General features: G+C 37.2%; 6 protein-coding genes across 24 annotated transcripts in view; 2 read left to right on the top strand and 4 right to left on the bottom strand.

Annotated features, from left to right (window-relative positions):
* The window catches only part of LOC110884379 (54S ribosomal protein L51, mitochondrial), a 3,361-nt gene extending 2,925 nt beyond the window's left edge, over positions 1–436 (top strand). Inside the window, exons 3-4 of the mRNA XM_022132090.2 lie at positions 1–22; positions 114–436. The exon at positions 1–22 is cut by the window's left edge and continues 85 nt beyond it. Coding sequence (XP_021987782.1) covers positions 1–22; positions 114–286 — 195 coding nt within the window. The 3' untranslated portion in view covers positions 287–436. The remainder of the gene's footprint in view (positions 23–113) is intronic.
* Positions 437–7,368: 6,932 nt separating this feature from the next.
* LOC110884378 lies at positions 7,369–9,389 on the top strand. Its single transcript, XM_022132089.2, has 2 exons — positions 7,369–7,634; positions 8,720–9,389. The coding sequence occupies exons 1-2, from the start codon at positions 7,585–7,587 to the stop codon at positions 9,291–9,293; spliced, it is 624 nt and encodes a 207-aa protein (XP_021987781.1). The 5' UTR covers positions 7,369–7,584; the 3' UTR covers positions 9,294–9,389.
* A 587-nt stretch (positions 9,390–9,976) lies between these two features.
* On the bottom strand, positions 9,977–12,194 carry LOC110884377 (shewanella-like protein phosphatase 2). The gene is made up of 2 exons (XM_022132088.2): positions 11,655–12,194; positions 9,977–10,753 (listed from the first exon to the last, which is right to left on the bottom strand). The coding sequence occupies exons 1-2, from the start codon at positions 12,121–12,123 to the stop codon at positions 10,092–10,094; spliced, it is 1,131 nt and encodes a 376-aa protein (XP_021987780.1). The 5' UTR covers positions 12,124–12,194; the 3' UTR covers positions 9,977–10,091.
* An 8,907-nt stretch (positions 12,195–21,101) lies between these two features.
* On the bottom strand, positions 21,102–24,508 carry LOC110880930 (protein FAR1-RELATED SEQUENCE 5-like). Its single transcript, XM_022129354.1, has 5 exons — positions 24,487–24,508; positions 23,027–23,834; positions 22,675–22,933; positions 21,897–22,460; positions 21,102–21,725 (listed from the first exon to the last, which is right to left on the bottom strand). Exons 1-5 carry the CDS (start codon positions 24,506–24,508, stop codon positions 21,102–21,104), a joined length of 2,277 nt encoding a protein of 758 aa, XP_021985046.1.
* Positions 24,509–26,761: 2,253 nt separating this feature from the next.
* LOC110884376 (shewanella-like protein phosphatase 2) lies at positions 26,762–28,758 on the bottom strand. The gene is made up of 2 exons (XM_022132087.2): positions 28,238–28,758; positions 26,762–27,555 (listed from the first exon to the last, which is right to left on the bottom strand). The coding sequence occupies exons 1-2, from the start codon at positions 28,704–28,706 to the stop codon at positions 26,912–26,914; spliced, it is 1,113 nt and encodes a 370-aa protein (XP_021987779.1). The 5' UTR covers positions 28,707–28,758; the 3' UTR covers positions 26,762–26,911.
* A 19,402-nt stretch (positions 28,759–48,160) lies between these two features.
* LOC110884375 lies at positions 48,161–51,595 on the bottom strand. Of its 19 annotated transcripts, XM_022132084.2 has the most exons (6): positions 51,055–51,592; positions 50,811–50,940; positions 50,234–50,306; positions 49,073–49,119; positions 48,896–48,998; positions 48,161–48,395 (listed from the first exon to the last, which is right to left on the bottom strand). In XM_022132084.2, the coding sequence occupies exons 2-6, from the start codon at positions 50,887–50,889 to the stop codon at positions 48,380–48,382; spliced, it is 318 nt and encodes a 105-aa protein (XP_021987776.1). In that variant the 5' UTR covers positions 50,890–50,940; positions 51,055–51,592; the 3' UTR covers positions 48,161–48,379. The 19 variants fall into 19 exon arrangements, 2 of the variants coding, with proteins under 2 accessions (XP_021987776.1, XP_021987778.1); XR_004878566.1 differs by lacking the exon at positions 50,811–50,940 and having other exon boundaries at positions 49,073–49,756; positions 51,055–51,594; XR_004878568.1 differs by lacking the exon at positions 50,811–50,940 and having other exon boundaries at positions 49,073–49,756; positions 50,234–50,285; positions 51,055–51,594.
* Between the last annotated feature and the right edge of the window lie 20,494 nt (positions 51,596–72,089).

Raw genomic sequence — 72,089 nt, 5'->3', positions numbered from 1 at the left:
CCTTATTTGAAAGGATTATATAGTAAGCTAACATTCTCGTTTAGCGCCTTTTCTTTTGTTTTTCATCCTCTCGCTAATTACTTAAAACGTCTTGCTATAATTAACTTATGCAGAGAATAAAAACGAACGGGTCGTATCTGTGATGAACATGACTACAGAAGACGTACTGCTTTGTGCAACGAGGCTTAGAAATTCGTTGGGAAGAAAGGTGGTGAAGCTGAAGACTAGACATGTTACCAAACACCCCAGTGTTCAAGGAACATGGACCACAGACATGAAGATCTGAAGCCCAATAATGACTGACGAACCTTTTTCCATGTGTTTGGAACCGATATGCAAGTACTATTCCCTTTTTGCTCGAGGATAATAAAGATTTGCAATAGATTATCTTTATAAATGCTTCACTCATTGTCTTGAGATTCCTTTTGATGTGAAATTGCCCCGCTTGAGATGCATTTTTATGCATTAATCTTGACAAAGCCCGCAGGTCAGGTCGGGTTGGGTGACTGGTCAAAACAGGTTATGAACAACGTTCTGGTCAAAATAGGTAGTTTTTAAAAAGTTATTAATTATTAATTTGGTAAGGTGAAAATGGATTCTAACCATAATGGACCCAGGTTGCAATGCGTCAGTTTAGGAAAAAAAATATCAGAATTGGTTAACGCGCTTGTTTTTATGCAGCGGTGGAGGTAAACAGTAAACAGTGATTGTGGGTGGCGTTAACCCATTTGGACCTGTTTTAAGTTGACAAGTTTTATAAATATGGTCGGGTTTGACACTTGTATTTTGAGTAGATTGAAATTGGCCTGTTATCTAATTTGAGATTGTCACCCCTGTTATGCGAGATTCGGGTTTGTTTACCTAACTCACCTTCGCCGGTTTTGGGCCGAATCGGCCCTGATATGGATCACTTGGGTTACTGGGTCACATGGTTGTATATGATTAATTGCATGTCCATATCCAGAACCACATATTTGAAATGATATCAACAACCTCTTTTTGGTTTTTTGTCACACTTTTAATCTACAAACTTCAATTCTTGTGAATTAGGACCAGTGTGGTCCTGTTTAACTGTACGGAAATGTTTCATCAACTATGGTTATTGGTGGGCTTCAAGATTTGTAGTAGGTGGTTATAATATATGAGGGATGGCCTTCATTTGGGTGTCAAAGAACTTTTTAGCGACTTAAATAGGTATATCAACAAGACTTGATTTAAATTATTTTATGTAAAGAAGGTAACTCTAATCATTATGTTCCCCTCAATACAAATATCTAAATATTACTCTATTGTATATAAATATTTTTGTTAAATTTAGGGATGATATATAAAAAAGGGAAAAGATCAAATAGGAAGTTAATTTTCGCTAGAAAGGATAGGAAGCCATAAGATTATGACATATGGCAAATTTTAAAATAAAGAGAAAGGGTATTTTAGTCAATCCAACTCCTTCTTCTTCCTTTTTCAAAACCCAGTAACTTCAAAACCCACCATTTTCAAAACCCACCATTTTCAAAACCCACCATCTTCAACTATTTCTTCACTTTCTATCTCAATAATCACTACATTATAGTGCGATTTTCATCACCAATCAATGATTCAAAACCCGATCAACGTGTTCTTCAGCTTTTTTTGAAGAAAACCCAGTTTAATTTCATAAAAAAATCTCGTTTTTTCCGGTGATTTTGGAGATAATCACTCGATTCGTTCGTTTCGAGCGTTGATAAGTGTTTTTTATCATTCAAATTTCGTCAATTGATGAAGAAATCGGCTTCGATCAATGTAAGAAATTCTTTAATTTCATTTTCACGATCTGGGTTTTTGATTTAGTCATTGCGTTTTACGATCTTTGCGGAGGTCCGGGGGCGGCAGCCCCTGGCGGGGTCCAAGGGGCAGAGCCCCTGGCTAGGGTTGAGCTGTACTAAAAACGCATCAGAAAAATTAAATTTCCAGAAATTGGCTCATTTCGAAGACAGTAATTCGTAGACAATTCAGACAGTTCACAGTGACAGACAGTTTTATGTGTCCATTGCGTTTTAGAAATAAGAGAGTTTTATGTGGTTTCTGACTATTGTGTTTTAGAAAAAACACACATTTTTAAGTGTTTTTAGTCATTGCGTTTTAGGTAAAACACATTTTTTAGGTGTTTTCAGTCCATTGCGTTTTAGAATGAGTCATTTTTAAGTGTTTTCTGGCCATTGCGTTTTACATATAAGACATTTCTTTGTGTTTTTTGTGCATTGCGTTTTAGGTAAAACACTTTTTTATGTGTTTTCAGTCCATTGCGTTTTAAAAAACAGACATTTTAAGTGTTTTCTGGCCATTGCGCTTTACAAATAAGACATTTCTTTGTGTTTTTGGTGCATTGCGTTTTAGGTAAAACACATTTTTATGTGTTTTCTGGCCATTGCGTTTTACAAATAAGACATTTCTGTCTGTTTTCTGGCCATTGCGTTTTACAAATAAGTCATTTCTTTGTGTTTTTGGTGCATTGCGTTTTAGAAAAATGTCATTTTTTAGGTTTCTTTTTCATTGCGTTTTACGTAACTGGTGGTTTTTCGATTGCGTTTTTATGCAACTGGGTTTTAAATTTTTTTTTTAAATATAGCAATAGTATACTCGTTTTAAAGATAAAAAAACGCTCGTTTTTTGGTGCAATTTTTATAAAAAAATAATGTCGTATGAAAGAGTTATTAACGTTTAAAAAATGGAGGGGAATTAGAGGAGAGAAAAACTATTGGCTTGGATTGACTAGAATGCCCTTGAACAAACTCACGCGCCTCTTTTCTTCCTTTCAATTTCCCTGATTTAATCTTAGCCCTTGATTAACTTAATGGATGGTCAAGATCACTTCCTAGCCTTCCTAGCCAAATAAACTTCCTATTGTATCTCCATCCATATAAAAAAATCCTTATGTTTTCAAAATTAAAAATACCATCTTTTAGCTATGTAATTTATGAGTTCATATAAGTAAAAAATGATTTTGTTAAAATGATAAAATGTTCATAACTTCAGTCACGTAAAGGAAACTTAATATTACCATAATATAAATTAGCAACACAAAGTTGTTTTATGTTATTGTACACTATGTATTAGGGGTCTTTTAAAAAATAATTGATTTTTTCATTTTCAACACAAAGTTTTTTATCTTTTTAATTAGCAACACAAAGTTGTTTTATGTTATTGTACACTATGTATTAGGAGTCTTTTAAAAAATAACTCGTGTTTAATCGGCGGGGTGGGGGGCAGTAGGTATAGGGTTTTATATTGGGGGTGATTTACTGTTCATTTCATTTGGTTTTTAATATATGTTATGTATTAGGAGTCTTTTAAAAAATAACTCGTGTTTAATCGGCGGGGTGGGGGGCAGTAGGTATAGGGTTTTATATTGGGGGTGATTTACTGTTCATTTCATTTGGTTTTTAATATATGTATAATTGATTTTTTCATTTTCAACACAAAGTTTTTTTATCTTTTTAATTTAACCATTTTATTTTTTTTACTTTTTTTTAATGACGTATGATTAGGATGGCGCTAATCGGGTTAGTAGTTAGTATCACCAAGTTGGTATTAAAATCCCTCATTGCCTTGATTTGAACCCAAGACCTCCAAAAGAATCAAACATTCCCACATTCCCCTTGACTACTAGCCCAAGAGATTATTGGTTAATTTTTTTACTTTTCACCCAAAGTTTTTCATCTTTTAAAATTTAATCCCAACACTTTTTTATTTTCAACTTTGGTGTCTCATAGTTTTCATTTTTCGCAAGTTTTTTGTTTTACGTTTCGTTTTAAATTTTGCGAATCAACACGCTACAACGTGCGTGTGTGGTTTAACGTTTTTCCGTCGGTTTTTCCCGTTTAACAGGCCATCACAACCCCTCTATTTTTCTCCGTTTAACAAGTTCATCGCAATGCACAGGTCCTAGATCGACTTAGTTATTATTTTTTACGTTTTAAGTTTCGTTTAATTTCTTCGCATTAACAAGCTGCAAAATTCAGTATTCTAAAATCTTATTCAATACTTCAAAAGAACACATTCAAAATAAGTTCAACCTAATACATTACAAGCCAAAATCACGTTCAACAACGCAAAATAAGTTTTATATTTCAAGTAAATACAATATTTGTTCATTAGCACGACAATCAACCTTTAAATATGTCACATATATCAAACTACAAGCCTAAATACATGTAAATAATAATCACTTTTTTGTAATATATTATATGTATATAAAAATAAAATATATTATAAGTAAAATAATTCGAGGTAAGCAGAGCCGAGTTACCAAGTGAGCCAAACCGAGCCAATTTGGCTCGTCACGAGCCGAGCCGAGCCGAGCTAGGCTCACTTTCTAACCGAGCTGAGCCGGCTCGGCTCACTTTCAAACCGAGTCATATCGAGCGAGCTTTTTCCGAGCTAAATCCGAGCGAGCTTCGAGCGAGCTTTTTCCGAGCTAAATCCGAGCGAGCTTCGAGCGAGCCCCAAGCCTCGAGCTTTTTGGACAGCCCTATAGCTAAGTTATAAAAAGTTAAGTGATATTATAAAGCAAGAATAACGTAGAAGAATTTACGTGTGAGTTCTAGTAAAATTTAATATGATTTTATCTATAGTTATCACTAGGTTAGAACCCCGTGTATTACACGAGTTGAATAAATGTAATTTTATATACTAAATTAAAACAATTATTTTAAAAAAAAAACTCGTTTATTACACGGGTTGAACAAATGTAATTTTATATATTAAATAACAAAAAAAATTATAACTCTAAGAACCCCATGTATTGTACTGGATAAATGTAATTTTATATACCAAATAATAAAAACCCGTGCATTGTACGGATTGAATAAATCTAATTATATATACTACATAATAAAAAAAGTTATATTTTTAAAAATACTGTGTATTACACGTGTTAAATAAATGTAATTTTGTAACCTTGTGTATTACACGGGTTGGATAAATGTAATTTTATAAACTAAATAATAAAAAAGTTATATCTTTATAAACCCCGTGTATTATACAGGTTCAATAAATCCAATTATATATACTAAATCATTATCATCATCATCATCAGTAAATCCCACCAATAGCAAAGCTAAGGTAGGGTCTGAGAATGGTAAGATGTAGACAGCCTTACCTCTACCCCGTATGAATAGAGAGACTGCTTTCAGTGAGAGCCCCGGCTCGATGGTAGTTTTGCATCATGCCTTGGATATAAGGCACATAACACTCAACAATCGGGACAAAGACCGATTAGTGCATGGTCCCTTTTGTCTTTCTACTATCAACGCCACCACATGATGATGATACATGATTAACCGTCCTCCGCTTTTAACGTTATTTTCATGAACTTAGTAAAATAATGTTAAAATTAGTGCAATTTCACTTTTGCCTTCCGAGCGTCCACACATATACATTATATGTGCATACCGCAAGCGGGGCGAATCTATACTATATAATAAAAAAAAATATATCTTTGAAAACATCATGTATTACACGGGTTAAATAAATGTAATTTTGTATAGTAAATAATATGCTATTGGATTCGGTTTAAAAAAGCATAAATTTGGTTCGGTTTAATTCGAATCAAGTCATACACTTGGTTAACTTTAATTCGAATTGATTAGAACCCCAATTTGAAAAATCAAAAACAGAATTATATTATAAGCTTCTCTTTCTAATTAGTGTTTTTTAAAGTTTGATCTAAGGTCTAATAACTTATTTTGTATATTTTGTTTGTATTTTAAATTTTTTTTATGAGCGTATTATTGTTTTTTTAAGTTTAAAATTATTGTTTTGTGTTATTATTTAAAAAATCTTTAATTTATAATTTAATTTAAAGTAAGATAAGATTTAATATTAATTGATTATTTATTATTTAATTATTAATTGATATAAGATAAGTATAAAAATGCAAGAAATTAAAATCTAGATGCCTTCAATGAGTGACACGTGTCCCAAAGTTGATTTTTTTTATTATATAGTATAGATAGATATAAATTAATATTATCAATGGTCGTTTTATTTGCTACCGATTAAAAGTACAATTAGAAAAGGAAAGAAAATGATATAATCACGCAAGATTAAAGTACCAAATTTATATGTGAATTCGGTAAAGGTTTCTGTGATATATTTTTTTTTTGACATATACACTTAAAATTAATTACAAAAATAACAGAAAGCGAAGCATCATTCTTTCTAAGAAATAAACATTTAATATAAGTTTGAGTTTGAATCTTCAGATCTTTTTCCACCAATTAAGAAGTATAATTAGGAAAAAGAAATTACGTTATATATCTTTTTCCACCTAGTACGAAGTATAATTAGGAATAGGAAAGTACGTTATAGTTATGTAACAATTAAGTACACAGATATACGTGTGAATTCAGAACAAGTTCATGACTTTATCGTCAATACTCTGAATATTAATAAGAAACCGAACATATAACAACACGAGAAAACTACTGTGCTTCTAAGAAATAAACATCTTTTTCCATCGAGTAAAAAGTATAATTAGGAAAGAGAGCGCACGTTATAGTTATGTAAGACCACCCGTAGTGGTAAAGATTTTGGGTGTTTTTTGCCCCAACAACGCCCAAAAACCACCCCCTGGGCGTTTTTTTCAAAAAAATTGCTTTTGGCGTTTTTTCAGCGCCCTGCTTCAATTGTTTTGGCCAATCACCTGTTTCCACGCACCATTTGTCCAATAACATTTTTTATGGTTTTTTTATTTAATTCTATTACACCACAATGCCCATATCCCTACTACACCCATTTTAGAAAAAAAAAAAAAAAACGGCCCCATAATGCCCAATTGCTAACTGGGCTGTCACATGATGCAAAACGCCCAAGGGTAGGGGCATTACCACTACACATGGTCTAAGAATTAAGTGCATGGATTCACATGTGAATTTAGTAAAAGTTTATGACTGAATCATCAAATACTCTGAATTTTAATAAGAAACTGAACATAGAACAATACAAGGCGTTTTCAAGAAACAAACATCTAATATTTAAAGTTTGAGTGTGAATCGTGATTTAATTTGCTACCTAGTAAAAAGTATAACTAGAAAAAAGGAAAAAAAAAATGACATGATTAGATCCTTGTTAATGCATGTTGATCCACCATTATGTTATGTTTATTAAAGTGACAAGCAAGAACATCATTATACAAAAGTGGGAACTCAAGATTATTACATGGTGTGTGATCTAAAAGTGATTTTGTGAGCATTCATCACATATCAACATGTAGATCTAAAAATGTGATAGAATATGATCCATATTCAAAAAAGGAAAAAAAAAAAAAAAGAAGTTAGTTTATGAGGGGCATGTTGGTAATTTCACAAAAAAGCAAGAAACCCAACTTTGCCTTTGAATTTTGAACTCTCTCTCACACAGTAGGAATCATGCCTGCCACTGGCAAAGCAAAAGGGGTGAGGGGTATGAACTATCAATAAAGAAAAGAGTCTATTTGACAACCTATATTCATCATTTTAGGTACCAAAAAGCCTCATCATTTGTAATGTACATGAACTCCCTTCATATTTACTCTCATTCTTCACCACCATATCCATCACTTTCATGCACATCATTGCTCATCTGTTCATGCAGGATCCCAAGAACAACTCTAGGTATGTTTCATCATCATCACCATCATCTTGTTTCAATTCTTTAAACACATGTTATGTGTGATTCTTGGCGGAAACCGGAAAGATAAGATAATTCACCGGTTTCTGTCTTTAACCCCTTAGGATATGACATGCGTCCAACGCAAGCTGCGTTTTACCTAGTCTGTTGTAAGTGATCAAGCTTATCTTGTGGCATACAACATGTTTTAAGGTTGTTTTAAGGTTACTAGAATCATCACCTGATTCTAGCAAAATAATTCTTTTTTGAATTTTGAAGATTATTCAAAGTTTTTTCATGATTTGACAGTTTTTAAATTTTGGGCATACTTGAATCAAAGGGTGTGGTCAGCATCATGCTTTTGTCCAGCATCTGGTCCCATTTGGGCTTGTATTGCTTTTCTTTTCTGAAGAATTATGCTTTGTAGACAACTTTTGACACACTTGTTATTCCAAATTTAAAGTATAAGCAATCAAACAATTGTTATTACTATTATCATTTAGATGAGCGGGCCGGATGGGCTAGGTAACGGATCAACATGTGTATATTAGTTTCTGGGCCGTGTAAGTTGTTGACTTAATAACAATTGTTAATGCATCAGTCGTATTACAATAGTCGTATGACCATACAACTTTTACGCCTAACCGTTCTCTTTATAGGTATTTTTGTGACATTTTAGAGATTAAAAAGGATAAGAGAATTTAATAGCAATGTACCTTCACAAATATACTGATTTATGCTATGCAACTCTTGTTTTACACAATCTGATTAATTGACTTTTAACAAGTGTTGAGTGCAATGCAAGATTCTTGTAAATGTGTTCCACCCTAGTAATGCTACATGTAAAATGTGTTCCACTTTTGTAATCTCAACCTGTTTTTTCTCTCAAAAGGGTAAAATACATTTTACAAGTACAATGATTTAGAATGTACAATAACGTGCGCGGTACATGTGAAAGTACGTTTTTGTTACACGCAATTATCCTATAAAACAAATGAAATCGAGCCAATGACAAGTAAACAAGTTAAAATTTTCATATGTACTCATTTAAAACTATGTTCTCATTGTTATCCTCAAAACGTCGTAACAGGAAGCCTTGGTATCAAAGAGCAATGGAGATTGCGAGTCTATGGAAAACGACCAATCCAAAATCTACCGAGATTCCTACACCAAACCCGATCTTAAAGAAAAATCTTTCTACATCCACCAAGTATACCACCACAAGAAACAACACCCCAAATAGAGAAAAGCTTAGAAAGTCGACTTCTTTAAAGGTTGCCACTTCATTCACCCGCGTTTGCCTATGTGTCCCTATATCTTCTTACACCGAGGTTTTCCAAGCGGAGGTGCCCCCTAGAAGAAGCAACACATACCCGCGATCAAAACCATTTCCAACGTGTATTCAAGATCGCCCACCTCCAAGACTGAGCACAGGAGGAGGTAGGAGGATATTTAGAGGGAAGTCGTTAACGGATGATGTTTTGATGAGGAGATTTGTGATCGAAGAGGAAGCAATGATGCAAGAAAGAAGGCGAAACGAAATGGAAGTTATAAGGAAAAGAAATGCCAAGAGAAGGAGAAGGCTTGGTCCAAGTCCTTTAAGTAGAATGGTTTTGGCAGAAGAAGAGGATGAGTTTGAAGATTCAATAAGTGATCAGCAATAGGTTCATTATATTGTCATATTGCTTATGGTCCTTTGTTTCCTGTTTAGTAGTTGCTTTTGGTTTGTGAATTTGCAATATTCATTTGCTTGCAGCTTATATTGCTTTCAAGGAAGATTACATATATGCAGTGCACAAGAATTGTATTGTTTTTCATTGAAGGAATGAAAGATAAGAAATTCTTAGTGTGTTTTTATGTCTCAATACCTTGTTGTTGGTCCGAAAATAATCAGGTTTTGAGTTCTCATTTCCAACGCGTTTAATAACCATAAATAGGTCGTGACGTCGTGTTCAGGTTAAGTGGTTTAACCCGTTTGAATAAAAGGGTCATGTTCATGTTGAGTTGTTTAGCCCGTTTGATTAAATTGGTTGTGTTCAAGTAGAGTTGTTTAATCCGTTTGGTTATATTAACAGTGACGGAGCTTGAACGAAAACTCGGTGGGGGCCGGACTCTCAAAATCCAAATCGGTGGGGGACGGACTCTTAAAAATTCAATATTTTACACTACAAAATAAAAAATTTCGGAATTTTTCGGTAAAATTAAACAGGTTATATAGGTCGACCCATCAACCCGTTAATTAAACAGGTTAACCCGCCAACCCGTTTAAAACATGTTTACAACTTGATTATAACCCATCAACATGTTTGACTGGTTTAGATAAATGGGTTAAATAGGTTGTGTTCGGTTACACAAATTTAAGTGTGTTCGGTTACAAATAAATATTAATAGTTAACCATAATTAAAGCTACATGTGTTTCATATTGATTTAAAGTCCAACAATAACATCTGAAAAAAAAAAATCAAGCCTTAACTTGAATTTCCAGAGGTCCATGCCGCTCTTGAATCACCAAATCTTGTCGATCAGAATCATAAACCGTCTTTGATGTCAAGATCTTCAAATGGGAATTCCCACTAACCTCTAGAACCTCAGGCAGCCCGTTTATGCAGCCTTTCGACATCCCCACATCAATCCGTACGGCTTTACCATCACAAACCGTGTTTATGCCACTAGTTTGAATAGTATGCCCCATGATCATCCTTCTCGTGCCTGGAATCGTTGCAAGCGCATGTTCCAGCATACTGCAATCACACTCTTCAACAGATTTCCTTGAAAATCTCCTCAGCCAAACAACTGAGTTTCTTGCTCTAACTAAATCCGAAGATATGTTATCTTTTAACCCTGTGATCCAATCTCTAACATCGATGTTAATCTGTTCTAAACCATAATCAACATGTTCTGGTAAAAGCCCACCATGAGCAAACACAGATTCACCAACTACAAGAACAGTTAAGTTCTTAGATAAGAATCTTGTAGCTATGGGACCTTTTGGTCTCAATGCAGCAATTCTAGCTCTGAATCCACTCCAATATTCTTGTTTAATTCCAGGGAAATTCGAAGGAATTCCATCGTATATATCTTTAGGCTTCGTTAATCCATCACATAATCGTTTCATATTGTTACCTACGGGTGAGAAAAATGGTTAATCTGAGACCAAAAAAACAGACATAACCGTATAGAAATAACCGACTCAAACCAATAACCAACAGTTCGGTTTTCTTTTTTCTAAAACTGAAAGTTACGGTTTGGTTTCGGTTATTCCTCACTCCAAAACCAAACCGAACCAAATTAGTTTGAATTTGGGGTGTTCATTCATATACCCTGTTCGAACTCGAAAAATGTGCCCTTGTGCCTTAATGATAAACAATGCAATTATGAAAATGACAAAACCGTAGTATTCGGTAAACAATGCAATTACGAAAATTGAGAAAATTATAGTATTCAAATGAGTTACATTACATACCGTAATAACTAATATACTAATAGCTAACCAATGATTCGTGCAGCTTGCATTTTTCATAGCAAATTAATGGATCAACTCTTCACAATTTATATTATCTAAGACTTCGTTTTTAATTAGTAACAGGCTCAATTAACCTAGTGGACTAAATTCTGAAGTCTAACCATAAAAAATGATTTGTAAATGAGCATTACTTGAAATTGGTATCGGTTTACTATTTTAAAAAAAAAATTAACATATATATATCGGATTTCTTTTAAAACCATATGCCCTGCGAAATCACAGGCTCCGTGCAAAAGTCCTCCCCGCACAGCAGAATCTATGAATTCGAACCAAACCAACCCGATAATTCTTAAACTTTTTTTATAACAAATAAATATTTTTTTATTAAATATACACATTAGTTATTGTTTTCATAACTCAAGTGAATTAGAATCTACCCAAATTTGAACTTTCGCATTCGAATCGATTTTGAACTATTTGACGTTCGAATTCGAATACAGTTTAAAAATGCCAAACCCGAATAACCCCATGACACCCTTTATCAAAATGTCAGTATATTACCTGTAGTATACCAATAAGCCCAATTTCGGAATTCTTCCATCCCAGACGGATCCGTACTATAGAAATTCCAATCAACGTTCAATATTTCATGATTCCCATTCATGGTAATAACATTCCCACCATCTTTAACCGCTTGTCGTTTAAGTTTCTCCAGAAAGTAAAGGATTTTAAGTTCTTCACCACCGCGGTCGAGGACGTCTCCGACTTGAACCAGGGTGGCGCTGCCGCCAGACCACCGGTCGCCGGCGTCGATGAGGCCGGCCAGACGGAGGGCTTGCTGGGTTTTGGAGAGGTCGCCGTGGAGATCACCGACGGCGATCAGACGGTCAGGGGGAGGGTAGGTGGTTTGAGAAAAGGGTGGAGATGGTGGGTCCGGTAAGAAGATTCCGGCGACGGTGAAGTCAACGAAGGTGTCGATGAATGATGATACGAGGTCTGGTATGTTTTTGCAGAAGTCGTTGGAGTTCATTGTTTGTGTATGGGGATGGAGATTAATTGGAAAAATGGGTCTTATTTTGTTTTATTTATTAGCAAGTTATAACCCGTATATTACACGAGTTGAATAAATCTATACTATATAATAAAAGAAACCTGATTTGGGACACATGTCATTCAATGAGGGCACCAATAATTTATAGATAAATTTTAAATTTTAAATTAAAAAGATTTAAATATTATATTAGAATTTTATTTTGATTGAATCTAAAGTCTTAAATGTGTTTTAAATCTAATCTATAATTTATGGATTTAATTTTGATTTGAAATTATTAAACAAAAACCCATAAAATTAGTAACCATTTAATCAATTTCGTAAGTTTTACTTTCCCTTCTAGAATCAAATTAGATTTTTGTGATAATTAAAGTTTTGTTAAGAATATAAAAAATCATTATTTAATATTCAATATATTACATCAAATATTTAGAATTAAACTCCACTTCATTCTAAATACTAGGTATATTTTTTTACTCTTCATATGCTATGCATATTATCTATGTCACATAGAAAACATCATGTTTTTTTAGATAAGTTTACCATGTCAAATAAGTAATATGCATATTATCTATGTCACATAGAAAACATCATGTATTTTTAGATAAGTTAGATATATGTGTTTTAAAACAAGGTAAAACGTACATATTTTTTCCTATTGTAACTAAGATGTAGAGGTTTGTGAAATGTATCTTTACATTCGGAATGTCATAACCTTTTTTTTTAAATTGAGATTTACTTAGTTGTCGTATGGTGTCTCATGACTTTATTTTTATTTTTTCACTTATATATATGTTTTATTGGTTCAATTGTACATGTAAAGTATTACACTATACATAGTATTTTCTCAATTATAGTTAATTGGTTTTATTCATTCAATTTTTGTCTATTCATTACATTACTTTTATCTGTCTAGAAGTCCCTTTTCAGACATTTCAAATGGTATGGGACATATTACATTATCATTAGTTTTTATTGGTTTCCTTATTAACTGTGATAAAAGTAATTATTTCTTACAATTCATATTGGTTTATAGCTTTGAATACGAACATACCTTATATTAATGTTAATGATAGCGAAAGTGAGGAAACTATATTTGGATGGCAGAAAATATAATATTATGCCAATATTAACCCGTCAGAATAATCTATTATCAGATAAAATCAGACACGTTACCTTTGAACAAGAAAATGTCAGAATAAATATTAGTAGTGGTACAAAATTTTAAGTTCCTATGACAAATCCTAAAACAAATAACAGATTATATTATTATGAATGGCTATACAAACTTCAATATTTATTTCGTATTTGGTGTGCATATTACTCTATATTATATATACTTAGATCAAATTACGAACATTTTTTTTATTTCATATTATAATTATGATTCACCCCGTGTATTACACGGGGCAATAACCTAGTGAATTTTATATATCAAATAATAAAATATTATTTTTTTAAAATGTTTACCAAATAATAATAAAAGTTATATTCTTAAAACCCGCCGTATATTAATAAATATGATTTTATATAATAAAAAAAATATTTAAAAAAACTAATGGATTTTTTTATATTTAAAGTAGGATAAGATTGAATATTAAAGAGGAGATATAATAGGAAGTTTATTTCGCTAGGAAGGATAGGAAGTAATCATAACCGTCCAATTGCACAATATACGGTCAAGATCAAAATCAAATTAAAAACTGTCATTTAAACACGCTCTCCGGAGTTTCAGGGGTATTATCGTCAAATTTCAAAATAACCGCCGTTGATTATACACAGAAACGCTTCGAAACAAAGTGCATTACGTTTTACACTTCCATTGAACGATCAAACACATACAGAAATTTGAGAAAATCATACTCCATTGAAGTTCATGGCGTCGTCGAGAGATAATTTGAAGGTTTACATTCGAGTTACTCAAAACAAATCAGTCTCTGAAAACCCTAAATCATCAAAGAAGCGAAAAACATCAACAGCTGAAGAGAACATTGATGAACAAGAAAATATTAGCCGAAAATCAACAATCAAACAACAAAGAACTAGAAAACGCAAAGATATTTCAGACAATGGTATATTTATCTATTTTTTGCTCTTTAACTGAATTCATGTTACGTTTTATGAAGTACAATAGACCTAATATATCATATCCGTTCCGAAAAATAGTTAATGAGTAATATTATCCCCTATCTTTACATTTTTGTTACCACAGACTATATTGCGTTTTATGTTAAAACTATGATCTAAGATACTAATGCTTCTTACGGGATTTATATATTGTGAATTAATGCGTTTTACCTAAATAAATTTGCAGAAACAATGAGATTATTATTATGATAATTGTAATCGAATTTTACTACATTGCGTTTTATCTTTGAATTTGCTGAGATACATGTGTTGTTAACTATTGCGTTTTATATTAATATAAATAAAAAAACAAAATGAGATTATGTAATGTTAATTTGGTGTGTTAAATAATATGATGTAAAGTATTGCGTTTTATCTTAAACCTGTGAATTACTGCTTTTTATCTTTATAGTGTTAGCTAATGCGTTTTATCATTAATTTCTTAATTGACATTGTTGACTAATGCGTTTTACATTAATAAATCATAAAAAACAAAATGAGATTATTTAATGTTAATTTGGTGTGTTAAATAATATGATGTAAAGTATTGCGTTTTATCTTAAACCTGTGTGAATCACTGCTTTTTATCTTTATGGTGTTAGCTAGAGAGTTTTATCATAAATTTGTTAATTGACATTGTTGACTAATGCGTTTTACATTAATAAATCATAAAAAACAAATGAGATTATGTAATGTTAATTTGGTTTGTTAAATAATATGATGTAAAGTATTGCGTTTTATCTTAAACCTGTGAATCACTGCTTTTAACTTTATGGTGTTAGCTAATGCGTTTTATCATAAATTTGTTAATTGACATTGTTTCATTATTCTATTTAAAGTTAAAAAACAAGAGGAAAAACAACAACAGGAAAAACAAAAAAGGCGAAGAAAGAAAGTGGTGATAGAATCATCAGAAGAAACAGTTTCTGATTCAATGGATGAAAAATCTAGTCGAGCAATTGTTCTGCATACTTCCAATCAACAACAAGTAAATTCAGGTAACATAAAACGCATTTAACATATTTCATGAAAAAAATATATGTTTTTAACACAATTCATTGTATCAGATGATGATTTTGTTGATCCACAACCAAGAGTTAACCTGACAAAAAATCAAAAGAAGGAAAAGGCAGAATCAAAACCAAAGAGATCACAGAGGAAAGATAAAACAAAAGAACAACCAGAACAACAACCATATTATGATTACGACGGAAAAAAAATTAACATTAGATGTGCAGTCAATAATCTAAAAGATTATATTGAAGGTTTGTCAAAAGAGCAAAGGAATGTTGTTAGAGAAATAGGGTTTGAGAGCATACTAAAATTCAAGCTGCATTCAGTTCCACGGAAATTCGGTTATTGGCTGGTAAAAAACTTTGATGCTGAAAATGATGAGATAAATATTGGAGATGAAAAGATTAAGATCACAGCTGAATTCATCCAAAAGGTATTTCAAATACCAAATGGAAAAACAGAGATTGTGGAAAAACTGAGACCAAAAGACACTGATCTTATAATTAAATTCTGGCGCGGTCAATTCCCCAAAGATATTTTGCAAAGAATGTATGCGCACAACTTGATTACTTATTTAAAATCAAGAAATGAGCTTGGAAGATTGTTCAAACTGAATTTCTTGGTTATTTTTTTTACGATCATGGCGGAGGCAATGCAGAGTAGTAATGTTAATCAAAGATTCCTGCCATCAATGAAAAGTGACAAAAAAACCCAGAATTTTAATTGGTGTGAATATATGCTGACCGTTTTAAAGCGTACAAGAAGACAATGGCCTGGAAATGAGAAGCTCTTCAATGGACCTATTGCATTGTTAGCGGTATGAAATCTGATCTTTCATTATTGCTACATATTTGCTGAATGCTTGTTTAGGCTGCTTGTTTATATTATTTGTTTGTTTAAAACTAGACTTTATAAAACGCAATGTATATTTTAAAACGCAATTATCTTTCATTTTTGTTTATTTAAGTTATTTGTTTCTTTAAAACTCTTCTTTGCTTGAGTAAAACGCAATGTTTTTGTAAAACGCAATATATTTAAAGTTACAAAACAATAGTTTTTTTAATTTGTTTACAATGATTTATATTTTAAAACGCAACAAATTATGAATTTATTATTTATCTAAAACGCAATGAATCATACAGATACTATATGCATACAAAAAACAAGGATTTGATGATACTGAAAACACTGAAGAGTTCTCACTTGATAAAATTGATTCTACAACATTACAAGAATTTGAAGATGAATTGGAAATTGCTGCACAAAATGACGGCAGATGTCTTGTAAATGATAAAGTTAAAAAAGTCAGAAAGACTAAACAAAAAAAGAAAGATGAAAAGAATGAATTTTATGTTTATCCAAGTGAATCCGAGAATGAAAACGAAGAAATTTTTGAAGATGAATCTGAAGAAAAACATGAAGACGATGCTGAAGAACAACCAATCTCCTTACTTAAAGCTGCAACAGACTGGATTGATCAAGAGAATCAAGAGAATGTTCAAAACAGCCAAATTATAACAAATGAAACTGAGAAAACAAATACAGAAAGTGGAGGATCATGGGGGCAATTCTTCATTAAACCATCAGTAGGAAATAAAGATAAAATGTGGGTAGACAGTCAAAGCCGACTGCGTAATTTCATACCATCACAAAATCAAAGTGAAGGTCTTTCTGACATTCATTCAACAAAAAGTGGCGATGAAAATATGAAGAACATTAAAGATAAAAAATCACATGAAGAATATCTTGTGACTGCTTTGGATCAACATTTTAAAGGAATTGAAGAAGTTTTCGAAAGCATTCAATCACGCATAGATGAGATTGTGGAGGAAAATCCAACGAGTGAAGCTCTTCATAACAAAGTTAACGAATGGGTGTCATTGATTGAAAAATTCCACCATCAAGCAAAAAAGCACCAGAAAGTTAATATTGATTCAACTATGATTGAAACACCATCAAGATTTCTAAATTTGAGCCAAAATGAAGACACTGAAAATCAAATCATTTCAACACCATTGATTGTAAAACGCAATGATGATGATACAAAACACAATGAGGATAGCTCACCTCTAGTTCAATCATCCAATCCAGAAACAATCAGTGAGAATGAACCTGCATCTGTTCTGCAAACACACATTGAAAAACCTTCAATGGTAAAATCATCATTTAGCGAAGAAACTCCATCATTAATGTTGGAGATTATCAAAAAGACAGATGAAGAAGAAAAAAAATCAAATCTAAAGAAATTTAATGATGATGAGGTACCATCCTTTGATTTGAAAATTTCTCAGTTGTCTTCAAATGTTGATGAAAATGAAGTTGAAGTTGATGCTACTGGACACGGTGAACAAACCGAAATTCAAGCGGAATCTGAAAAAAAAACAATCGAACAAGATGTTCAAATTACTGGAATACAAACAATGTTTGATAGAATTGAAGAACAGGATACTGAAAAGGAAATCAGTGATCTACTTCAAAACACATCATTCCTACACCCACAAGAAGATCAGTATAAAACACCTGCAAAATCAGTTCATCAAGAACAACCAACAACTGATATAAGCAAAACAGAAGAAATAATCACAAAGATGGTACGACCAGATCGAGAGAAAAATGTTCCTGAAGTATTTTGTTCACCATATTATCTAAGACAAGTAGCAATGAAGGAATCAAGAACAGCACACGAAAACAACATATCGGGATATGCGTTCCATGCAAAAGGAGAAATGATGTAAAAATTCATTTATATACACTAAAACAAAAAAACAAAAATCAAAATATTATAATTTAATTATTATTATTATATTTTTTTTGCAGGGATATTCTCTTTGAAATTAAAGAACATGCATTTCTATATAGATATGCTGCTGAAACAATGAGGCCAGGATTGGAAATCACCGGAGAAGTAATCAATTGTTGGTCTTATATTTTGAATGAAGAAGAAAAAAGAAGATCAAAAGACAACAAATCTCCACGATTTTTCTGTACTATTCGAATGCTGGTATGATATTTAAAACGCAATTTTTCTTATTCGTATAATGAAGAATTTTGAAGTTTGATTGAATTATGTTTTATAAAACGCAATAGAATTTTTATTTCTTTAATAAAACGCAATGATTTCTTTGTTTGAATGATGTTTTATAAAACGCAGCTGTATGTTTTATTAACTTCATAAAACGCAGCTCTATGTTTATTTACCTTCATAAAACGCAATAATATGTTAATTTGTTCTATTTTATACAGGCTTTACCAAATTGTGACAAGGAAGAATCTGAAAATAAAGGAAAGATGATAAAAGCATTCACAATGAACATAGAAAAAATTCTTAAAGGTGCAAAGCTAAAAAGCATAAAGGATTTTAAAATTATCCTTGTCCCGATTCTCCATATACAGCATTTCTTTGTTATATCTTTCAATCTTGAAGAGAAACAAATATTCATCATTGACAACAGTGCGAAAGAAGAAACAAATGAATCTAAATATGGAAATGTCCCTGAAAATACAGTAAGTATTCTTAATTATCCTTTTAAAACACAAATATAAACCACCTAATCTTTTTGTTTTGTTTTTTGTTTTTTTTTTCTATAGAGGGATGCTTTGGCAGCTTACCTTAAATCTGTTGGACATGAAAAAGCAGATGATATAAAGGGAATAATCCCTGTTAGAATGCAGATGAAATGGAGGACACAACATAATGGCATTGATTGTGGTATATTCACAATGCGTCATATGGAATGTTATAAAGGAGAACCGGTCGAAAAATGGGATTGTGGGTTTAACGTGGAATATGAAGTACCTGCAAATATCAAGAAGGTTAAAAACAAAAAACCAGTCAACAAGCAGACCGCACAACTTGAAGATTTAAGAAGAAAGTTCATCGCAAAGATATTATTGCACGAAATCAACGAACAAAGAGATTATGTTATTGAAGACTCAAAGACGTTTCGAGACCTCAGTGCGAAACTTAAAAAACAATCTTATGAAACTAGTTTAGATAGGATTAAAGACAGGCTTGCTCTTGCTGGTTTACTTTGATTTTGAAATGATACTTATTATAAAACGCAATGTTTTTTCATTTATCTTGGTTTTTATATAAATCATTATTTTCTTGATCATGCTAGTTACTTTGAGTTAAAAATGCTACTTACTATAAAACGCAATGTTTTTTATTTTAAAATATCAGTTATTTTTTTGTTATCTTAAAACGCAATATGTATCATTTAAAAATATTAAATCATTATTTTGTAAACAATTTATACAATTATATAAAATTTATAAAACGCAACATTTTAATATATGCTATTGTCTTTTTAAATTATTACAATGTATTAAAATGCTAAAAACTATAAAACGCAATATTTTTTCTAATTATTCTTTTCCAAACATATAACGCAATATATTTATAACGCATTGATTTTTTTTTTTAAATTTATAAAATACAAAAAACAAATAAAATAAACTGATATCTTAATGACAAGAAATGATTAGACCAAAAGCCTTAAAAAGCCTTTTAGATTCCTGATATAAATACTGTATATATGATGGAAATATCAATTAAAAGAAAAAAATAAAAAATAATCATTATTATTATTAAGACAAATTGATTCAAATTCCTCTACCAGTAGATTATATAAGAACAGAAACCCTAACCTATTTTCATATTTCTCTCATCATACACCAAAAAACACCAAAATACCCAACACACACAAACCCTAAAATGGATAATCAACAACTATCAGTTTGGTGGGTTAAAAGAGGCAATTTCTTTCTTCAATTCCTTGATGGAAAAAAAATAAAATACCATTCCGTTGCTTCTGTCCTTCAAAACTGCAATGAAAATGTTTTGAAAAGGATGAACGAAATAGGTATACCACCTTCTTGTTACACAGATCAAACAGCCGCACTGTTCAGAATTCTACACAAAAGATATGGTAATCCGAATCAAACAGAAACTGAAGATGCCCAGGTTACATCTTGGGAGTTCATTGAAGAAACTTTCAAAGTTTCAGTGACTTGGGACGATGGTGAGGTGGAGATGTATGACCCAAAGGACATATCTACCAGTGAGGATATAAGTTTTTTGAAGCAGTTATCCGAAATACCAATCATCAACAACTCTGCTAGCAAATTTGCAGAGAAGCTTCAAAACGCAGTACTCTCACAGGTTGAACTTTGGGTTGAATCTGAAAGTGATGAAGAAATCCCTGATGGAAGCTTAGGGTTTTCATCCGATGAAGAAACAAACTTTGATCCATGAAGCTGATCATGCTAGTTATTTTTGTTATTTTTGTTGCTTGAAAAAATCATCTTTGTTTAGAACTATCATTATCTATATAACGCAATGTTTATTATATCTACTTGAATTTCTTGTTTAATTTTATGTTTAATATGTGTTACAATAAAACGCAATAATAAAAAAAAACATATTAAAGTATATTGTTCTATCTATAAAACGGAATAACAATATACTGTTATCATAAAACGCAACTTTCCAAAAAAAGCTGTCATGTGATTTTGAAATCCCTTTTGGAATCTTAGTGTTGTCATCATTTCGTGTTTAATTTGTTCTATGATCTATGTTACAATAAAACGCATTAATCAAAAAATACAATTTAAATTATATTGTTCATGTATAAAACGCAATTACAATATATTGTTGGTATGATAAAACGCAATTAACCAAAACATACTGATAAATATGATGGATATTATAAAACTCAGTAATAAAATGAGATGAAACATATACATCATAAAACGCAATGACAAATTTTTTTTTACTTATTGATATCTGATTTTGTCAGAATTTCTATACATAATTACATTGCATTGCTAGAACCTATAGCATTAGAAGAAACCTTATCTTTACATGTGCGACTGTTATGTCCTTTTTCACCACATACACGGCACGATTTCTGGATCTTTGATGATTTCTGAATTGCAATCTCACGATTTGACTTGATCCTTTTTTGTACACCGCATCCTTTGGTCCTTGTTTTGATCGGCACACGAATAATAGAATCTGATTTTTCTATGTTCCCTCCAATTTCAGCAAATCTTTCTTTGCGACTAGGAGGCGGCGCAGCAACCATAACCTCATCTGCTTTATCAATATAACTTTTAATATGATCCCTGTAACGACACAACTCATCTATATCGCCAACCAGCCTATTAACCACATACTCATTTGCAACAACGATTTCTCTATAAACTTTATCAATTTCACTATTCCTACCAATTTCATCAAACCGAATATTTGAATGATTTGATCCAACAGAAACAACATCTCTCATCCATCTTCTATGAACATATCTTCTAGGAAACTCATTTATATCATCATACCGTAAAACGTAAAATATATGCCGGCATAATATACCAAATTGTTCAAACCGTTTGCAAGAACAACTTATTGTTAATCCATCTTCTTGTTTGCTGTATTGCACCTGTAAATAAGATTAAAAAGCTATATAAAATTAGTGAAATTAAATATAAAACGCAATGAATCTTAATTATAATACAGATAAAACTATATTTTCATATAATGATAAAACGCAATGAATGATGGAATAATAAAACGCAATAGATATTTAAAAATATATAAATTTAAAAAATACCTTCAAAAAAGATGTGCATGGCTGTCTGAAATCCTTTATTTCAAAATATTGAACATCACCCACAATATCAAGAGACTTTGACATACACTTTGTAATGGCAGCATCAATTTCAATCTGAATATCCTTAAAAATTGTTTTGGTGTATATTTCTGATGCTTGTTTCTCCAATACAAAGTCACTCCAGGGCTTAGACTCAATATACCTTGTATCATGATCATTCCTCCTATGCTCATGCCTTTGAATATCCATTGCAGTCTCAAAATGAGTGAAAAATTCAACAAGTGTACATCTTGGATTGCAAATCTGACCAAAGAAGTAATTCTCGCTTTCACATCTCGAAGTAGTACGCATAAGACCAGCCAAATCCTCTCCATGGTAATAAGCAGGAATCCAGTCAAATCGAAGATCGTACATATCTTTTAACCACTCATGATTTTCCAATCCAAAAGTAGACATTATTGAATGCCACTCAGTTTCAAAATCTTCTGGACTAATAGTATCATTCCAAACAACATGAGTCATTCTTGTATTAAAATCAGTGTTTGCAGACAAAACAGGACCAACCTGAATAAAAAAGTAATAATATTATAAAACATAAAACGCAATAATTTAAAAACAATATATTGAAAATGATAAACATAATGAATTGATGGTAAAACGCAATTGTTTTGTAATTCTATTGATAAAAATATTTGGTGATCTTATTGTATAATACATAAAACGCAATAATAAAACAATTAAAATTTCAGTTTGTTATATCATAAAACGCAGTTAATACCTTTGTCTTCAATTTCTCCCATATGTGCCACATACATAACCTATGCCTACTTCTTGAAAGTACATCCTTAATAGCTCTCTTCATTGCAGCATCTTGATCAGTAACAACAACTTTAGGCTCACTTCCAAAAGCATTAACAAAACACCTTAAAAGCCATCTATAAGAATCTGCAGTCTCCGAACCAAGTAATGCACCACCAAATGTGACATTCCTATAATGATTATCAATACCAGTAAATGGAACAAAAACCAAATCATACCTGCATAAAAAACAAATTAAAAAAGCATTAGAAATTAGAACAGAATGTATAACGCAATAGAATATATAACGCAATAAATGAAAAAAAACTTACTTGTTTGATTTATAAGTAGCATCAAAACCAAATATGTCACCAAAAACTGTATAATTTTTTTTTGATTGCTCATCAGCCCAGAAAAGCCCTTTCAATCTTCTATCTTCACCAATAACATAATCACATGTGAAACCCGGACAGCATTCTTTCTTCCTAATAAGACGCCTAACTACCATTTCTGCATCATACTCTCCGATATAAAGATTCAAATCCCTTCTATAATTCTTACAATCAACTTTACTAGCACCAACTTCACCAAAACCACCATACATTGTTTTCATAATATTGAATGCTTTAACAGGTCCAATATTGATTGCAGACAATCCAGATATAAAACTTTCTTTCACATAATCGATACTTCTGGCAGCCGGCAAGAAATGAATATCTTCATCTTCAACAAAGATATGATTATGTTCTTGTTCAAAGAAGTAGAGTTTAAACATATTATTGTCCTCTAATATTAGTTTCACATGAGCATTGCATCCAACTCTTTTTGAACCTCTATTACGTCTAACAATCTTTTTACTATTCTCAACTGAACCAGAATCTATTGCTTTGGGAACATGAAATCCTTCTTTTGAACAAACAATATATCTTATTTTTACTAAACCGCCAACATTTTTCCAAGAGGTATTTTTTCTTGCAGAAAAACCTGCAGCAAGTGCATATCTCTGATAAAATGCAAATGCCTCATCAAATGACTTAAAAAGCATTCCAACAGCAGGTGTAAGAGATCCACTAACTTTTGGTTTGTAAAACTTTCTTCCACTGTTTATGCATACACGTTCCTCCCACTTGGAAATGTTATCTGAAACAATTAAAAAGAATATAAAACGCAATTCATCTTACATAATAATGTTTTTATTGATAAACCAAAAAATATATTAATAAAAATTTAAAATTCAAACATTTAAAGTTTATATATAGACTAATATGGATAAAAAGCATAAAAAGCAACAGCTTCAGTAAAACGCATCATATGATCTGAAACACTTAACAAATAATCATAAAACGCAATACATCCTATATAATAATGTGTTTAATATTAAATCATAAAAATAAGTTAAAAATAATATATGAAATACAAACCTTTAAGGTTTGTATATGAACTATTATCTAAAAAATCATAAAACGCAATACATTCAGTAAAACGCATAAAATGATGAATAAACAAAACATTGTACAACAATAACAGTTATAGACAGTTAAAGCTTTATATAACATAAAAATAAAAGTTTTATATTCATACAATTTAATTAATATCATAAAACGCAACTCTTCACTAAAACGCAATAAATGATGAAGAAAAAAAACAAACAAATTATGTTTAATTATACAACAATAACTATTAAACTTATGAAAAATCAAATATTACTTACAGAACCACGAATTATAAAACGTAAAACAAAGAAATTCAGAAAAAATAACAAAATTTTACTCCGAATTGAAGCTAAACATACCAGCAGAGTTTGAAGAAGACATTGAAGTTATCGAATTGACGAACGATACAAGATTAATGTTTGAAAAGAGATGAATTTGCAATCGACGGTGATTTAGGGTTACAGAACCTTCAATTATGTTATGAGAGTGATGAACTAAGAAAAGAAGTAACAGAATCTGTAATTGAATTAGAACGAAGATATGATAATGTAAAAAGACGAAAATGCCACCGCGTACAAAAATTTAAAAAAATATGATGAACGGCTAAGATTACTTCCTATACTTCCTAGCCAAAATAAACTTCCTATTTGATCTTTACCCTTAATCTTTATTTATTTAGTTAATATAAGATTGAAAAATTATATGATTGAATAGGTGGGAGGTTGTATTATGATAAATCGGTTAACCGTACTGAATGATAAAGATAATAGTGATTGTTGAATAAATAAATTAATTAATCGAATTTAACAGAAACATTTGTGATGTTAGTCGGATTTTTTTTAATTATTTGAAAGTTAATATCAACTTTGGAATTCGTATGAATTCTTATTAGATTTGATTAAATATTATTGATAATAAAAATTTGTATTAGATTAGATTTTAGATTTGATTAAATATTATTAATAATAAGAATTTGTATTAATTTAAATTAAATATCATTATTTTTAGCATTATTAATAATTTTAATCAATTAAATGAGAAAATGACAAGTGTCACAAAACAGGTTTCTTTTATTATATAGTATAGATAGATTATAATATAATTATAACTAGTAGTAAAAATCCACTTTCATTATATGATTGAAAGATAAGAAATTCTTACTATGCTTTATGTCTGTATACCTTGTTGGTCTGAAAATAATCAGGTTTTGGGTTCTCATTTTTAACACGTTTAATAACCGTACATACGTTGTGTCCAAGATAAGTTGTTTAACACGTTTAATTAAACGGCTCATATTCATGTTGAGTTGTTTAATCCGTTTGGTGAAACAGAACTAACCCGTTTAAAACATGTTTACAACTTAATCGCAACCCATCAACATGTTTTTACTCGTTTAGATTAATTGGGTTAAATGGGCCGTGTTGTGTTTGGTTACACGAATCTAAGTTGTTTGGTTTAAGGTTGATATATTTGGCACAAATTAATATAGGGTTCTCAATGAATTAACCCACCACCAACTTGAAACCTGTCAACCTGACACAAATTTCGTTTAAAAAACAAATCTTACGTACATTTTTTTTTATGTACGTTTCGGTATAAATTCGAGTTGGTGTATGTTTCGACGTAAACTTTTTGGGAAACAAGTCAGGTCAAATATAATATGTTTTTGTGACTTTTATGAATGTTTTGTAAATTTTATTTCGATCAAAGTGGAGTCAAATTGCGGTTTCGTTTTTTCCTTTTTTTTAAGTTCCAATTCATCTCTTTTAATTATACGTGTCAGCATTTCCGTTATAACTGTTACATTTTCTATGTATGACTCGGGCCACATATAATACGTTATAATTGTATGGTATAAATTTGATTTCTTTATGTTTTGATCCAATCGCAATGGTTATATAGGTTGCATTGAGTTCAATAAGCTACGTCGAAACACATGTTTTCATGTGATTAACGCATCACATAACGTTTGTACTAATCAATTCGATGTTTGCAATGTACCTTCTTGTTCCTAGTTATAATATAATTATAACTAGTAGTAAAAATCCACTGCACAAGAATTGTATTGTTTTTCATTATAGGATTGAAAGATAAGAAATTCTTACTTTGCTTTATGCCTACATACCTTGTTGGTCCGAAAATAATCAGGTTTTGGGTTCTCATTTCTAACACGTTTAATAACCACATATACGTTGTGTCCCAGATAAGTTGTTTAACCCGTTTAATTAAACGGGTCATATTCATGTTGAGTTGTTTAATCCGTTTGGTGAAACAGATCAATCTGTCAACCAGTTAATTAAACAAGTCAACCCACTAACCCGTTTAAAACATGTTTACTACTTAATCGCAACCCATCAACATGTTTTTACTCATTAGATTAATTGGGTTAAATGGGCCGTGTTGTGTTTTGTTACACGAATTTAAGTTGTTTGGTTTAAGGTTGATATATTTGGCACAAATTAATATATGCGTTGTGTTCGGGTTCTCAATGAATTAACCCACCAACTTGAAACCTATCAATCTGCCAACCCGACACGAATGACACCCTTAGTTTCTTGTCGCTGATGTACATTGATCAATGCATCTCCATGCACGAAACAGGTTTAAGACAAAAACTGCAAAAATTGGGCATAAAGAAGATCATAACTTTATTAAATATGCTTACTAAAATTACAATCATTATAATACATGCGTTCATCTTGATTACAAATCCAACAGTAAAACAATGAGTAATACCTGCAAAAAGAATTATTAAATTAAGCCGTTGCTAAAAGAATTATTAAACTAAGCCGTAACTTGCATTTCCACCGGTTCATGCTGCTCCTGAATCACATCATAAACTGGCTTTGATGTCAAGATCTTCAAATGGGAATTCCCACAAATCTCTAGAACCTCAGGCAGCCCGTTAATACAGCCTTTCGACATCCCCACATCAATCCGCACGGCTTTACCAACACAAACCGTGTTTATGCCGCTAGTTTGAATAGTATGCCCCATGATCATCCTTCTCACGCCAGGAATCGTCGCAAGCGCATGTTCCAACCTACTACAATCACGATCCGCAACAGATATCTTTGAAAATTTCCTCATCCAAACAATAGTGTTTAATGTGTTACGAAAATCCGAAGATAAGTTATCTTTTAACCCTGTAATCCAATCTCTAACATCGTTGTTAATTTGTTCCAAACCATAATCAACTTGTTCGGGTAAAATCCCACCATGAACAAACACGGATTCACCGACTACAAGGACTGTTAAGTTCTTAGATAAGAATCTAGCTGCGATTGGACCTTTAGGTGTCAATGCAGCAAGTCTAGCTCTTATTCCACTCCAGTATTCTTGTTTGACTCCCGGGAAATTCGAAGGAATTCCATCGTATATATCTTTAGGCTTCGTTAATCCATCACATAATCGTTTCATATTGCTACCTACGGGTGAGCAAAAAGCCGATTAACTGAAGTGAAGCTGAAATAACCAGCCCGAACCGATAACCGTCGGCTTGATTTCGTTTTCTCTCAAAACTAAAAAGTACGGTTCGGTTTTGGACCTTTGGTTATGCATATCTCCAAAACCGAACCGCATTAAATTTGTTTGAATTAAGGGTGTTTATTATTCGAAAAAGACTTGAAAAACCCGAAATTCGATTTGAACCAAATTTGAATTTGGGTTCTAGTCCTTTTCCTTAGGATACGATTTTCGAAACCAAATATTTTGAACCAATCCAAACCTGATTATCGAATTCATTTTTAAATAATTTATATTCATTAAAACTTTTAGTTTTTAGTTATTTTATTTATTTTTTAATTAAAACTTTTAATTTTTAGTTATTTTATTTATTTTTTAATTAATTATGGTGAATTCAAATCTGTTCAAATTCGAATTCAGCATCGTAAAATACATAACCCAAAACCTAATTCGATTGCTTGTTACTGGATTTATGGCCCAAACTCATTAATAAGTGAATACAAAAAAAAACTAGGCCGAAATACCTAACTTTTAGCTAATCTTTGAAGGCCCAAACATTTCAAATCCACATTTAAACCAACCCATACAAAAATAAAAACCGAATCATAAACCGGTTTTGGCCCATTAACACCGTATTGTTGTTACCTGTAGTATACCAATAAGCCCAATTTCGAAATTCTTCAAGCCCAGAAGGAGCCGTACTGTGCAAACACCGATCAACATTCATTATCTCATGATTCCCATTCATAGTAATAACATTCCCGCCATCCCTAACCGCTTGTCGTTTAAGTTTCTCCAGGAAGTAAAGGATTTTAAGTTCTTCACCACCTTTGTCCAACACATCGCCAACTTGAACCAGAGTGGAGGACCCGCCGGACCACCGGTCGCCGGCGTCAATGAGGCCGGCCAGACGAAGGGCTTGCTGGGCTTTGGAGAGGTCGCCGTGGAGATCGCCGACGGCGATCAGACGGTCAGGGGGAGGGTAGGTGGTTTGAGAAAAGGGTGGAGATGGTGGGTCCGGTAAGAAGATTCCGGCGACGGAGAAGTCAACGAAGGTGTCGATGAATGATGATACGAGGTTTGGTATGTTTTTGCAGAAGTCGTTGGAGTTCATTGTTTGTCTATGGGGATGGAGAATGATTGGAAAAATGGTCTTAAATGGGTCTCGTTTTGTTTTGTTAGTTATTATATAATCATAACAATAATATTATTTAAAGACTTCAATTTCTTTTTTTATTTTTTTCACAGCAACGAGGAAATAGCAACAAGAAAGACCAGCGTTCGTTTTTGACTTCAAGTAACTAGTATTATATAGTTTTTCATTAATTAATACAATTGCTATTAACTATTTTATAACATATTATTACATTATTAAAGACTTCAAATAACAATAACAATATTAGTAATTATATTGTTTTGTAGTATTGTAACTTAACTAGTTAAATAAGTTTAGTGAAGCAGTATTATAGTATGATTCAACTAGATTCGAGATAGGCAATCTTCAAATCAATTAAGGGTGAGCGGAGTGGGGCGGTAAACTCACTCGGTACCGCACCCACATCCACCGCCAACAAACTTTACCGATCAATGTTACCGAAATGGGGTGAATTTCGGTGAAGGTTTACCGATTAGGTGAGAGGGAGGGAAGGGGCCGGGGAGAGAGATGGGTGTGTGGTGGGGTCTATTTCTTCTCAACCAATCATACATTTTTGTTTAAATAGTTTACCTAAACCCCATTAGGTAAACCACCGTCAACGTTTTTGAGCAATAGGTAAACTAATTAGGTAAATTGACGTGACACCGTTTGATTGGTTGAATGAGGAGTTTACCTATTTCAAATAGGTAACCACTCCCTTCACCCTAAGAACGTAACGGTACATTTAATGTGAAGTACATAAACTTTGATGCAATTTTTTTTTTTGTATATTTCCAACGCGTCGGAACTAGGGCTGTAAATGAACCGAACATTCAGCGAACAGTTCGTGAACCGTTCGGCGGGAAGTTCGTTTATGTTTGTTCGTTTAATAAACGATCGAACATGAACAAGAAATTTCGTTCGATTAGTTAAATGAACGAACATGAACAGAGGTCTCGTTCGTTCGATTGTGTTCGTGAACGTTCGGTAAGGTGTTCGTGAACGTGTTCGTGAACATGCGTTGATTTGCGTTCGTTTATGTTCGTGTTTTAATTGAAGATCTTTGTACTTTCTTATATTTTATTTGTACTTTTTATATTATTAAACTTTTATTTACTTTATTACCCTAACAATTAAACCAGGAAACCCACTTTCACTTTGTTTATGCATTATTTCCCTTTCATTTCTCATTATTTACATTGGCGAATAAGATCGACATCTGTTCTACAATAAGTGATTCAAGTTTGAGTGCTACTCTCTGTGCCATCTATCTTTATCCTTCGTCACGTTCGTCAAATTTATTTGTGTTCGTGAACCGTTCACGAACACACTCATATCCTTAATGAACGAACACGAACATAAAATCCCGTTCGGTAAGTGTTCATGAACCGTTCGTGAACACATTTATTTCCTTAACGAACGAACACGAACAAAACCTTGTTCGTGTTCGTTCGGTTCGTTTACAGCCCTAGTCGGAACCAATGCAAGTTACTAGAAATGTAAATGTGGATAGACTAAATGCTTCTATGAGATGCAAGAAACAAGGGAAACGTGCAATTGAAAATAAAGCTTGCAATCTTCTAACGGATTTTTATGGCCAGGTTAAGGTGGTTGCGTCATATCACAATATCAGTATAACATATTCCCTATTAACACATGCAATATACTGTTGTAACAGTTTAACAGTAGCAACGTTGTAAATTAAGTGTAACAGATTTCGTATTGTATAGGAGTTTCAATTATATAGTTGCGTAACCAGGACTTTTTAACTGGGAGGTCGTAGTAGAAAATTTTCACATTTGATATATCATTATAGGCATTGGTGGGCAATGATAGGATGTTGGCGGTAATTATCGACTCACCATAAGGCCGCGATGGGAAAAGGGTGGCAAAGGAGTTCAAGTCACAAGTCGGTGAACTTAAGGGATGAAGAAACACTGAACTAATTATGGGGACTAATCAGTTTGGTTTATGTTTCTACCATAATGGTTAATCTTCTTATGAATATTTGAGCTCCGACTTGAGGTTCAATCCTGCAAAACAAAACACCGTTACTCGTTAAGAGGGGAATGTGGGGGTTTCCCTCTTAACCGGGCTCCGGCGTGAGAATAAGCAACTGCTTTGGAGGATAATCAAGTGTTAAGAGTGGGAGTAGAGGGAATAGAATGTTTAACCTGTGGAATGAGGTCTCTATTTATAGCCGGAGAGGTGTAAGAGGATATGGGCTGATGGGCCTTGGGCCGGAAATGAACAACACAACGGATGTGCTCTTTGTCTCACTAGTGTCGACCGTTTAGTGGCTTCTAGAAGTTCTTCGGTGCTGGCGCACCTTGATTGGAGCCACGTGTCGTTGTTGTCGGCCCTGCTGCTCTTCTGCCATCAGCAGACAAGTGGAGATCGTGGGACAGATGTCTCCGTCCCCTGATTGGTGCCACGTAGGCGTCTTTACGTACTTCTCGTCAGATGATCGTGGCGCACGATTGACCAGAGCCTGCTGGACGCTCATTGGTTCTTTTCACTGCCACTTGTACCTTGTGTACCACTGGAGGTAGCCTTGCGCTGCCTTCCTATGCGGTTCCTGTTGAGCATCTAACTAACCCCGCGCGGGTTAGTATGCCCATGTGCTCTTTTAGTATGCCAAGTGTTGATATCAGAACTTCTTGTGGGCGGGACCTCGTGCGACGTAGAGCAGAAAATGGTGTATCTCGCGCGAGACTCTTGATAGGAAGTTTATTAAGATAAGGAGTATGGTCCCACGCGCAACCTTGATGGAGGTTTGCGCGGCTTTTTGAGACCATACCCCTTCAAGTCCCCCAGTCCAGTGCTGCACCATGCGCGACGCAAGTGGTTGGAGCTCTGAACTTAGAAAAAATAAAAGTTGAAGGGAATGTATTTTGCTTTTGGTTTGTGTGGCGCGACGCGAAGTGTTGCTAAGGTGATGTTAACTTGCGCGCCCTTGATAGCTTTTGCATGAAGCTAATTATAATTTTATGGCGGGAAAAACTTCGAAATTTGAACTCTGGCAAGTTGGTGAGATAAGTCGCTGATTACGACGTCTGAGTTGACCCCTGGCACGGATGTCATCATGCCGACCGCGACGGTTGCACTTCGTGTCAGGAGAGTGAGGCCCACGCGCGCGTGGTAACCGTCAACCCTGCTTTTCCGTGTGACATGGCAGCCTCTCGTTGGTTAGCCTAGCGGCGAAAGCGGCACGTTTACCCATCGCATTAAATGCGATGGGTATATATATCCGAAGAGATGTGAGAGGTTCTCACTTCTCTTCTTTGTTTTCCAACTTTCTCTCGTTTCTCCTCTTTGAATCTTCAAATCTTGTAGCAGATCTTCAAGATTTTCTTCACATCTTCAAGTTTTTTCGAGAAACTTGTATCTTTCTTCACGATGACTGAAGAACATCAGGAGGGAGTTTCCACAGAAGAGGGTCCTGTTCCCGTTCTCCGGTGGGATCTTGGACTTTTCGAGCAGATTGTTAGGAACTTCCGGTTTCCACCGGAGTGGGATGCTCGATACCCGGCTCAGAACCAGACTGCCGCCGACGCACCGCCGGGTTACATTACATTATTTGAAGACTTTTTTCTTCAAGGTAACTTTAGGTTACCAGCAACGAACTTCATGGGGCACATATTGCACCACTACAACTTCCATCTTTCTCAGATGAGCCCTCCTGGAATGGTTAGGGTTCGTCACTTTGAGTTTCTATGCCGAGCCCATGGCATCGAGCCATCTGTTGAGAAGTTCCGGGCCTTCTACCAACTCCAACGGACGATGGGCTTCTTTTCGTTTGCCAGCCGTGGTGCTGCAAAGAAGATCTTGCTAAACCCACCAAAGAGTTTCCACGACTGGAAACCAAAATTTTTCTTCATTCGAGAAGAGGTGTTGCCGATTGCCATGCCCTTCCGAGATTGGAGTGAGCCGGTGCTGAAAGAGGATCTTCCGATCCCGAAACACGAACAATGGTATCAGCAGTTGACCCCTACCCCTAACCGGGTATTTGGGGAAAATGTTCTGGTAGCGGCGCGCATGAGTGACCAGTGGTCACCAGACAGCAAGGAGGTGCCGATTCTGAAGATTGGTGATCAAGGTCAGTGATTTTCCTACTTTCCTTTGTTTCATGTTTTATGCTTTATTTTACTTATGCATTTTGACGTGTAAAGGCGCAATTGTATCAAGCTGCGTTCGTCACTTTTGGTGGATCTATGGGCGTGCGCCCACTGCTTGAGGATGAGGAAAGCTGCTACGAGCAGATTAGAGGCAATTTCATGTATCCGGTTGCTGATGCCTTTGCCTCGCCGCCTACCACGACTGAAGGTGCGCAATTCCCTAAACCTCGTCCTTTGCGCTCTGTGACTTCTGCTGGGAAAGAGGTTGTCTATCTTTCCAGCGAGGAGTCTGTAGGGTCTTCAAACGGCGAGCTAAGTCCGTGGTCTGATATCTTTGCAGGTGTGTTGCGCGACCTGGGGGTGGACCCAGAGGAGAAGAAAAAGAAACCCTTGAAGAAGAAGAAGAACAAAGCCAACTTGGATGCCGAGGTGACCAGTAAGGGGGCTGGTAGTAGTCGCGCAACCGCTGCTGCTGGTAAAGGTACTCCTCGCCTTCGACAGAGTGACTTAAACGATTATGTGATAATTAGTGATTCACTTAAAGGCTTATCGCGCACAGCTGAGACGAAGGCTGGAGCGGGTGACTCAAGGAGCTCTGGAAGCGCGGGTTCTCGTAACCCTGATGCTGGCGCGACTTCTTCAACTGCCGCGCATGGAGAAGAGGAAGCTGAAGAAGAAGAGGAGGCTGTTGCCCAGTTGGTCAGCAGAAAAAGAGTTAGGAGCGAGACCACAGCTGGTGTGGCTTCCGCATCGGTGGTTGGTGCGATTCCCTTGGTTGGGAAAACGAGCAACCTGCGCTCTCTCTATAGATTTTCTCCTGGTAAACTCCTGACTTCCATATCCTTTTGCTATTTCCCATGTTTAATTACTTGGTTTCTGCAGAAATCAAGAAGAAGACCCCTGAGAAGGGGGTTACATTCACTGAGCCAGAGCCGAAGAGGCCGAAGATTACCATTAAATCTTCCCAGACTGCTAAGGATAAAAATGTTAGTGAGGGGGATGCGACGAAGGCTGCCGAGGCGCAGAGAAAAACTGAGGAGCGTCGGAAGAAAGCTGAGGAAGAGAAGCAGAGGAAGGCTGAAGAAGCGGAGAAGAAAAAGGCTGAGGAGAAAAGAGCTGAGGAGAGGAGAGCTGAGGAGGCGAAGAGGAAGAGAGCCTCTGATTTGGAGAAGGAGAAGGAGCTGAAGAAGGCTATGGAAAGGCCTGTAAACGATCCGGATTTTGAAATCACTAAGGGTCCTGAGAGGAGGACGGAGCCTGAGGTTACGAAACTTACCCACCCCGCGCATACTGAGGCTCATGATCGCACAAAGATAGTTACTACCAAGGGGTCGGGTCGGTATGTTTCCAGCGGTGCGAGCTCTGGTGGGGCTGGGGGCTACAACACAAATGTCATTGGGGCAAAGGATACCGTCGGTGATATCTACTATAAGAGTTATACCGAGGAAGAACGTGGTAGCGCTCCTCACCAAGCTCCCTAGGGTTTGAAGCAAAGGGACACTTTTCAGAAATTTGGGCCCTGCCGCGATTGGTTCTTAAACTCTTTTACTCCCGGCGAGGTTAACCGGCAGAGGGCGAAGACCCATGAAATGTTGTACCGAACTTATGTGATTGGGGAGGCCAATGCACGCGCCGCTAATTATCAGATAGTTCGTGAGTGGCGAACGATGGTTAGGGAGCGGGCAGATTGGGAGGGTTATCGCGAGCGGATGCTGAAGCGTATCACCGATTTTGAGAAGTCCAAAGCTGCCTTTGATGAGGAGAAGGCCAAATTTGATGCGGATAAGAAGGCAGAGGAATGGGGGCGTGAGGGCCTGAAAAATAAACTCCAAGCTGCTGAACAGCAACTGGCCAAGGAGAAGGCCGAGTTTAAGCGCATATGCGAGAAAGATAATGAGCGCGCGTTCGCAGCTCGGAACAAAATTGTTGACCTTGAAGCTAAGATTGTGGAGCTTACTGCGAGGGTTGAGGATGCACAGGCTGAAAAGGCTGCCAAGCAGCAGATTGAGGTTAGCTTACCACTTTCTTTCTTTCTTGCTATGCTGTTTACGAAATAGCCTAAGTCTTTTGTCCCTTTTCAGGTTGAGTTGGCTGATGTGAAGGCGCAATTGTCTAGCAAAGATAAGGATCTGCATGCCAAGGACGTCGAGATTGCTGAGCTTAAACGTCGCCTGAATGACCAGATTGATAGATGCGAGTCCTTGGAGATCGACCTCGGAGCGGAGAAAGTTAAGGCTGCCACTGCAGAAGAGGCACGCACTGTCAGTGCCGCCGCCCTTAATGTAGCGCAGACTAACTACTCTGAGGCACAAGGTATCGTTGATACACTTGTCTTTGAGGCCGAGTGGATGCGCAATCGTGGAGTAGTGCTGGTAAGTTTGCACTTATAAGCTTAATTTGCTAAGGGTTGCCTTTAATACGCAGTTTTCGTTATAGGTTGCCAACTCTATCCTCAATGCTGGTGAGCTAGACCGCGCTGTTGCTGCTCTGACCGACGCTGCGCGCGCAGTAGGTCATCGAGGAGGGTATCTGGAATGTGCCCAACACGTTGAGGAAATGTTTGGACAAGAGTTTGATGTGAGTCATTGCTCGGTGACTGACCAAGCTCCTATCGAGTTGACGCGTGCTGAGAGTGCTTATGATAATCTTACCTTGCCTGTAATGGACTTGCTTGTGGAGGCTCTAAAGAAAGATGACTGGTGTCAGCGCCTCAAGGCCATTCTCGATCCACCGGTGACTGTTGAGTTATCAGATGAAGAGGAACCAGCTGGTGATGATGGTGGAAATGATGACGATGATGATGATGATGGTGGGAATGATGATGATGGCGATGATGATGGTGATCAACATGCACTCGAATAGGCTTTGTCGATTAGGCTGTGCCTTGTAGTTTTTTGCTTTCTTTGAATGTACAATGTTGCGCAGCTGCGCTTGTTTTATATCGAATGAATTTTGCTTGTTCTTTCCCGTTACAATTATTGCACTGTTGTTAAAAACTTAGGTTAAATTAGCTCGAATAAATGGAAGTCTCTTCGAGTAAGTGGAACTGCCCGGTCTCGCGCTTTGTTCGCGGAGGACCTTGGAGGCGTTCTTGCTTGAGAGCTTGTAAGTTGCTGGAGTGTTTTCGTGCTAATCAGAAGTTTAACAGGCATTTGTAACGAAAGAAATAGAAAACATGTCGTATGCTTTCATTGACTTGGAAACGGGCACTTAGGCCAACATACATTAATTGTAAAGGGCGTATAGCCAACATAGGAAAGTAAAAAGGCACGTGGCCAATAGTAGTGGTTAAAGGCTCAATGCCGATTTGAGTTACATATAGCATTTGCGCAGTTGTTGCGCATTCCACGTTCGCGGTAAGATGTGGCCATCTAGGGTGCGTAACTTGTAAGCCCCTTTGCCTAGCACCTCGTGGATCAAGTATGGGCCTTCCCATTTGGGTGCTAGTTTCCCTGGGCGTTCCGCATTTGACGCTTCATTATCTCGGAAGACGTACTCTCCTGGCGTGAAGGCGCAGATGCGTACTCTTGTGTTGTAGTACCTCTCCAGTTGCGTTTTGTATTTGGCTTCTCTGATGCGTGCGATTTCGCGCCTTTCTTCCAACAAATCCAAGTCAAGACGTCTTTCTGCCTCATTGTCGATTGCGTTGACTGCTGTCAAGCGCGGGGAGGGTAGGCCAACTTCAGCCGGGATAACCGCTTCTGAGCCATAGACTAGGCTAAAAGGGGTCTCGCCGGTACTAGTTTTTGGCATGGTTCGGTGAGCCCACAAGATGCTCGGGAGCTCATCTACCCAGCCTCTTCGCCTTGTGCCCAGTCGGGCCTTTATCCCCTCGACAATACATTTGTTCACGCTTTCTACCTGTCCGTTGCCTTGAGGATGCGCAACGGATGTGAAAGTGTGCTCGATTTTCATATCTTTCATCCAATTCTGGAGGTCTTCAGATGCAAAGTTGGTACCGTTATCGGTTACAATCTTGAGTGGTAGGCCGAACCTGCAGATGATGTGTTCCCAAATGAACCTGCGCACCATCATAGCTGTAGTTGAAGCTAGAGCTTTGGCCTCCACCCACTTTGTGAAGTAATCCACGGCTACTATTATAAAATTTACGGCACCAGGAGCCTCTGGGAAGGGTCCCACCATGTCGATTCCCCACTGCTGGAAAGGCCATGCAGTGGATACAGGGATAAGGTCGTTCTTGGGGCGCAGGGTTTTTGGAGAATGTCGCCGACAGGAGTCGCACTTGCGGATCTCCTTCAGGGTATCGACATGCATCCCTGGCCAGTAATATCCCGCGTTCATGATCTTCGCGACAACCATGCGCGGTCCCGAATGGATGCCGCAGATCCCTTCGTGGATCTCCCTGATCAAGTAGTTCGCATCCTGGGGGTCTACGCAGCGCAGTAGTGGCCCTAAGAAGGATTTTCGGTACAGAATACCGCCATTCATTTCGTAGTGCAGGGCCTTGTTTTGAATCTTCCTCGCCTCCGCTTTGTTTTCAGGGAGTATCCCTTCTTGCAAATATTGGATTATAGGGGTCATCCAGGATGGTTGCCCCATCTCAATCACGTTCACTTGTCGCAGTAACACTGATGGGTTCTTGAGTACCTCTATTCTTACATCTTTTGCAAGGTGTTGAAAAGAAGTCGAAGCAAGTTTACTCAAGGCATCAGTTGGTTTGTTTTCGGAGCGATTGATGTGGATTACTTTGTGAGACTTGAATTGTTGAAGCAATTCTTTTGCCTGCTCTAAATACAGGGCCATGACTTCGCCCTTTGCATCGTATATACCATTAACCTGGCTGGCTATCAGGAGTGAATCAACATGTGCTCGTAGGTTTTTAGCTCCCATTTTGATGGCGAGGCGTAAGCCTGCCAGAAATGCTTCATACTCCGCCTCGTTGTTGGTGTTTTTAAAGTCCAACTTGATGGCGTAAGTAAATTCGTGATTCTCGTGGCTCACCAGGCGCAGTCCTGCTCCCGCCCCGTCCTCGTTTGAGGCCCTATCAGTATAAAGCATCCAAGTCTCATCTGTCACGTCTTTTTCAGGAGTCTCCACTAGCTCACATTCTTTGATTTTATCGGCCGGCACTTCTGTGATGAAGTCGGCTAGGACCTGGCCCTTAATGGCTGGGCGCGGCCTGTACAAGATATTATGGCCCCCCAGCTCGATGGCCCATTTTGCTAACCGCCCTGACGTCTCTGGTTTTTGCAATATCGTGCCTATGTGGAAATTGGTAAGCACGGTTATCACATGCCCTGTAAAATATCTGCGCAGCCTTCGGGAGGCATGTAGCAGCGCGAGAACCAATTTTTCCATCGTGGAATATCTTGTTTCTGGGTCAGTGAGTACCCTGCTGACGTAATAAATTGGAGTTTGAACTCCGTTTCTCTCCACCAATAATACCGACCCTACTGCCTTATCCGAGGAAGACAAGTACAGTATGAGTGGTTCTTTGTCGAATGGTGCAGTCAGGGTAGGGAGCTCAATCAGACACTCTTTCATTTGCTGAAAAACTGTCTCTGCCTCGGGGGTCCATTTGAATTCTTGATTCTTCACACAGTTGCGCAACGTGCTGATAAAGGGGTATGACTTCGCGACGTGATTGGAAAGAAAACGGTTAAGCGCGGCCAGGCGGCCGGCCAATCGTTGCATCTCTTTGATTGTTCGCGGCGATGGCATTCGCTCTATGGCCTGGACCTTCTCTGGATTCACTTTAAAACCGCCGTTTGTGACTATGAAGCCTAAAAACTTCCCTTCTTCCACGCCAAAAGAACACTTGGCTGGATTCAACTTCATATTTACGCTGCGCAATGAATTGAACGTTTTTTCGATGTCCTTCAACATTTGGTCCTCTTCGGGACTTTTAACCACAAGATCATCGATGTAAACTTCAATGTGCTTTCCGATGTCCCCCGCAAAGGTCTTGTCCATCAAGCGTTGGTATGTCGCGCCAGCATTTTTCAGGCCGAAAGGCATCTTTGTGTAACAAAAGATTCCAAGATCCGTTCTAAAGGCTGTCTTGTCTTCATCTTCGAGTTTCATCTGGACTTGATGATAACCTTTATAGCAATCTAAGAAGCACTTCCATCTGTATGGCGCGAGAGAATATATCTTTTTGTCGATCTCAGGCAAAGAATAGCAGTCTTTTGGGCATGCCTTGTTGAGATCGGTATTGTCTACGCACATTCGCCATCCGCCATTTGACTTTTCAACCATTACCGGGTTCGCAACCCAACTATGATAACGTACCTCTCGCAAGATCCCAACTTTGAGCAGCTCGCATACTTGTTCATTCATTGCTCTCGTTTTGTCTGCTCCTAAGCTGCGCCTTCTTTGGACCTTTGGTTCAACAGAGGGGTAAGTGTTTAAGCAATGTTCGGTTATATTGCGCGGGACGCCGGTTATGTCTGCCGGGGTCTAGGCAAAGATATCCATATTTCGGAACAACAATTGCTTTAAACGCGTTCGGATATCTGACGAAATGGCGTGGCCAATTGTCACTGTCTGTTCTGGGTATTTGCGGTTTAAAACCCATTTTTCGGGCCCGGTTGTCGAAACCTTCGCTGTGACACCCCAGGAAAATCAGGAAAACAACGCAACTTAACTAGCTTCCTCAGTAACCACGTGCTAAATTTCGGGACGAAATTTTCTTAACAATGGGAGAATGTGACAACCCTCAATTTACATGTATTCCGTACACTTTATTAGTGTTAATTAAAGTGCTTGATGACTGTGCTGAATCATTTAACTGCTCTTTGATTACTGTGATATACTTACATGTGTTTGTTAACGTACTTGGCTTGTGCAGAAAACTTGACTAAATGGTCCTGAATATTTTCCTATGTGTTAGGAATTAATTGTGGTCCATATATATGAAACAATCTTTATAACTAAATTATGATCTATTATTTTAATTGATTTAGCTTGTGAAAGTTGCCAAGATATATGAAACAATCTAATATTATATTGGATATCTTGCTTAAAGATCTAAACAAAATATGGAGGTGTAAGAATATAAGTATGGTGCATATCCTTGCAAATCATTTCATATCTTACAAAAATCAGCCAAATCTAATATTATATTGGATATCTTGCTTAAAGATCTAAACAAAATATGGAGGTGTAAGAATATAAGTATGGTGCATATCCTTGCAAATCATTTCATATCTTACAAAAATCAGCCAAATCTAATATTATATTGGATATCTTGCTTAAAGATCTAAACAAAATATGGAGGTGTAAGAATATGAGTATGGTGCATATCCTTGCAAATCATTTCATATTAATTGTGTTACAAAAATATATGTATAAGACGCCTTATGGAACAATTTAACAACTTAACGGAACAGTATCCGACCGAACAACCGGACATTACCCGGGACACCAAATTTTTGCCAAACACATTGTTTAATTATTTCTTGGCTTGTCATGATCCCCGTCTACCATAACACCCACTAGAATATCTACTAACTAACATATCTAACTATATACTTGGAATTTAACTATTAGTTACAAACTTACCATGAAATTTTACACTTAACCCTCCCCCCTAGCCAATCGGTCACCATCACCACCATATCTCTACACCATACTTCCTAGATTATATCTTATATTTTATTTAGATTTTACTTGTTGTAGTGAACAAGATATTAGAATGTAAGATTATATGTATGGACCATATCTTTGAAAGATCATTTATGTCTTCATTCATATCTCACACCTTACTTTACACCCCATCTCCCTCACCTCTCCTCTCCCTCTCTCGGTTCAACATAACCGCCCATCACCACCACCATTTCACAACCATCTCTTCCATTTTCAAGTTTCATTTAGGTGCTTGAAGGTGAATCAAAGATGCTTGAGCTTGTAGAACTTCAAGAAGAGCTTTGCTTCTTGCTTCTTCATCATCTCTTCTCATCATCTTTTCACTAGATTCTACCCTAGCTATAAGCTAGTAGTAAGCTCTCGTTTAACCCTTGATTATCTTACTTTTATGGCTAATATTTGTAGAATGATGTTTATTTCACAAGAACACTAAAAAGGGTTTAACCAAGAAGATGAAACATGATGTACTTGTGTTAGTATGAAGTTGTTTTGATATGTACTAAGTATTTGCTGATTTACTTGTTGATATTGATGTGGGATATTGTTACGATCACTAAATATAATTAACGGGATCAACCGAACACAAACTAGTAAGCTAGAGACCAAAAACAGCAATCTGTCCATACTTTACAGCCAACTTCAGTTGGCTGTAAACAGGTCATAAACTCAACGAAAAACCGATATTTTGAATCTAAAATATTTCATTATGAAATACGGTTCTAATGGCACCGGAATCGTAATTTTTGGACTTCGTTTACTATTTTTAAAGAACCGATTCGTAACAGCAGCTTAGGCTGAGTTTTTACAGCAATAAATGAGCATTGTATTTTCTGTTGTAACTTGTATTCTGTGTAGAATCGGACCATGAAATTTGTACAGTAGATGACAACCGATGCATGTGTAATTACCCCACTGGAATTTCGTAAATCGGACACTCGATGAATTTTTAATAAATTGTTCCGTGGACTGTGGTCAGAAATACATAAATCTGAGTTCAGTCCGGAAGATGAATTTTTTAAAATATTGGTAGTGAACCGGACCCCGGTATTTTTACACAATTAAATTTGGAACGTTTAAGACATTCTGTAAAAATTTGGGAATTTTTGGAATAATTTAACTATTTTATTTAAATGTCCGAAAACAGCCGGTTTTGAATATAAATACTGAATTGAGATAAGTTATGACTTGCGTGTCTAAATGTCGGGTATGCTATCCGTGAATGATCTAACATGTTATATATGTTATGTGCATTATTGTATGTTTGATTTTGAGTGGGGAATGGATGGGAAACTTAGAGGGCATAAACCGTTAAGTGATGCATGTTATGTGATAGATACGTGTAGGAACTCTGTGTTCTATTTGAAAGCCACTAAATGACTAACTGGTAAATCATACTAGGACGTGATTAACCGACCTTGACTGTTAGCTATATTGAGAATCTAACCGAGCAAACCGAGGTGAGTTCACACTCTTTCTAAGGCATGGGATTCCCAGGGGTTTGGGAATGGGATTGATTAACTACTTGTACTATCATTACTGTTAAACTACTTTTTACTGTCCTCGGATTGAAGGGCACGTACGTAAAACCTACGTACACGATCATAAGACCATCAACTCTATCACTTTAAGTCCCTCATTTATCGACTTAATCGCCGAGGCCTATGGCGAGCGGGTCATTAGTTAATAGCGCTATTAGGTTTAACAAACCTCACACCGTGCCAGTCGGACGGGCGTGTACTAATGGACTATGGGCAAAGGGTCAATGCTGATAGACATTGACTTAGGGCACCTCTTATATTTTCGTAGCAGTCGATACGCGTGGTCTAGTAACACATGGGAAACCCCCATTAATCTTCGCAAACATGTCAGAAAGACCGCGATGCAAACTCATACGATACATGGTTTTCAAAACGAACAGATAATTTACGAAACAAATGCTATAACTAAACAACCAACTGTGAATTCACTCAACTTTGTTGTTGACTCGTTGTTACATGCCTTACAGGTCGTTAAATGCTTGGAGCTTGCATATGGAGGTGGTCGTTGTGGGATGCGGGCTGATATGTCCCGTATTTAATAAATAAACTTTATGAACTTATTAAACCTACGTTTTGGACTTTAAACTTATGAACTATGGACTATGTTTTGAACTTACGTTTTATGCTTCTGCTGTTTAACTAAAATCGGTTTACTTCCTTTTGGTCACCAATCGTATTGTGTTTGGTTTTAATTACTTAATTATGTTGTTCGATATGATTGGTGGCTCGATCCTGGTCATGTCACGCCTCCAAGTGGTGGTACTCCGCATGGTGGATTTTGGGGGTGTGACATTCGCCGCTTTCGCTGGGCGCACTTCTTCAGTTGACATCACTTCCTTCTTGGCATAGATGATTGCTACTCCCGTTTTGGTTGGGAACCCTATCGCAGAGTGGGGAGTTGAAGTCACCATATTCAGCTCGCCTTGGGTCTCCCTCCCAATTAACACATCATGCCTCGATTTCACGGGCATCACCATGAAATTCACGCTTGTTGTTCTTGAATGTTTCCCGTCAGAAAGTGTGACGGGGAAACTGATCTGACCGAGTGGGAAAACCATCTCATTGCAAAATCCAGACAAGGGATAGTCGACTGGCTCGAGTCTCGCCTTGTCTTCTTCATCCAATTGGTTAAAACACTGCTCATAAATGATGTCAGCTGTACTTCCTGGATCAATGAATATGTACTCCGTTTCATAATGGCCGATGATACCGGTAATGACGACTGGTCGTGTGGCGCGAGGACCGCCGCGCACTACCGGAAAGATGACCTGTTGCTCTTGCTATGCAGACTCATAGGGGCGCTTGCCCTTCTCTTTTGCGCTATATCTCGGTCCGTTGACCATGTGGGTCTCTAAACGTTGGACTTTTTTGTGATTTCCTTCATCGTGGCGCTGGAGCTGGCGAGTTTCTTTGCGCACGTTCTTCACCAAGTGGCTTAACTTACCACTTTTAAGTGCTCTCTCGATCTCTTGGCGCAAACTATAGCAGTCATCGGTCAAATGCCCTGAGTCTTTGTGAAAATCACAATACAAGTTGGGGTCTTGCCCCTTCTTGTTTGTCATAGGTCTGGGAGCCTTGAAATCGTGGTTCTCCGTCATCAATACCTCTTTTGGCGTTTTTATGAGCGGAGTCCAGTGCTTGTCACGATTATCATCTTTGACTGCTTTCTTGTAACCGATTCGGTCAATTGTTTCACGCGCGTCCTCTTTATAGCGCGACCTTTCATCATGGCCTCTTGATCTCTCAGATTTCCAATCATTTCCCTTGTATCTGTTGCGCCTGTTGTTGTCGCGCGTGTTCACTCTGGAGAATCGGTCTTCAGAGTGATAACTTTTGTTCCCAGCGAGTGATTCTTCGGTTTGCGCAACAATTTTTGCGGCTTCCATGAGTTTATCCCATTCTTTTGGCATTCCGTCTTTGCCTGTGATAGTTCTGATGAGACTATCACAGCGAATGGCTTTCTTGAAATGACAACGCATGAGTTGTTCGCTTACGCCGCCTATCTCCAAACATTCCTTGTTAAAACGGGTGATGAAGTCCTCCAGACCTTCACCATCCCTTCGCCAGATATCTTCTGCTTCAGCAGTATCGCGCTGGTAGCGTCGTTATTGGCTGAAGTAGCTCAAGAACTGTGTCTTGAAATCTACCCATGATTTGATCTTCCCTGGTGGGAGGCTGTCGAACCAGGCGCGAGCGGCCCCGGTAAGAGTTTGAATAAACAAGTGACACCACATAGGCATGTTCCAACCTCCCATGCAACCTACACTTGTGAACGTTCTGACGTGATCATCAGGATCAGTCAATCCATTGAACTTTCCGACAGTCGGAGGTAACTTTTCTCGTGAAAGCGGCGCGAGTGCGATTTTCGGGATGAACTTGGAATGTTCCGCAGCTTCCGCTGGTCTGTATGCCAGGCGGAAATCTCTCTCAGCTTCTTCTGTGTACCTGATGTGCTGTCTCGGCTTGAAGTACTCGTGGTTTTTCGGCAAGCGGTTAAAGACTGACGAAACCTCGTCATCTACCCAAGTTGGATCGTTCGGGTCCGTCTCTTCCCATTCATTTTTCATGTTGCGCGGCGTGAGCCGGCTGTGAACAGGGCCTCGTTGAAGGGTTGACGGATAGTCGTAATAACTATCCATTTCCCCTCTTGTGTCGCGCGTGTCGTGTACGCTCAAACGTCTGGTAGGGGGAGGCCTGTTTATTCTGCCTTGGAGATTGGGCGGTGGGGGCATCTGGCGCGCCTCTTGACTTGGGGGAGTCACCAAGGACGGTTCTGCCGTCAAAACTGCTTGCTGCGCAATCAGCGACTGGTACGCTGCATTGATAGTGGCGATGTTCTTGGCATACCATGAGGCCGGAGTCTCGTCTTCTGGTAGCCCTAGTAATGCCGAAACATTTTGCGGCGGTGTTGGGTTCGAAGGCCCTTCTCCATTGTTTCCTGGGGTGACCGTCTGAGTGATGCGGGTGATACTCCCACGCGGGCCCCCAGTATTGGTTACTTCGACTTCACCAATTTCTTCGATTTGGGCTTGGAAGTTTTGGATTCCCTCACCCAACGCCGCGTTAGAGTTGGCTACGAAGCCGAACTCTGGAATGATTCCTTGACCAGCCATGATCGAAGGAAGAAAATGTCAAAGGCTCAAATAAAAGAAGATGAGGATGGTTATAGAAAAAACCGGTGGGCGCCAATGAAGAAACACTGAACTAATTATGGGTACTAATCAGTTTGGTTTATGTTTCTACCATAATGGTTAATCTTCTTATGAATATTTGAGCTCCGACTTGAGGTTCAATCCTGCAAAACAAAACACCGTTACTCGTTAAGAGGGGAATGTGGGGGGTTTCCCTCTTAACCGGGCTCCAGCGTGAGAATAAGCAACTGCTTTGGGAGAATAATCAAGTGTTAAGAGTGGGAGTAGAGGGAATAGAATGTTTAACCTGTGGAATGAGGTCTCTATTTATAGCCGGAGAGGTGTAAGAGGATATGGGCTGATGGGCCTTGGGCCGGAAATGGACAACACAACGGATGTGCTCTTTGTCTCACTAGTGTCGACCGTTTAGTGGCTTCTAGAAGTTCTTCGGTGCTGGCGCACCTTGATTGGAGCCACGTGTCGTTGTTGTCGGCCCTGCTGCTCTTCTGCCATCAGCAGACAAGTGGAGATCGTGGGACAGATGTCTCCGTCCCCTGATTGGTGCCACGTAGGCGTCCTTACGTACTTCTCGTCAGATGATCGTGGCGCACGATTGACCAGAGCCTGCTGGACGCTCATTGGTTCTTTTCACTGCCACTTGTACCTTGTGTACCACTGGAGGTAGCCTTGCGCTGCCTTCCTATGCGGTTCCTGTTGAGCATCTAACTAACCCCGCGCGGGTTAGTATGCCCATGTGCTCTTTTAGTATGCCAAGTGTTGATATCAGAACTTCTTGTGGGCGGGACCTCGCGCGACGTAGAGCAGAAAATGGTGTATCTCGCACGAGACTCTTGATAGGAAGTTTATTAAGATAAGGAGTATGGTCCCACGCGCAACCTTGATGGGGGTTTGCGCGGGTTTTTGGGACCATACCCCTTCAAGGGACCAAATTTAACAAATAGGTTAAATTGGTTAAGTTTCATAATTATGTTATAATTATACTTGGTAATATCTTAGGGTGTAAGGGGCACTCCCCTAAGAGGGGAGTCCCCTCTCTTACGTATAACCAATCCTCGTGTGCCACGTCAACTCCTCTCTCAAACTCCCCTAACACCCTAAATTGATGGCGGCACTCCCCTCTTAGGTGACTTGGTTTTTTATTAAAAAAAAAAAAAATTTCATTGGTCCATCTCCTCCCTCTCTCCTCCCTCTCTTCGGTGACTTCCCACCGATTTCATTCCCCCAAATAGGTCACCTAAGTGATGGCGGCGGTGTTCCCCTAAGTTTACTTGGGTCACCGAATGGGGTCACCGAAGGTGCCCTTTACACCCTTAGTCACCAAGTTAGGAGTAGCCTATATAAACCAAGCTAGGGTTAGGCATTATTAAGATAAGAGAGAAGACACAAGAGAAGATAAACCGAGTTATGGTTTATGAGTTATTGTAATCAAGTTTTTTTAGTTATATTTTCTTGGTTATAATAAAAGTTTTTGGAGAGGTATTCCTTTTGTTCTTGTTCTTGTGTTTGATTATTCGATTGGGACTTGATAGGAGACCCAGAGAAAACTGCGTTTGATCCTTTAGCCAAACGGGTTTTATCGGTAATTTCACCGCCGTGCCTATGGGCGGTTGGATTACCGGGTTTTCCCCGGAATTGGTGGTGGGCTCCTGCATAGATAATCAACATGCCTTCCTTCCTTTCGCGTTCGATACCTTTGGTTGTCTGGCCCATGTGGCGTCCGGTTTCTTGAAGCGGGTTCAAAAGGCACCACTTGCGCATGCGACAGTGTCTGTAGGCCATAGTTATGTGTTTAGCCGAGTAGGATTTGCAATTCAAAAGGGGGTGGCGGCGCAGCTTGTTGCCCGTCTACCAACCCATGATTTGTATGCGACAGTGTCTGTAGGCCATAGTTATGAGAAATACGCTATCACTGCCAAAATCTTCAAAATGTGTCGGATGCCATAAGCGACGTAATAATGAAATTCGATCTCCATAGTCCATATTACGGAGTAGAGTAAATCAAAAGTCTTATAGATACGGTGGTCAATATTACTTTAATATTTTGTTTGTTTCTTTAACAACAGGAAGGACTTGCTGTTTAAGAATGAAAATAGTAAGTATATGGCAAGAATAACAATAACAAATATGAACAAGATCGGCTGTTAAAAATTGTAATAAAATCACTATAATAATCTAATAAAACATGTTATTAATTCATACACGATGCAATAGCGGTGGACAAAGAGAATTTTAAGATAAGCCTTTAAAGAATATGATACAAATATAGGGTTAGATAAATAACGCTGCAGGATGTGGTCATTACCCTTATAACCACCATGACCCTCCACGTCAGTGCCATGTCAACCACCTCTAATCCACCATCTAAAACCAATAATCTAACGGTATGGTCATGACCCAAACCACTATCCTCTTATTTATTTTAATTTTGTTTAAAGGAAAAGAAAATGACTTGAAAAATTAGAAAGGAAGACCATGGTTGTCATAGTTTAATCCATGCAAACAATGGTGGATCATGCAAGGGGCGTGGTGTAGTCTTCCATTCATATTCTTAGGTGGCGAATCATGTTCCAACCATGATCCCCACACCCTTTAGCCTAAGATTCATAATCTCCTAAATATAGAAAGTCGTAAGAAGGGTATCAAACTCATTTCGATTGAACTCATTCAAGCGGCATTGGAACAGTTTCACCGAACTCTATTGTTTCGTTTTTGGGTTTTTTAGCTTGTACATCATTGTGTTTTTTTATTATTTAGTATTGCGTCTTTTCTATATTTGTGTAATTGTGTCGTTTCTGTGACTTATTGTGTATTCTTTTTCCTTGATATTGTGTTATATTTTGCTCGACATTGTGTTACCTTTGCTATTATACCTTTATTCTTTTAGGAGATTTTGTAAGATAATTTTACCCTAATTGTCACTAGACTAATGAGTAAAATTTCAAGAGGGATTTTAATTAAGTTAACTAGATTTTTTACCCGCCCCGCGTTGCGGGGCGAAAAACTTCTAGAGTTCTAGGTAATTCGAATGCGATATGTTTTATTATATGACGATAACTAAAAATAATTTGAAAAAAATAACATTCAGCAATGTGTCAACAACATAGACACGGCTACAACAGGTTAAGAACTTACGGCGCCAACCCGCTAGTCAAAAAACCCCTTCGAGTATTCCTTTAGCTCTCGAGTCGAACCCAATGAACCCATTTTCATCCGACCATTGATCTATTTCTTTTGTTCTACTTCCACCTTTCACTACAAAAAAAAAAAAGCCATTACACGATATGATTAACACCAAATGAAGAATTGGAAAATAATATTATCTTGAACAGCCAAGTTGATCATCTTTCAAACAAAAATCCATTCTAGCTTGCTGATGCTAATATATGGTTATATACCCACTTCCATCCATTAAAAAGGTTAGTTGAGTTGTAAGAAAAGATAATAAACTTGATAATCGTAATGAAAAGTAACAAATCCTTGCTTGTATTGACCTATGTATTATATCAACATAGCATTACAGAATTTACTAAAAACCAACAAAAATGCAAACTGAAGTTAAGGAAAAAAACTATAGCAACGAATGTGTTCGATAAATTATTCAAGCAAGAATTCTTATAAATCCACAACTTAAAATAATTCTAGCACTTCATGGATTGCTATTAACAATTTAGTTTAGCACCATCTAAAGCACTTCCAAGCTTAATCTTTCAAACAACTCTAACCCAATAATATGATATATGACATGCACTTACCGCAGAAGAATACTGGTATAGATGGTGTGGGTACACACCATAGCAGCTCTGACCAGTGGCGTAGCTTCTGCGTTCATCTGTGGGTAGAAAGCGACGGCTACACCTGCAGCAATAATCATGCCAGGCATCAGCTACCCAGCAATTGAACCACCATATGAACAAACTATGGATAATTACCTTGGCTTTTTTTAATTCTCATCTTGATTTGCTTTGAAGCTAATTTTCTAACAAACCACAACCAAGTCAATTTCTTTGGTAGTGTTGAAAAAAACAAATGGGTCAAACATATAATTAAAATTAATAGTTTTTATTCATGAGAAAATGGAATGATCTACTTGAGCTATTTCGTTAACATTCTTTTTCTCGCAACTCTCTTTGTTTTACATTAGCATGGGGTTTGGTCACTGGATATGGGTCACGGGTGAGCGGTTCATAGAATCGAATATAAAGTCGGGTCGCGGGTTTGAACGCGTCAAAGTAGCAGGTGTTTTAGACTTGTAATTTTTTTATTTATGTTTTGTAGGGCTAATCGGGTTTACACACTGGGTATGGGTCACGGGTAAGCGGGGTCTAGAGTCTAATAGAAAGTCAGGTCGCGACACGCACGGACACACCAACAATGTGTATTTCTATGAGTACATAGAAATTTTGTTATTAGTGTGTTTTTCTAACAGTGAGTGTGAGTAAAAGCATACAATAACAATGTGTATTTCTATAAGCATGTTAACTGCAATTTCCTCAAATTTTGAGACACAAAACGCACCTTCCATAATAAAAACACATTCAATTGCATAACACCAGACTACCCGTACTCATTTTAGGTGAACTAAATCTCTCTTTTTCCACTTAGGCAGACTGGACCTGAAAATTATTGACTTTTCGGTTACATTCTGTAGCTTAGTGACAGGTAATTGACCAAAAAAAAATTTCTAAGAGCACTTCATTTTTTAGGCTTATCAAACATGCATACTTAAGCCCACTTCAATTTATAAACCCCATGTCTTAAATATACACTAAACAAAAGTCAGCAATCGAATCCTACCTATCAGAATAAGATCCAAACCAGTTTAAAACTAAAGGCAAAAGAAGTAGATTTACCCCTAAAAAGTGCTCTTAAAACAATTTAATTGAAGCAAAAGAGCACACATTCAAGTATGGAAAAAGTACATTTACCCCTCAAAGTGCTTCAAAACAACTCAGTCTAACCTCATGAAATCACAGATGAACAGGTTTCAAATTGAAGCAAAAGAGCACACATTCAATAATTCCAGGTCACAAACCCAACCAACATTCAATAAACAATAAATCAAGCATTCTGGAACATGAAAGAACACATACATGCAGAACAACTTAACACCTGCACCTGCCCTGCAAATCCTGTCCGCGGCAACTAAGGAAGAAATCAGAACAACTGTTAAACACACAAACAAAATCGGAGATGAAAACACTTGAAACAAAATCCTAAAAGGAGAAAATAAAAGCTTGAATACCAAATCCCATCAAGAATTCCCAATTCCCTTACCAACGGTAGCCGGTAAGACTACGGAGTATGGGGCTTGGGTTGGCTGAAAACGCCCAAGCCACCACCCCGGGGGCTTGGGTTGGGGCGTGGCCCAAGGGGCGGAAGTTTGAAGCCGGGCGTGGGGCGGGCTAGTGATCCTATGTGGCGGGATCCTATTCGCTTTTTTTTAATAAACTGCCAAGCCACGCCCCAACCCAAGCCCCGCCATACCCCACGGACACGTCACTCACCGGTGGGGGGGCTCAAACTCCACGTGTCAACTCATGCCCCCAACCCAAGCCCCACCATACCCCACGGTCTAATGCAAGCCCTAAAATTTTAACAGTACGATTGTACTCTTGTTGCTCAGATCACCACCTCACTGTACACTTGTAACGCTAAAAACGTTTATACCCCGTCGTCTCTCCTCCGGCCGTCGTTTGTCTTCCTTCCTTCTCTTCTCTGGTCTCTCTCCTCCGGCTGTCGTTGGCATCTTTCTCTCGCTCTAAGGCGGTGGAGTCCTCCCTGCACCATCTCTCTCTCTCTATCGCACACGTGAGATGAAGGAAAGATAGCAGGATGTGGAAAGTGAGATGTATTAAAACCCTAAAATGCCTGCGTTACTGTTCAATGCGTTTGATAATGAAAGCAAGCAAACCTGCTACAACATTTGAACCTGATCACATGCTGATCCTGCCCTCAAGGTTATCTTCTAATCACTTTCTTGCCCGATACCATCATCATCGGTCCTTGAACCTTCAAGAAAACCAAACTTACACTTACAGTGTAAAAAAGACGCCGTAAGCTTGCTGGAAACCTAGTTGAGTGACCGGAGTTCGTTTCTGAAGTGACGGCCATCCCTATAACCAGAACCTCCATCATTGCCTTCTTAATCGTCATTACCTTCAGTTGAACGGCGGCCAGAACCCTGGAACCTAGCCCACCCGATAGCGATTCTGATAAAGAAAAGACTGCTGATACCATGTTTCATGACGGAACCCTAACCGCCGCCGCCACTAACGACTGGAACTTTTGCAGCCATCTCCGTCATCGTCTCCCTTATCTCACATCTTTCTCGTTCTGTCTCAGTTGTATATGGGCAATAAGATGGTTGGTGATTGAGGATCGGCGTCGTGTCGATGAAAACCCAAGAACCCTTTTGTTGATGAAATACCAAAATAAACCCTTTTTACTGTTCAAATCCTTCGTTTATTAATAATATATTGATGAAATACCAAAATAAACCCTTTTTACTGTTCAAATCCTTCGTTTATTAATATATAGGTTAATTAATTAATAAGCCATTAACAACATCGTGTCAATAAAGTTGAATTAAGTTAAATCAAAAGAAACTTTCTTTTTTTATGAATGTATCATTTATACGGCGACTCTCCACATACATAACTCCTGTCTTTTTGATTTTTTTTTGTATCGTATGTGCGGATATATAGTGGCATTTGTATATGGTGTATATAGATCAATGAATAAGAAATCTATCTCCCATTCTCTCATTCTTCTCTAGACATTGCTAATAGGTTCTAGTTATTACATAACATGTTATCAGCATGAAAGTGCTCAGTCAAAAAGTCATACATGGGCGGTAACCATTCAGGTGTAAATTATTTGTTGATTTGGGTTTGACATCCGTTGATGCGACTTTGTGGATGTTTGGTGTGTATGGTGGCGACATAGTGCCCCTTCTCAATCCTCCTTTTTGTCAACTAAACTAGTGACGTCGGTGGTTGTTGCATCACGTCTGGGACCTCCACCAGTAATATTGTTCTTTTCTCTTTGATAAGAATATACTTAATATCTTAGGTAACTATATTGACTTTATACTCTATTACTAACACCAATATTATTCTTGGAAACGGTTAACCCATTTTTCTTATTTATTGTTTTAAATACAATAATTAAAATTAAAGGCATTGACAATAATTTCTATTAAAATTTAAGTTTAATGTCTTATATCATCTGCCCCCATAAAGTTTTGTTTTCTAACCGAAAGCAAATTAATTTATCAGTATTGTATCATGTTGGTTTTCATATAACAAACATCGTATTTTGATGTTGAAAACTGATTAGGCATTCCACATTGAATTTGTTCTACCAGAACTTATATAAAAGCTATATATCAATAGGTAAATGTATCTTATTTATTTAGGAGTACTATAGTATAATTATTTAGGAAAATATATGTTTACATCAAGTAATTATTTGAATACATGTAGTGCTTTTATTAAGTTTTGATAGAAATTTACATTATTTGAATTAAGATAATTTCCTTATTGTTATACGTTTTTAGATTTAATGTTTATCATTTAGGTATTCAATATTTATTATTACCCGTGTTGTGCAAGGATGAATGTCGTTTTATACTTAAACGAAAAATCACTATATAGTATCATTTGTTTTGAAATCCTTTAGTTAAATTATTTTCAATCTTTTACTTGCAAAGTTATCGATACAGTGTGGTTCACTTTTAGTTGTTATTCAATTTTTATCAAATAAATGTTGGAAATTTGTGAAAATAACACTTTTCACAAATATAGAAAAATGGTTTTTCCTAATTTTGGACTAGAAATAAATATAAGAAAATGAACGGGTTTTTATATATTTATTTGTAGGTTTGGGTTCTATGTTGGAAGAGCTTCGCAACGAACTAAACCACGTCCAAAACGGAGCTAAGATAAATGAGATATCGATGCTCAAAGTTTGGTGTTTGAAACATTGAATGCTGAAAAAGTGGGAAAGGGGCACCTTGTCCCACATAGGAGGAGAGTTGAAACTTAAAGGGGTATTTAAGTGGAAACTCTCCGTCCTTATTGTTCCATGGAAGCACACACTAAGTGTACTCGCGAAGGGTGCTCCGCACCCTAACTCGCACCCGCACTCAAGCACGTGCGCGCGTGGCGTGGGCGATGAGGCGCTTTGATGGCGCACTTTGCACTTGAGAGCCGCCTTTGTATTTTTGACCGCGCGCGTTGTTAAGCACATGGGCTGCAAGGACCAGGTGTCAGATAGACCATGGATGGTGACGTGGCAGCGGCGAGCAAGTACACGTGGCAGGTTGGCGCATGATGTGGCTCGTCCACGCGTGGTTCATGGCTAGCTGGCTTGCGCGCTGGCGCATGGACTGATGTGACGTGCGCGACGCACCAAAGGGAGCCAATACGGCGCGACTGTGTGGCGTGCTCGTAAAGGCTCAAAGGTGACGTGGCGCAGGCGCACATGGAATTGAGCCAAAGTGGCGCACGCGCGCATGAGTAGCGCATGAAAGTGAGCCAAACTGGCGCACGTGCGCATAAGCCAGAAGGGCGCGCGCACACCAGTATGTCTTGCGGGCGCACGCGCAGAAGTTTCCAGCATTTATGACAGTGCAGTTACATTTCAGCATTTGAAACTAACGAGTCAAATGGTTTTGACTGAGAATTAAATTGTCACACCCCAACTGATGGCGGAATCATCAGGGCGCGACACTCGGCGAAACAGATTGCTCAAGAGAATCCATAACAACTATTTAGTGACAATATTTAACAAGTTCATTATCCCATAGTAATAAACAAATAATAACAAACAGTCATCACAGAGTTCAAATCTCTCAAACGAAATCCAATCCGACAACCTACATTTTTATTGCGGGTTTCTAGACTTCGTGAATCATTTGCAGCAAACAGACCATCAACTTGTCACATACGTTAAAATAAAGTTAATACAATAATGTTAAGGTGAGTACACAAGTTTAGCATAGATTTAGTGACAATATTTAACAAGTTCATTATCCCATAGTAATAAACAAATAATAACAAACAGTCATCACAGAGTTCAAATCTCTCAAACGAAATCCAATCCGACAACCTAGATTTTTATTGCGGGTTTCTAGACTTCGTGAATCATTTGCAGCAAACAGACCATCAACTTGTCACATAAGTTAAAATAAAGTTAATACAATAATGTAAAGGTGAGTACACAAGTTTAGCATATATATAGTATAAAAGACGTTTACACATAACCAACATGTAACACGTAATGGGCGAATCAAGTAAGCTATCAACAATGATACAAGTTAACCACATGACTGCGAGTAGAGTATGCGCGACACATGTTCACCACTGCGAACACGTGAAGTAAAGTATGTGATCCCTAGCAACCCTTGAATAAACAGGTGCTGAGTCCAAACCATAGTACTATCGTTGCTAAGGGCGGTCTGACAAGTCATCACTGTGTGACAAAGTAACAAGTATTCAACTAATCACGTATAACATGTAAGTGCGGTCAACGTTTACAAAGCGTTTAAATGTGGTGTGTTTTGATAGAGAACGTATGTGACACCCAAAAGTGCGTTAAGTGAAAAAGGGTTCGAGTATACTCACAGTGGGTTTGTAACTTCTAGACACACTTAGGAACGGATTTGTCACACCCCAACCGATGGCGGAAACATCAGGATGAGACGTACAAACTGTTCAAAGACATCATAACACTAAATGTGACAATAATTAAAATTTCATTTATTAATATTTCAAAGGTTCATACATAATGTCATAAAAAGGAAATAACAAACATAAACATGATTTATTTCTAGGTGGGTTTCTAAGCCATCCTAATCAATTCTTCAATCTTGACTTCCTCATCCTGCAGTATGCATTTAAAATAAAGTCAACAACACATGTTGGCGAGTATACAAGTTTGAATATAGCATAATAGATTTAAAATAGTTTAACATGATCAAATCCACGTGAATACTTGAGTTCATATCAACAGTTATACTCGTAACGATGAAATCTATGTGTTCAAACCAAAGTTTAACGCAATTAACATAGCCTAACCCTCGAAAGGGTGGTAACATAGAATAAAAATCCTAACAATACCCATAATATTATGGGAGGGGCGTTTCTCAACCTACAGCGCTGCCATTGTTAGGGGAGGCTTGCAAAGTTAATGAACACACAGTCATAAATGTTTAACATTAGCATAACATGAATAACATGATTCAAATAGATTCACAAGAAATGTGGATAGATAGTGCAAAAATGTTAACGTAGTGTTTTTGATATAGGAAATGCATACTACACCCAAAAGTGTAAAATAGAAAATGGGTCATGTATACTCACCTTAGGTTGCGTTGCGTATTTCTTGGAAAAGATAAAGAATCAGGGATTTTCCAAAGAGGATGTGCACAAGAGAATTACCCTATTAATTTTGAGGTTTGATTAATATTGGGAATTTATAGATTATTAAATAACAAGGCAAAGAATATTAACATTTCTAAAATATATCAATCATATGTTTCATATTTTTATATGACAATTTATTTATAACTAAGTAAATAACAATAAACACGTGATTTTTATAATAATATAACTGATTTTACCAAGGTGTTATAAATATTAGTTCTAAAATAAATAATAATTATTGATTATTATGCACTTAAAATAACAATTCATATACATATATATATATAAATATCATAGATTAAAAATAATAAATCTGATTTATAATATAATATTTCTGATTTAAATAAATAATACAATTTCTGATTATAATATAAATCTGATTAAAATATTATTTTAAATAATAATTCTGATTATATAAATAACAGAAATAATAATTCTGATTTAATAATTCCGAAAATATAAATTCTGATTTACAAGAATAATTTCTGAATTAAGAAAAGTAATAATTCTGTTTTAATAAATTAATAATTCTGATTTAATAAATTCTGAAAATAAATAAAACAGAAATAAAAATTCTGTTATAAAATTAGATTTCAGATTTTAAAAATAAATCTGTTTTAATAATAATAATAATAATAATAATAATAATAATAATAATACTTATATTAATAATCTGTTTAAATAATATTAATAATTGTATTACTAAATAAATCTGATTGAATAAAAGTAATAATTCAGATTTTAAATAATTTAAATAATAATTCTGAATGTTTAAAAAAAATAATTCTGATTTATCTGATTATATATAATAAAAAAACAGAAATAATAATTCTGTTTATAGAATTTCAGAAAAAAAATATATTAATAAATCTGATTAATATATTAATAAAAATTCTGAATATATAATAATAATAATTTAATATTAATATTAATAATAATAATAATAACGAACTGTCAATATATAAAAGAGAAAACGAAGACGGAACGGAATTGATTACCGTACGGGGATGATCGGCGGTGGACGGCGGTGAATGGTGGTGGTGCGGTGGTTGCAGACGGCGGTGAATGGTGGTCGAACTCCGGCGGAGATGCGGGATTCCGGTCGACGAAGTGAACGAAAACGTATCGAGTTACGGTTTAGCTTCGGTTTGGGTTTCGGGGATCGAGAGGAAGGAACGAAATGACGAAAGGGGTGGTCGGGTTATATAATGAGTGCAGGTATCGGTTATCGGAGATGGAGAGTCGCACGTATTCCGGTAAACGACCAAAGGTCGGAGAAGAAAGGTGAACAGTCTTGGTGGTTATATGGTTTGAATTCGCGCATTTATTACATATTAAATATAATACGGGTCAATATCCATCACATGTGGACATGCAGCCCAGTTGGTAAGTGCGCGTGCTTGTGAACTGATGGACGCGGGTTCGAATCCGGTTCTAAGCGGTTTAACCCATTTTTTTGTTTATAACAGTCCAACTAACTGAGTTAGCCACTAACTTTCAGTTAGTGTCCCCCTTTGATAAAAACTGACCTGGTTAGCTGATTTAACAAGATTTAGCTAATTGGGTTAGTTTAATTAACCAAAACTAACCAAAAAGCATTTTCTTTTATAATTCTTTTGTTTTATAACTTTATTTATTTAATTTAAATTATTAGTTTACTTATTTATGATATTAATAAAATAATATAAAAATCATTTTAACCCAAATTTTGATATTTTTACCAAATTAACGCGTAAATTCCCAATTTTCGTATGGTTTAGGGTAATCTCTTGGCAACGATGAATTTAAGAGCTAAGATTAAGATGTAATTTCACTGCTTTTACGTGTTTAACATAGTTTCAACAATGCATAGTATTCAAACACAAATATGGATATAATCATGCATTTTCATTATGATTTCAAGTCTCGAGTACAATTTTGGAATATAATCAAATACCACAAAGGTACAACTTACAAAAATAGAAAGTACAAGCAGACTTGCCAAAAATGGAAAGATTGAAAATACGAAATGTTACAGTCTCCCCTACTTTAGGAGATTTCGTCCTCGAAATCTTAAGAAGAAGACTGATTCGTGTTCCCAAACTTGAAATGAAGATAACGCTCAAATATAAAGTTTCGTTGAAAACGAAAAAGAGTTGGCAACTACCTCTGAGGTAAGGAAATCACCCCTGGCTCATTGGTGAAGTTGAAAATTCAGAGAAGCTAATCTTCAAGGTAAGGAAATCACTCCTATCTTGATGATATTAGCATAAAATTTAGAACAATTCACATGACACACTTAGTTAACAAGATTAACGTATCACTGGCATGTGAATAAATAGGTCAACCCATCGTGTACCGCAATTTAAAGACTTAACATGACCACTAGAATACGGGCGGGCGCTACTCCTATAGCACTACGCATAGTGCTATACATGTTAAGGTGTGGGTTAAAAGACAAGTTCATCACATAAGAATCACCCAGTAATCACGAATCCAGTATAACATATTAGTATGCATGTATCAAATTGAAATGAAAAACATACAAATGTAAAACACAAGAAAATTAAGATAGCATAAAAAGAGATTTAACGTAAAACATAATAATTGAGATAACATAAAAAGGAGATTTTTCATAAAAACACGGATTGTCACGGAACGTAACATAAGACTATTCCAAAGTGAATCGAAATCCTTTTCGAATTAAGGAGACGTGCTTTGGCCTAATAGACAAACACTCTCATCGAGGAGCGACTAACGATGTTTGTCCTTCCAGTTACTACACGTCCTTAATCGATTGGGAAAATCGAAACTTTGGCGAGATCGAAAATCAAGGAATGGGACTAGTTAAACAAGATGCGAGTTTCACCTCTAACTTGATAACATCGTACCCTAATGTGGTTGGTACTCATCCAAAGATGAGGGTCCACTAGAATATGAAATGGAAAACTCCCAACAAGGTTTGGATATCACTCCTAACTTGAGGGTAGATTTCGTGCAAAAATCAAAGTATAGCTGAGTGAAAATCATCACCAAGTATGGGAATCACCCCTATCTTGATGAATCATTTCGATTGTGTTGTAAGAGTGTCTTCAAAGCTTCCATGTGTGTATTGTGTTAGCCTTAGAAAAGGCTTGTATATTAGAAGTCCAAAAGAATAGAGGGAAGCAAGGAAGAGAGAAGGGAATATTGTCTTAAAAAGCAAATAAATGAGAAAGCTCCTAAACTATAGACTAGGTAAAAGCATTCCTACTTTTCCTAATTCCCTATAGTTATGGCTCTGATACCAATCTGGTATCAGAGTACTCCTACTATAGACTAGGGAAAAGTATAGCAATTCTACCTAATTCCCTATAGTTATGGCTCTGATACCAATCTCTCACACCCCAACCGATGGCGGAAACATCAGGATGAGACGTACAAACTGTTCAAAGACATCATAACACTAAATGTGACAATAATTAAAATTTCATTTATTAATATTTCAAAGGTTCATACATAATGTCATAAAAAGGAAATAACAAACATAAACATGATTTATTTCTAGGTGGGTTTCTAAGCCATCCTAATCAATTCTTCAATCTTGACTTCCTCATCCTGCAGTATGCATTTAAAATAAAGTCAACAACACATGTTGGCGAGTATACAAGTTTGAATATAGCATAATAGATTTAAAATAGTTTAACATGATCAAATCCACGTGAATACTTGAGTTCATATCAACAGTTATACTCGTAACGATGAAATCTATGTGTTCAAACCAAAGTTTAACGCAATTAACATAGCCTAACCCTCGAAAGGGTGGTAACATAGAATAAAAATCCTAACAATACCCATAATATTATGGGAGGGGCGTTTCTCAACCTACAGCGCTGCCATTGTTAGGGGAGGCTTGCAAAGTTAATGAACACACAGTCATAAATGTTTAACATTAGCATAACATGAATAACATGATTCAAATAGATTCACAAAAAATGTGGATAGATAGTGCAAAAATGTTAACGTAGTGTTTTTGATATAGGAAATGCATACTACACCCAAAAGTGTAAAATAGAAAATGGGTCATGTATACTCACCTTAGGTTGCGTTGCGTATTTCTTGGAAAAGATAAAGAATCAGGGATTTTCCAAAGAGGATGTGCACAAGAGAATTACCCTATTAATTTTGAGGTTTGATTAATATTGGGAATTTATAGATTATTAAATAACAAGGCAAAGAATATTAACATTTCTAAAATATATCAATCATATGTTTCATATTTTTATATGACAATTTATTTATAACTAAGTAAATAACAATAAACACGTGATTTTTATAATAATATAACTGATTTTACCAAGGTGTTATAAATATTAGTTCTAAAATAAATAATAATTATTGATTATTATGCACTTAAAATAACAATTCATATACATATATATATATAAATATCATAGATTAAAAATAATAAATCTGATTTATAATATAATATTTCTGATTTAAATAAATAATACAATTTCTGATTATAATATAAATCTGATTAAAATATTATTTTAAATAATAATTCTGATTATATAAATAACAGAAATAATAATTCTGATTTAATAATTCCGAAAATATAAATCCTGATTTACAAGAATAATTTCTGAATTAAGAAAAGTAATAATTCTGTTTTAATAAATTAATAATTCTGATTTAATAAATTCTGAAAATAAATAAAACAGAAATAAAAATTCTGTTATAAAATTAGATTTCAGATTTTAAAAATAAATCTGTTTTAATAATAATAATAATAATAATAATACTTATATTAATAATCTGTTTAAATAATATTAATAATTGTATTACTAAATAAATCTGATTGAATAAAAGTAATAATTCAGATTTTAAATAATTTAAATAATAATTCTGAATGTTTAAAAAAAATAATTCTGATTTATCCGATTATTTATAATAAAAAAACAGAAATAATAATTCTGTTTATAGAATTTCAGAAAAAAAATATATTAATAAATCTGATTAATATATTAATAAAAATTCTGAATATATAATAATAATAATTTAATATTAATATTAATAATAATAATAATAACGAACTGTCAATATATAAAAGAGAAAACGAAGACGGAACGGAATTGATTACCGTACGGGGATGATCGGCGGTGGACGGCGGTGAATGGTGGTGGTGCGGTGGTTGCAGACGGCGGTGAATGGTGGTCGAACTCCGGCGGAGATGCGGGATTCCGGTCGACGAAGTGAACGAAAACGTATCGAGTTACGGTTTAGCTTCGGTTTGGGTTTCGGGGATCGAGAGGAAGGAACGAAATGACGAAAGGGGTGGTCGGGTTATATAATGAGTGCAGGTATCGGTTATCGGAGATGGAGAGTCGCACGTATTCCGGTAAACGACCAAAGGTCGGAGAAGAAAGGTGAACAGTCTTGGTGGTTATATGGTTTGAATTCGCGCATTTATTACATATTAAATATAATACGGGTCAATATCCATCACATGTGGACATGCAGCCCAGTTGGTAAGTGCGCGTGTTTGTGAACTGATGGACGCGGGTTCGAATCCGGTTCTAAGCGGTTTAACCCATTTTTTTGTTTATAACAGTCCAACTAACTGAGTTAGCCACTAACTTTCAGTTAGTGTCCCCCTTTGATAAAAACTGACCTGGTTAGCTGATTTAACAAGATTTAGCTAATTGGGTTAGTTTAATTAACCAAAACTAACCAAAAATCATTTTCTTTTATAATTCTTTTGTTTTATAACTTTATTTATTTAATTTAAATTATTAGTTTACTTATTTATAATATTAATAAAATAATATAAAAATCATTTTAACCCAAATTTTGATATTTTTACCAAATTAACGCGTAAATTCCCAATTTTCGTATGGTTTAGGGTAATCTCTTGGCAACGATGAATTTAAGAGCTAAGATTAAGATATAATTTCACTACTTTTACGTGTTTAACATAGTTTCAACAATGCATAGTATTCAAACACAAATATGGATATAATCATGCATTTTCATTATGATTTCAAGTCTCGAGTACAATTTTGGAATAGAATCAAATACCACAAAGGTACAACTTACAAAAATAGAAAGTACAAGCAGACTTGCCAAAAATGGAAAGATTGAAAATACGAAATGTTACAGGATTGAAGGGAGTGCCAAATCACCCTGCTTACGGGGATAGAATGCGTAAGTCTCCAAAGTGCTGAAATGGTCGAAATCGAAGTGTTGGTGGGAAACAGAAGCTTCGTATGAAGCTGTGCCTTCATACGAAGCCATGTGTGCCTTCGTACGAAGGTGAGTCTTCGTACACGTGTTGCTTCCGTTGTCCAAAATCGAGTGTGCTTCGCGTCTGTCTTTGGAAAATCGAGTGTTCATCCCTCCAACCTTAAGCTACTGATTAAACTTAGAGTCGGAGAGGTCTTTGTCTGAGTCACGGATGAGAATCGGGCTGTGATACGCGAAGTCAGTGCCTTCTTACGAAGCCATGTGTGTCTTCATACAAAGGTAGTGCCTTCGTACAAAGCTGGGCTTCGCACAGAACAATCCAGTTCACAAACATGGCTGTTTTTGGCGTTTGGAGCAGCGTTTTAGCCTGAATGGAATGTATTTCCGAGTCCTATTCAAGCTGGTTTCGGCACTACCTCGTCCTACTATGTAGTGAACGAAATACATGTCGTTTTAGTCGGGTTTTAGTGTGAAAATCAAGTTTAAAAAGGTTTTCATTTAGATCTAACACTTGGTGAGTATGAAATCAACAGATTTCTAACTTGGGAAGCCGTAGCTAAGCCCAATATACTCGGTTAAGTGTAGATCTTTGGTAAAACAAGAATATTTGATGAAAAAGATGAAGATTTTGTAAAAAGAAGAAGGGTTTTTATGAAAAATAATAAGTTAGATGAAAAAGATGAAGTCTGGGACAAAATAGAAGAGTTTTGATAAAAAAAAAAAACGAAGTGAATCTTATGGAAAATCGTAGTGGAAAACGTTGTGTAATCAGGTAAAAATGATAAATCTTACTTGAAAATGGTCGGACAACAATTCGGCATAGTTTCGGATCAAAAGGCAACAAGTGAATTGAATGGAGAAGGGCTTGGGTATTTATAGGGGAAGTCTGATCGCACAGAAACCTTGGTTCGAACCTGCTGCCTTCGTACGAGGCTGCATGGCTTCATACGAGGGCCTGTTTTCCGTGGAGAATTCTCGTTTTCACGTATAGGATGCTCGTTTAATGTGTTTTATTGCATTAGTTAGTGTAAGTACCTTAAGTATTTTAGCGTGATACTAAGTATCGTGTCGTGTTGCGTTTTGGTGTGATAAATCAAGTTGCGAGAGCGAGCGTTTGAGCATTTTAAGCGAACAACAATCACACATAACATACTAAACAAGTAAACACACAATTAACACAAATAATATAAATAAATCCGCGTTTCGAGTTTGCGTTAAGTTTGGGTTGCGATAAGCGAGTGCGAGGGTGAGAGTGGTCACCGAACAAACAAACACACTCGGCAAGTAAAGTAGTATTATTCCCAGTAATTCGTGTTGCGTTAGCGTTGAGCATTTGCGAATATAAAGCGTTTAAGCGTGCAGTGGTGCGGTGTGATGAAAATGTATTTAGTATAACATAACCCTTTGTTTGTATCGAATCTCGGAGTACAAAATGGTTATAAATCGAGCCAAGTAGCAAATGGATATCAATCCGAAAAGTCGGGTTGTTACAGTCACACCTACTTTAGGGAATTTCGTCCCGAAATTAAGTAGTGGACGTAACAAAGTGGTGCGGATATTTAGCTTTCATATCACTTTCGAGTTACCAAGTGAACTCGGCGCCGCGTTTGCCTTCCCAGCAAACCTTCACTATGGGAATGCCACTACGTCGAAGTTTCTTGGTCTCTCGATCCATGATTTCTACTGCCTTTTCCACGAAGTGCAAAGTCTCGTTTATTTGCAAATCTTCGAGAGGTACATGAAGATTCTCTTCCGCTAGACACTTCTTGAGGTTTGAGACGTGGAAAGTCAGATGTACGTTGCTGAGTTCCACAGGTAATTCGCGTCGGTAGGCCACTTTACCAATTCTTTCCAGAATCTTAAAGGGACCCACGTATCGTGGCGCTAGTTTCCCTTTTTTGCCGAATCGGATCACCCCTTTCCAAGTTGAACCTTTAAGAGGACGTGATCACCAACTTCAAATTCTAGGGGCTTGCGTCATTTATTGACGTAGCTCTTTTGACGACTCCGAGATTTCAGGAGATTGTCTCTTATCTGGAGAATCTTGACAGTCGTTTCTTGTAGTAACTTGAGACCGGTGATTTGTGCGTCTCCGATCTCGTGCCAAACAATAGGCGATCGACATTTTATACCGTACAGTGCCTCAAAAGGTGCCATTTGAATTCTAGTGTGATAACTGTTATTGTACGAGAATTCTACTAAAGGTAAATGTGAATCCCAATTACCACCAAAATCTATAACGCACGAACGAAGCACGTCTTTGAGGGTGCGGATCGTGCGCTCAGTCTGACCGTCGGTCTGGTGATGGAATGCGGTATTGAGATTGAGAGTCATACCGAGAGCGGCTTGGAATGTCTCCCAGAGATTTGAGGTAAAACGACCATTGCGGTCAGAGAAGATATCACGAGGCGTCCCGTGTCGACTAATGACTTCTTCGGTATAGATTCGTGCTAATCGTTCAACCTTAAATTCTTCTCGTATCGAAATGAAATGAGCAGATTTCGTAAGACGATCAATGATAACCCAAATGTTGTCGTGACCAGAAGGCGTACGAGGGACTTTGGTGATAAAATCCGTGGTGATACTTTCCCATTTCCACATCGGGATTTCGGGTTGTTCGAGTAAACCAGAGGGTCATTGATGTTTGGCCTTAACTTTCGAGCAAGTTAGGCATTTCGAAACATATAGAGCGATATCCTTTTTCATGCCCAGCCACCAATACCTGGCACGGAGGTCCTGGTACTTCTTGTCGGCACCGGGGTGAATGGAATATCCGGATTTATGAGCTTCAGTCATCAACATCTCCATGAGGTTATTGCGACTAGGAATCCAAATGCGGTCGAGATAATGAAAGATACCGTTCGATTTACTTACTAACTGAGTTTCGGTACCACGTATCCTTTCCTCATTCAGCAAATTCTCAAGGAAACAAACGTGTTACGCATCGCGAATGAGAGCTTCGAGGTTATTCTGGGCTTGAACATTACGGATACTAAGCACATAGCTTCGTCGACTGAGGGCATCGGCCACGATGTTTGCCTTGCCTGGGTGGTAGCGTATCTCACAATCATAGACGTTGAGAAGTTCAACCCATCTGCGTTGACGCATGTTCAGTTCTCTCTGGTTCAAGATATGTTGTGGGCTCTTATGGTTGGTGAAGACTGTACACTATGTACCATAAAGATAGTGTCGCCATTTCTTTAACGCAAAAACAACTGCACCAAGCTCGAGATCGTGGGTGGTGTAGTTCTTCTCGTGGACCTTGAGTTGTCGAGATGCATACGCGATAACCTTGTCTCGTTGCATAAGAACACAACCAAGACCTTGGTTAGAGGCATCACAATAAACAACGAAATCGTCGTTTTCGTCGGGAAGTGTGAGTGATGTGTGTAAAATGCAACATATAAATTACGTGAAATGAGGCATAAAATTAACTCTTTTTAGTACTAATGTTGGAAAAAAGTGTGTTTTTGTCTTCCTTTTGTATTTTTAGGACTAAATGAGCGTAAATGAACAAAAGAAGCAAAAATGCAGCCAAATCTAAACATAAATACAAGAAAAGGAATAAACGTGGCGTGCCCGACCCATCGACAGCATCTTCCCAAGAAAAAACAAAGATCAGAAGGTTGACCACGACCCCATGCCCAGCGGACACGGGGGCGTGTTCAGGTGTCTGCAGAAAGGACAAACACATAGAAGCTTTTATTTCCCGACATGGGGGCGTGCCCAGCTCAACACGGCTATGGTCAACGCTAAGATTCGTAGAATCCAAGCAAATCTTGATAGTACAGATACGCTTCTGCACACGGGGCCGTGCCCAGCGGACACGGGGGCGTGTGGAGCTAATGCAGACAAATTGCAATTAATGAAGAAAGAGAAAGTGGATGGACAGGGGGCCGCGCCCAATGGACACGGGGCCGTGTCCGGGCTTCTGTGCAGGCTATAAATAGGGGTGCTTGGTTCACTTCAAAGGCATCCCTTGGCAAAACCACCTCGTTCCCACTTCACCCACACTCCACCACCATCACAACCCACATCCACCACCATCATCCATCATCTATCATAGAGTGTGTGTGGTAGTCTCGGGATCCAAGATTGATAGTAAGAGTTCTTGACAATCAAAGGCCATGTTTGCCTAAGTCTCTTACATCACTTAGTGAAGACAAACATTTAGTGTAATACTTTTGTTTTTTAATCTTTTCGCACTTTTTATTTGGTTTTGTAGTAATGACTTTAATAACTAGTTTCTTATGTTGAAGGTGAAACTTCCTTATCATTTGTCTGTGGTGTCTTGGCGTTATTTTACTGTCTATATAAAAAAAGATTTACACCATTCATATCTCTACGGTCTATATAGAGATATGTTGGCTACCTGGTCGGGGGTTAAGGGAATGGTTTGGTAAGGTTCTTGCCTTGTTCAGTGTATAGATCCTGCAAGGACCTGGGTCATGCTTACTAGGACCTCCTTCAATACCCACTGGTTTTGGATGGCGGGGGTGCGAATGGCTTGATCCCCTCATATGTAAACTACTATTAATACATTAACCCGGCTACTTGGGATTGTATCCCTGCTGACTCAAACCACTTAGCCGAGGGTAACGTCACCTTTAAAAGAGGGGCCTACCACATTACGCATTAATAAATTAATTAATTATCTTTCAATAATCCAACCCTTTAGGATTGTATTCTTGCTGACTCAAACTACTGGGTTAAGGGTAACGTCACCTTCAAAAGAGGGGCCTACTACTATAACTAAGATAATATCTTAAAAAGTGCTGAAGTGCGGAAATCATCAAAGGTTACACTAAAGGCGAGTCGGATCCAAGTGATTCATCTTGTCTATCTGTTTTTATTTTTATTTTATTTTTCAGCATTTTTAGTTTTTATTTTCATATTTAAAACCTTTTCTAAACTTTTGATTTGATTAGACGTTGAGGATAAACCGGTACTAAAAGCTCTTGTGTCCTTGGATGACCTCGGTATCTTACCAACGCTATACTACGCTCACGATGGGTGCACTTGCCCATATGTGTGTTTAGTGTTAGTAAAATATCGTGTTTTATGAATTTAAAACTTGACTAAGTGTTAAAAAGGGCTTAAAATATAACTAAAATTATATAACACACAATACGCATCAGCGAGTACAGGAACGTTGCAAAGCATACGCTTGAGAGTTTGAAAGGCTTCCTCCTGTTCGGAACCCCAAATAAAAGGTTTGTCCTTATGAGTTAAGGCGGTGAGAGGCACGACGATTTTTGAAAAGTCAGCGTTGAATCGACGGTAATAACCCGCCAATCCGAGAAAAGAACGGATATCGGAGGGAGTCTTCGGCGTAATCCAACTCTTAACAGCTTCTATCTTTGCGGGATCAACGTGAATTCCTTGACTGTTGACAATGTGACCAAGGAATTGAACTTCCCCGAGCCAAAATTCACACTTAGAGAACTTGGCGTAGAGGCGATTTCCTTGAAGAAGTTCAAGAACTAAACGAAGTTGTCGCGCGTGTTTAACTCTTGACTTTGAGTAGATAAGAATATCATCGATAAACACAATAGTGAAACGATCCAAAAAGGGTTTGCACACACGGTTCATCAAGTCCATGAAGACCGCTAGTGCGTTTATGAAACCAAAATGCATGACCATGAACTCATAATGGCCATAAAGAGAACGAAAAGCGGTTTTTGGAATGTCTTGCTCTTGTATACGCAACTGATGATAACCTGAACGTAAATCAATCTTCGAGAAACACGTAGAGCCTTGGAGTTGATCAAACAAATTTACAATTCGAGGTAGCGGGTAGCGGTTCTTGATAGTACGCTTGTTAAGTTCCCGATAATCGATGCACATTCGGAATGATCCATCCTTCTTTTTCTTGAAAAGAACGGGTGCGCCCGATAGTGATGTGCTCGGGCGTATAAAGCCTTTATCAAGTAACTCCTAGAGTTGGCTAGACAGTTCACGCATTTCGGAGGGTGCAACGCGATAGGGAGCTTTTGCAACGGGTGTAGCACCTGGGATTATGTCAATACAAAAATTGATATCATGAGTAGGGGTAGACCAGGTAAATCCTCGAGTAAAATATTAGGAAAATCACGAACAACAGGAACGTCTTTCATCATTTTCTTTTCTTCCTCCGGTACTACAATATGGGCTATGAAAGCGGTGTACTCCTTGCATAAGTACTTACTCGCTTGGATACACGACATAAGCTTCAATTCTTTCGAGGATACTTTGCCATAAACACATAATTGATCACCGTTTGAAAGAGATAAACAAATCATCTTTTCGAAACAAACAACTTCGGCACGATTCTCACGAAGAAAATCCATGCCTACTATGACGTCAAAACTAACAAGTTGCATGGGGATGAGATCGATCGGGAAAACGTGATTGATGAGTTCGAGGGTACAATCATGGAGGATAGATCTAACGGTCGCGGTTCTTCCGGTGGCAACTTCTACGTCAAATGTCGTTGGGAGGTTAGCGCATTTACGTTTTAGGAGCTTTTCGAATTCAGACAATACACAATAGTTATCGGCTCCAGTATCAAATAAGCATGAAGCATAAATACCATTGACAAGGAATGTACCATTGACAGCATTGTTGTCATTCTGAGCCTGGCGGACATTGATGTTGAAGGTTCTTCCGTGGGCTGCTTATGGTTGTTGATGCTGTTGTTGCTATGGTAGCGGTTGCTGTTACGGCTCTTGTTTCACCACACGCTGTGGGCAAACATTTGCAAAGTGGTTTGGATCACCGCACGTGTAGCAAGCATGTGCATTAGCAACTTGTGCTGGAGGTGTTGGGTTAACCTGAGGAGTAGTGAGTTGAGCTGGCGGTGCTACGAGAGCTTGAGGAGCTTGCTGACGGGGGCCTGAGCGGCAGTGAGCTGTGTAGTGCCCATAGAGATTGCAATTAACACAAAAACGACAGTTTGTTCCCACTGGATGATAGGTGCAAGTAGGCACAGTGGGTAAGTACCAGTATACGCACGCTTAGCAGGCGGTGCATTGGGAGTAACAACTTGACGATTCTGGGTGTTGAGCGGTGATGTGACTACCGCGTTGTTCTTGCTGGAGTTTCGGTGCTTGCGACCTTGGAGACTGGACTTTGAAGCTTGAGATGCTGCAGTGTCGGTGCTGGGAGCTGTGGTAGCTTGGTTGAGACTCTTGGTCGAGGTTTTGAACACACCAGCCAAGACTCGCTTGTCGTTGATCTCGGCTGTAAGCTGATAAGTTTCCTCGATAGTAGCGGGTTTTGCTGCTCGGACAAAGTCAGCGACACAATCAGGAAAAGCGCGAATATACTTCTTGATAGCTTTCTCAGGGGTGTCCACTTGACTTGGACAGATGATGCTCAATTGTTTGAATCGGGCGGTGAGACAAGAGTTATCACCTCCATATTGTATGGTGTTCCAGAATTCATTTTCCAGCTTCTTCTGGACTTCGTGAAGAGGACAGAATTCCTTCATCATGATCTCTTTCAGCTCCTCCCATGCGAGACTATAGGCTGCATCATTACCGCGACTGTTGCGCTCGGCGGTCCACCAATCAAGTGCCCTTGATTGAAAGACTCCAGTGGCGTTCACAATGCGGAGATTCTCAGGACATCCGCTTTGACAAAAGGTAACTTCGATTACATCAAACCATTGAAACATCACATGGGGTCCATATTCACCATAAAGTTCATTGGACCACAGGCTTTGAACTGCTTGAAACTGAACAGAGATTTAGGCGTGTCATTCTTGGAATCAACAGAAGAAGTACTGCTGACAACATTGATTTCACTGACAATCTGAGGGATCACCTTGGCCATTTCCTTGGCCACGAGAAAGGCGATGTGTTTGTCAGCATTGTTTCGCTGGACAGTACGACGAGTGTGTAATCCAAATGACGGCATCTGTGATTTGAGTAGTTGGGTTTCGTTTGAAAAGCCTTGCGTTTCACACATCATATTTATTATTATTATTTTTCACATAAAGCATACAATCACATAATCACGTAGGCACATAAGCACATAGGCACGAAATCACGTATTTGCACGTATACACATAAGCACGTATTAGCACAATATTCACATAAACACATATTTTGCATGTATTCACCTTCTATACCAAAACATCCCTTCTTCGATTTATGTGTAGTGCGTTGAGTGATGTGTAGATGAGCGTACATCAGCAAGTACTATAGCGTATGGGAGTATAACTGCATAAGAGAGTTGCGTGTTTTAGTCGTTTCGCGATTAGTTAACGTTTTAGATTACGGGGGTTGTGCGAGTTGTGCGCGTTTTGCATAGCGGAGAGCGATGAATCGAACCCATAAAGCGTAGAGTTTAACTCTCACAATCTAAAACACATAATCATAATAAAATTGATGACGCGTAAAATCGGCAATTGCAGGCTAGAAAGAAAAAATATAGTGCCTTGGGTGTTAGACATCGACTACCCAAAGTGGTTTAACTATTCCCAACGAGTTCGAGTACACGCTTTGGCCTAATAGACTGTGCTCTCACTGTAATATGGCAAACGACACTTATCCTTCCAGTTACTACGTGACTCGAGCCATTGGATCAGTCGAGACATTGGTGAGATCTTTGAAAATCAATCTAGAGAGTGGAACAAGTCATTAAGATGCGGGCTTCACCCCTAACTTAACAATTTCATTCCTAAGTGTGTTGAAAATAACCACGAGACAGAGAGGTGGAGATTTCCGTTGAGGTATGGATATCACTCCTAACTCAACGAAAGAATCTTGTGCGAGATAAAATACGCGGGGTGAGTGATCTTATCGAGAGTTCTTGGTTTTCACACCTAATCTCGACACAATCACTCGTTTGTGTTATACGAGTATTCAAACGTGTACATTGTGTTAGCCTTAGGAAAGGCAAAGTTGAGTTTTCAACCTTAGGAAAGGTTGCCTTCGTATAAAGCTAGAGTATGTAGGTTCGTACGAAGGTGCAGAGATGAGAGTTCGCACAAGAGCATAGCATGTAGGTCCGTACGAAGCCCCACGTGGGTTCGTACGAAGGCGGTCTGTTGGTACATAGACTATAGACTAGGTCTGTTTTCTACGAATCTACCTAATTCCCTATAGTTATGGCTCTGATACAAATCTGTCACACCCCAACCGATGGTGGAATCATCGGGGCGTGACACTAGGCGAACCAGATTGCTCATGAGAATCCATAACAACTATTTAGTGACAATATTTAACAAGTTCATTATCCCATACTAATAAACAAATATCTCAACAAACAGTCATCACAGAGTTCAAATCTCTTAAACAAAATCCAATCCAACAACCTAGATTTTTATTGCGGGTTTCTAGACTTCCTATTCATTTGTAGCAAATAGACCATCAACCTGTCACATACGTTAAATAAAGTCAATACAATAATGTAAATGTGAGTACACAAGTTTAGCATAGATACAGTATAAAAAGCGTTTACGCATAACCAACATGTAACACGTAATGTGTGTATCAAGTAAGCTATCAACAATGATACAAGCTAACCACATGACTGCAAGTAGAGTATGCGCGACACATGTTCACCACTGCGAACACGTGAAGTAAAGTATGTGATCCTTAGCACCCGCTAAATAAACAGGTGCTAAGTCCAAACCATAGTACTATCGTTGCTAAGGGCGGTCTAACAAGTCATCACTATGTGACATAGCAACAAGTATTCAACTAATCACGTATAACATGCGAGTGCGGTCAGCGTTTACAAAGCGTTTAAATGTGGTGTGTTTTGATAGAGAACCTATGTGACACCCAAAAGTGCGTTATGCAAAAAGGGGTTCGAGTATACTCATGGTGCGTTCGTAACTGCTAGACACGCGTAGGAATGGATTGAAGGGAGCGTCAAATCAACCTACGTACGGGACAGAATGCGTAAGCTGAAACGGTCGAAATCGAAGTGTCGGGTGGGAAACAGAAGCTTCGTAAGAAGCTGTGCCTTCGTACGAAGGCATGCCTTCGTACGAAGGTGGGTCTTCGTACACTTGTTGCTTCCGTTGTCCAAAATCGAGTGTGCTTCGCGTATGTCTTTGGAAAATCGACTGTTCACCCCTCCAACCTTAAGCTATTGATTAAACTTAGAGTCGGAGAGGTCTTTGTTTGAGTCACAGATGAGAATCGGGCTGTGATGCGCGAAGTCAATGCCTTCGTACGAAGGCAATGCCTTTATATGAAGGCAGTGCCTTCGTACGAAGCTGGGCTTCGTACAGAACAGTCCAGTTCACAAACGTGGCTGTTCTTGGCGTTCAGAGCAGCGTTTTAGCCTGAATCAGATGTATTTCTGAGTCCTATTCAAG

Source organism: Helianthus annuus, chromosome 14, assembly GCF_002127325.2.
Source record: "Helianthus annuus cultivar XRQ/B chromosome 14, HanXRQr2.0-SUNRISE, whole genome shotgun sequence".
NCBI classification, from domain to species: domain Eukaryota; kingdom Viridiplantae; phylum Streptophyta; class Magnoliopsida; order Asterales; family Asteraceae; genus Helianthus; species Helianthus annuus.
The sequence above is the reverse complement of the archived record's forward strand: the minus strand, read 5'-3'. Positions and strand labels throughout refer to the sequence as shown.

Coding starts and splice junctions, on each gene's coding strand:
- LOC110880930 (XM_022129354.1), bottom strand. CDS start 24,508: ATGTCTTCTTCAAACTCTGCTG. Junction 22,461..22,674: donor GGGAGAAATTGAAGACAAAG/GTATTAACTGCG, acceptor TTTTTTATTCAG/GTTGGTCCTGTTTTGTCTGC. Junction 21,726..21,896: donor CATGCACATCTTTTTTGAAG/GTATTTTTTAAA, acceptor TCTTATTTACAG/GTGCAATACAGCAAACAAGA.
- LOC110884376 (XM_022132087.2), bottom strand. CDS start 28,706: ATGAACTCCAACGACTTCTGCAAAAACATACCAAACCTCGTATCATCA. Junction 27,556..28,237: donor GGCTTATTGGTATACTACAG/GTAACAACAATA, acceptor GCTCACCCGTAG/GTAGCAATATGAAACGATTA.
- LOC110884378 (XM_022132089.2), top strand. CDS start 7,585: ATGCACATCATTGCTCATCTGTTCATGCAGGATCCCAAGAACAACTCT. Junction 7,635..8,719: donor GATCCCAAGAACAACTCTAG/GTATGTTTCATC, acceptor ACGTCGTAACAG/GAAGCCTTGGTATCAAAGAG.
- LOC110884375 (XM_022132084.2), bottom strand. CDS start 50,889: ATGCCAACGACAGCCGGAGGAGAGAGACCAGAGAAGAGAAGGAAGGAA. Junction 50,307..50,810: donor GCCGGAGGAGAGACGACGGG/GTATAAACGTTT, acceptor TGTGTTTAACAG/TTGTTCTGATTTCTTCCTTA. Junction 49,120..50,233: donor GGTGTTAAGTTGTTCTGCAT/GTATGTGTTCTT, acceptor GTGGTTTGTTAG/AAAATTAGCTTCAAAGCAAA.
- LOC110884377 (XM_022132088.2), bottom strand. CDS start 12,123: ATGAACTCCAACGACTTCTGCAAAAACATACCAGACCTCGTATCATCA. Junction 10,754..11,654: donor GGCTTATTGGTATACTACAG/GTAATATACTGA, acceptor TCTCACCCGTAG/GTAACAATATGAAACGATTA.